At 41.4% G+C, this 64,330-nt stretch overlaps 1 long non-coding RNA gene across 1 annotated transcript; it reads left to right on the top strand.

The window, feature by feature from the left end:
* The first annotated feature begins 8,371 nt into the window (after positions 1-8,371).
* On the top strand, positions 8,372-31,210 carry LOC133383500 (uncharacterized). The gene is made up of 3 exons (XR_009762319.1): positions 8,372-8,531; positions 9,083-9,163; positions 30,799-31,210. It is a non-coding gene; the product is annotated as an uncharacterized LOC133383500 (long non-coding RNA).
* Positions 31,211-64,330: the final 33,120 nt, after the last annotated feature.

Below are 64,330 nucleotides of genomic sequence, written 5' to 3'. Positions count from 1 at the left end.
GCATCCACCAGGAGTTCGTCTCCATCTGCACTCAAGCCGTCTCCTATATTGTTTCATCGCTCTCAGCTCTGGGGTATACCATGGAGCTGTACGAGCTCTACACAGGAGAGGGCGCTCAGGAGCAATCATGTCAACCGCCCGGGTCATTTCTGTATTCCACAGTTCAACCAGGGTTTCGACAGGAGCGCCAGCCCTATCAGCCGGAAAACTCCCCAGAGCCCTTTGGAAACCATCCAGATCCATTAGTCTCTGGGGGCGGACCAACTTAATAGGTCCCCCACCCTTGCAGAGGCGAAAAGCCGCTGTGAGTCTAAACTTCAGCATGCAGTGATCTCTCCATGACAGAGGGACTGATGTAAGGCCCCCCACATTCAGATCACCAACTCCATGTCCAGATGCAAAAACCAGATCTAGAGTATGCCCTGCTACATGTGTTGGACCAATGGCGTATTGGGACAGTCCCATGGTTGTCATGGAAACCATGAAATCCTGAGCCGCCCCGGATAAGGTGGCCTCGACATGAATGTTGACATCCCCCAGAACCAACAGTCTGGGGGATCTCAACAGTACACCCGAGACCACCTCTGTCAGCTCAGCTAGGGAGTCTGTTGGGCAGCGGGGTAGGCGGTACACCAACAGAATCCCCAGTCTGTCCCGTTGACCCAACATAAGGTGCAAACACTCCAGACCAGTAGTCACACGAACAGGGTGCTTGCAGAGGGAGATGGAGCTCCTATATACCACAGCAAAAACCCCTCCCCTACCCTCAGGTCTACCCTGATTCTGGACCAGGTACCCTGGTGGACATAGCTGGGAGAGACTGACCCCCCTGCTCACCCACCCAGGTCTCGGTTATACATGCCAGATCGGCTGTTTCATCCACAATTAAATCGTGAATGAGGGGGATCTTATTATGCACCAATCTGGCATTTAGCAGCAGCATCCTGAGGCCTGAGAGCTGGCTGATAGGGCAACCAACAAACCTGCGGGTGTGGAAAGGACCAAAACAAGGCACAGCCGTTAACTGCCTGGGCCGCATTCCCCTTACCTGGCAAGTCCTCCTCACAACGCCATATCTCCCTCTACCCATCACTACACTAACTGGGGGCCCCTCAAGTCTCTCCACTTGGCTCTGAATCCTCTCTGCCAGGCACATGATTCAAGACCCACAAAAAGGCAAACAAAGCAGGAGCCACCTCAGCCAGCCAGCTTATGTATCCCCTCCAAAGAAGGGACAGGTGGAACAATATCGGCCACAGCTGGCTGAGTACCTGGGGCCTGGTCCTGCAAGGTGCCAACCTGCAGAGCAGAAGCCCAAGAAGGAGAGGGCAGTGATGATAGCCAAGCAGCAGCAGCAGCACCACAAGCAGGCAGATGGCTCTCCCTCCCTGGGCGGTGATGATCCTCTTCCTCCTGCAGGCACTGGGTCTCCCAAGCCACCTCAGCCAGCCAGCTTATGTATCCCCTCCAAAGAAATATGTAAAACATATTTATATTTTATACCATCCTTCAATTAAATGTTTTCAGGCAGTTTACAACAAATAAGAAAAAGATAATAAATTTTAATCTAGACTTTTGTATGTTTTTAATTATATGTGTTCTTTTATCTGGAAGCTGCCATGAGTTCCAGTTTTGGGGAAAGGGCGGGGTAAAAATAATGATAATTAATGATTAATTAATTAATTAATAATTGGTAAAGCAGCAGCTGAAGACAGTACTAGAAATAATTTCAGCAGAAGTTGAAGCGCATCAGAGAGTAAAAGTATCTGAACTATTTATATATTTTTAAGTTATCACCTGGTGCCAAAAGAGCATCAATGTTGGTACCAGGTAAGCCTCCCTAAAGAAAGAATTCCATAATTCAGGGTTTCCTCTCCACAGTCACTTTCTTCAAATGGGAGGAGCACCTGAAGGGAAGCCTTTTAAAAAGATCTTTGTGTGCAGGCAAGAGCCAGTGTGGCGTAGTGGTTGGACTACGACCTGGGAGACCAGGGTTCAAATCCCTACATAGTCATGAAGCTCACTGGGTGACGTTGGGCCAGTCACTGCCTCTCAGCCTCAGAGGAAGGCAATGGTAAACCACCTGTGAATACCGCTTACCATGAAAACCCTATTCATAGGGTCGCCATAAGCTGGAATTGACTTGAAGGCAGTCGATTTCCATACTGTGCAGGCAGGTTGATATGGGAGACGATGCACCTTCAGGTGCCCCAGTCACAAATAAGCATGGATGCTATGAATTGTGTTTGGAGATGGACGTAAAGCCAGTGGAACTCTCTAAAGGCAGGTAAGATGCGTTCCCAATGATGAGTTCTATTTAGTAGTTTAGCTGCTGTATTCTGAACTAACTGCAGTTTCAGATCAGTCTTCAGAGGTAGCCCTAAGTACAACATACTGTAGTGCTAAACTGGATGTTATAAGAGCATGAATAATGGTGGGACAGGATATCTTTATCATGGAAGAATAGCAGCTGGCACACCAGCCTCAGCTTGTAAATGATGCTCCTGATCTCTAGCAATAAGATTGGGTCATTAAACATCCCAGAATGCAAATCTGATATCTTAGGGGATGTGTAACCCCATCTAGAACAGGTTGAACATAATCTCCCTGAACAGGTAGAGAACCCATCTATTCATAGTACTTGTGTCTTATCAGGACTGAGCCACAGTTTCTTGGCCTTGATCCAGCTCATTACAGCTTCCAGGCACTGATTCAGTACTTCAGTTGCCTCTTCTGAATCTGACAGCCCCCAAAGCCTGGATGACCTCACCCAGAGGTTTCATGTAGATGGGGGGGGGGATGAAGCCTGATGGATGCCATCGTGTAAATGCCAGAGAGTCGAGCTGACCTTGAATTGGCCCTTCATACAGAAACAGAACCACCAAAATACTATGCCATCATCTCTCAGTACAGAGAGCCTATCCAGAAGGCTGCTGTGGTCAATGGTCTTGGAATACCCAAGAGAGATTTGAGAGATTAGTAGGGATGCACTCTGCATGTATTTCTCTAGTAAAGGTCACCCATCAAGATTGTTTCTCGGCCAAAACTAAGCCTGAAACAATATTGGATTCGTCTTGGGATCCGTTAGTCAGTTCATTAGAGGCTATGCCAGACGCAGGCTTGACTACGGATTACATCTCAGGCAAGCTTCTCCAGGAATGGGAGAGAAGGAAAGAAACCGAAGGACGGGAGAAAACGGAGAAAAGAGAAAGCAGGAAGACAAACTTCAAAGATACAGAAGCAAGGTCATTTGGACTAAAAGCTTGTTATTATTGTGGTTCGAAAACACATCTACAAAGAGACTGTAAAACGAAGCGTAGAGGATGAGGCTGGAAGCCGACAAGTGTGCAGCTGGTGAGTGCTGGGACTAGTAAACCGAAAAGCTGTGAGAAAAGAGACAGTGATGTATGGGTTGTTGATTCTGGAGCCACCCATAGCTTAATAAAGGACAAAACTTTGTTCAGAACTTCACTTCCTGTGAAAGAGGATGTTGTGCTGGCGGATGGCACACACAGAGAGGTGTTGGGAAGAGGTACAGTAAAACTCAGTGTATTAAATACAACTATGACAGATGTATTGTATGTACCAGGTTTGGAATGTAATATAATGTCTGTAAAGAAACTGAATGCAATGGGATATACTGTAACATTTAAACAAGGGACGTGTGAGATACAGAAAGGAGACAAAATCTGTATGAAGGGGTTTCTGAAGGATTCACTGTTTTACATTCAGTTCAAACACGCAGGATGTGCTGTTACGAGTACTAACAGAAAGCCTCATGACAGCTGCGTTCATCTATGGCACAGAAACCTAGGACACACTAGTTTTGGTACAATCATGAAAACTCCCAGTAATAGTGTGGATGTAACACTGAAGGAGTGTGACAAATATATAGAATGTGATGTGTGTAATCAAACCAAAGCCACAGTTGCTCCCATATGCAAAGAGGCAGAGTGTAACACAAACGTACCATACCAGATGATTCATGTTGATTTGGCGGGACCGTTTCAAAGTTCACAAGGGGGTGTCAAGTATTTTCTGGTGATTGTGGATGACTATACTAGGTATAGCACCATATATCTGCTTAAGACTAAAGATGAAGCAGAGGGGAAACTGAAGCAATTTGTAACAAAGGTTGAAGGGCAACATGGTGTGACTATACAAAGAATACGCTCTGATCAAGGGGGAGAATTTACTGGAAAGTCCCTAGAACAGTACTTATCAAAGAAAGGCATAGAACAGAATTTTACTGTACCATTTTCACCATTTCAAAACGGAATTGCAGAGAGGAAAAATAGGACACTTCAGGATGCAACAAGAGCCATGTTGAGGGACTCGGAGTTATCAAACGCTTTTTGGAGGAAATGTATGCTGCTTACATTCAAAACAGGCTATTCCATAGAGCACTTAACACTTAATTTCACATATACGCTTAACACTTAATTTCACATATACGCTCATGGGGTCTGAACTGGCGGTGACCGACCAGGAGAGAGACCTATGCTGCTTACATTCAAAACAGGCTATTCCATAGAGCACTTAACACTTAATTTCACATATACGCTTAACACTTAATTTCACATATACGCTCATGGGGTCTGAACTGGCGGTGACCGACCAGGAGACAGACCTCGGGGTTGTAGTGGACAGCACGATGAAAATGTTGACCCAGTGTGCGGCAGCTGTGAAAAAGGCAAATTCCATGCTAGCGATAATTAGGAAAGGTATTGAAAATAAAACAGCCGATATCATAATGCCGTTGTATAAATCTATGGTGCGGCCGCATTTGGAATACTGTGTACAGTTCTGGTCGCCTCATCTCAAAAAGGATATTCTAGAGTTGGAAAAGGTTCAGAAGAGGGCAACCAGAATGATCAAGGGGATGGAGCGACTCCCTTACGAGGAAAGGTTGCAGCATTTGGGGCTTTTTAGTTTAGAGAAAAGGCGGGTCAGAGGAGACATGATAGAAGTGTATAAAATTATGCATGGCATTGAGAAAGTGGATAGAGAAAAGTTCTTCTCCCTCTCTCATAATACTAGAACTCGTGGACATTCAAAGAAGCTGAATGTTGGAAGATTCAGGACAGACAAAAGGAAGTACTTCTTTACTCAGCGCATAGTTAAACTATGGAATTTGCTCCCACAAGATGCAGTAATGGCCACCAGCTTGGATGGCTTTAAAAGAAGATTAGACAAATTCATGGAGGACAGGGCTATCAATGGCTACTAGCCATGATGGCTGTGCTCTGCCACCCTAGTCAGAGGCAGCATGCTTCTGGAAACCAGTTGCCGGAAGCCTCAGGAGGGGAGAGTGTTCTTGCACTCGGGTCCTGCTTGCGGGCTTCCCCCAGGCACCTGGTTGGCCACTGTGAGAACAGGATGCTGGACTAGATGGGCCACTGGCCTGATCCAGCAGGCTCTTCTTATGTTCTTATGTTCTTATTATGACACCATATGAAAAGCTCACAGGGAGGAAACCGAGACTTCAACACATTGCAAGGTTTGGGGCAAGGTGCTGGGTGCACATACCCAAAGGGAAGAGACATGGGAAACTTGCTCAACGAGCACAGAGGGGAAATGTGATCGGATTCCAGAACGCATATTACCGTATTTGGGTACAAAGTCAGAAAAAGGTGGTGCTGAGTAGAAGCATCAAGATACAAGAGCAAGATTGGGTTCAAAGTACATATGTTGATCTAAATAGTTCACACGATGCATCCACAGAACATGACTTAGAGCAGCAGATAAAACAAGAAGAAGAAGAACAACCTGTTACTGGAGTGGATGGGGAAAACATAGAGGAAACTGTAACATTGAGACTCTCTGAAAGAGCTAACCTGGGGAAACCACCGGAAAGGTTTTGGATTGGCACAATCAGTAGTAAAGAATCAAATAAATACACGGAAAAATATGATGAGGAAACGCTGTATCTAGATTGTGTGAAACCATGATTGTCTGTAATGATTGTAACTCTGTAAAGCAATGTATCAAACATGTATTGTTAGTGCAAATGTATGTCTTTATGGAAAAGGTGGGACCTGTAGACTGCTGTGAAGTATGTGTGTAGAGTTTTCCAGAAAGACAGTACAGTACAGAACTGTCTATAAAGGAGTTAATCTGTGTTCAGGACTGCCAAGGTCAGCTTACAGCAGATGCGGCTGGCGAAGGGCAGTGAAAGCTATATATCCTTGAAAGCGAAAGCACAAACTGTGGGGGATGTTGTTAGAAGTTAGGAGAAGCCAGGAATGCGTTTATGTCTGTAATTTAAAGTCAGTAAAGACTCTTAAACCTATAACTGTCTGCGTCTATCTATCTTGGGTACACTGCTGCTAGCTACAACCAGGTACAACTGGTCACTGGGCATACGCTTGAAATCACCGCTACAACAATATTCCCACCACTCCCAGCCAACACTTTCACTTAAGACTGGAAATTATCCTATTTAGAGCTTTAAAAATATTCATAATGTCCGTTCAAGTATTAAATATGCAAGCAACCAATCAGCTTGGATATCGTGAAAATTCAGAAAGTTGTGACAACTGTAGTCATCAATACAACTTACAGTTAAGTCCTAGAAGACTTTCTCCATTTGTGTTGGATTGTGAGTAACAAGGATTGCATGGAGAATGGGGATCAGCAAAAATTTGCTTTTCAAAATCATCTCCCTTCTGCTAGCGGGATGTCAGGTTAGCAGAACATCACCTGTCTAAAGTCTGGGGCCAACCCTATGCATTTGTATAAAATCAGCTTTAACTTTTTTAAAAAACCCAAACCTTTGGGTTGTATTCAGCATAACACTAACATGGATGTTCTGTCAGTGCAAGGGTTCTTTTTGTAACTGAACGCTCTCTTTCCCCCACATGCTCTCTAAATCTATTCTGGGGGTTCCCCCAATCATCCAGAGCAGATTTGGGGACAGCATGGGGTGCACACTGCGGGAGAAGAGCAGGGAAATCCCATTGTGCTAGCTCAATAATTTAGTTGGATACCACCCCCTGTATCTTCACTGCATTTTTCTTTTCTCTCTCCATTACCCCATCATGCCAAAAACTTGGATAGTTCCCCCTTCAACAGCTTTGAAATCATTTTGAGAAGGTTTCTTTGGTCCAACACTCCTCAACAAAGTGTTTCCCTTTTCCTGACTGGAGGCCGTATCCAAAGAACCGTGTAACCAGTTCCATCAGTTCAAGAGTGCCCTGTGTTTTATCTCAAATACGTTATGCCACATGGCAACGTCTCTTGAAAATGAGGCAAATTTCAAAAGCTATGACATTGGGGTCATCTATTCAAAGAAGAGTAAAAGCCCTTTGCGTGAGTCTTAAGCAGCTGTTTGGATTCCAGCCAGCGTACATAATAAAAATAAGATTTACAAAGATGTGTACAACATTACATTCATCCTTCTAAATCTCATATATCATTCACACATACATACACATATGACACTGTAAATACACAAGTATAAGCAAGACAGCACCACTTCCAGTAAGATTTAAGAATTATAGCAGATAAGAAACTGAATACGAGTGATATAGTGCTGCAAGGAAAAGGCCAGTGCCATTTCAGGTTGTATCTGCAGTCAGATATCTGAAGAAGCAATAGTGCTGCTCTACTCAGCATTAGAAAGAACTAATTTAGATCACTGTGTTTCCCTTCTTTCCTCCCACCTCTCTCACTTATGATTCAATTTTTCTCCCAGGCAGTTAAATATGGAAGTTCTAGATGTGCACATGGGCTGGTCCAACATGCATATTCATTACTCAATTGTGACATCAAATATTATGTTACTTTCTGTAAACTGGCCATTATACATCATCACATAATTGAACAGACCACCTCAGTGGTGACAGTTCACATAAGCATCATTAAATTATTTCTCATGTTTGTAGCTCACCCAAGGAATTTGGGCCAAGATATATAGAGAATAATTGTGCATATTATCCTCATAACAATCCTGCAGGTAGGTTAGACCAAAAAATTAATCTGTCCATGGCCACCCAGAAAACTTCTCAGGTAAGCAAGGATTTGAGCACCTAAGAATGCAGGAGAAACCCTATGAATGCTTTTGGCAATTTGAAAGTTTTGAGTATATAGATCTAAACCAATTCAGAGTATAATTTTTTTTTGTATGTATGCAGTAACTGTAATGTGAGTAGGAACTCAAGTGAATTAGAAGTAATTGTATGGGGGAATCAGTTGGGGGTGGGACCAGCAGGAAAACAAAAGTAGAGTTTTTGGTTATGCAGCAACGCACTGTGAAGTAAAGTTTGTTCCTTCTAACCAGCATTTGTGGTTCATTTCAAATCCTGCAAATATTACATGGTGTCAGAAGGCTACCTAAAAACATAAGGCAGTGAAAAATGGACCAGCTAAAGCCTCCAGGAACGTTGGTGTTTGAAGGAAATGCAGCAGAGAACTGGAGAAGATGGAAGCAAGGGTTTGAATTGTACTGCATTGCAAGTGGAGCAGATAAGAAAGATGAGAGACTCCAGTCAGCATTATTTCTGCAGGTGGCAGGTGAAGAAGCAAGAGAGGTATTTAATACTTTCCAGTTTGATGATGATGCAGATAAGAATAAAATTCAAGTTTTGATGAATAAATTTGAAGCATATAGTGTGCCCAGAAGAAATGTTACTTATGAAAGGCACAGGTTCTTCACTGGAATACACGTGAAGGAGAAAGTATAGACCAATATAGTAGTAGTAATTTTATTAACGACCCAAAGATCCATAACATACTTTAAACAAATTAATTTACAATTCCATGTATAGCACTTATAATAAAATTTCACAACTTTAAAATTTCATACATTAAAATATCTTAACTATTTCTATTTAAATGAAATTACAACGATTATAAACTCTGAATATACATACTTCTTATTGATATTGCTGCTGCAATAAATTTTGCTACCTCAAGTGTAGTTTCTTTCTTATAATCCAATAGGAGATAATTTATTCGTGAATATTCTGAGTTTAATATTTGGTGATCTAAAAGAGGTGTAATTAAAAGCGATCTTAAATGATCATACAGAGAGCAGTGTAATATAACGTGAACATTCGTTTCAATTTCTCTTTTTCCACAGGGGCATAGACGTTCTGCATATGGGGTCTTATTGTATCGTCCCTCCAACACTGCCGATGGCAGAACGTTCATTCTAACCCAGGTAAATGCTTTCCTATATTTAGATATATTAAGATTGCTCAAATATGGCATTGGTATAAAAAAACCTGTCATTGTGCCTATATTTCCTTGCTTGTTCTAAATGGATTTGGTAGTCAACATCTCTGATACGTTGTTTAATGTTTACTCTAGCGGTCTCACTTCCCATCTGTACTATAGATTGCATAGAAAATCCAAGATACTGAAGTTTATTGAGGATAGTGTTGTTCCAAATAGATTTAAAATTATCTATTAATATATGGGAGGCTAATCCTTGAGGTTCTAAGGTTAATTTTAACCAGTAGTTAATCTTCAGTGTCCAGATGATTGATTCTATAGACTGTGTCCCTATTTCTAACCTTATTACACTATTCGGGACACATGGTGGTATAGCCATAATATATCGTATAAAGGAGGTCTGTACTGCCTCTAACTCTGGGAATTTGTCTCTTGTCATCACCTGTGTGCCATAAGTAAGCTGAGAGATTATTTTAGCTCTAAAAACCTTAATAGCAGGTATAATCAATTGACCTCCATTAGCGTGGTAGAACGTTGTCAGTGTTTTAGCTGTTTTCCTTGCATTTAATATAACTGATTTAATATGGTAATTACGGCAACCTGAAGTTTGGAAGGTGAATCCCAAATATTTGTATGAGTTCACTTGATCAATTAGCTTTCCATTTAATATCCATTTATGCTTTACCCTTTTTTTGCTGAAAACCATTATCTTGGTTTTTTGGTAATTTATAGCTAACCCTTCTATCTCGCAATATTGAGCTATACCTTTTAATAATTTCTTTAGCCCAATCAGAGTCCTTGACAAAAGAGCTAGATCATCTGCATATAACAGGGCATTTCTTGGGGCATTGGCTAACATTGGGGAATGGATAGCGTACTTATCTAGCATTTTGATAACATCGTTGATGTATAAATTAAAAAGAATGGGCGATAGAATGCATCCTTGTCTTACACCTTTTAAAGTTGTAATCGAGTTAGTTAAATGGCCTTGTACATTACATCTTACTTTTAGTTTAGTGTTTTTATATAGGCCTTGTATCAATGTTAGCAAACGTCCGTCCATTCCCAGCTGGTATAATTTTGCCCACAATCTTGATCTTGATATCAAATCAAATGCTGCCTTTAGGTCTATATACGCTACACAGAAAAAAACTCCTTTTCTTTGCGCATATTTATCTATAATATGCTGCAAGACTAATATGTGATCCATTACTGATCTCTTTGGTCTAAAACCTGCTTGTTCCGGGATCAATATATCCATTTGTTCTACCCAGGTGGTCAGTTTGTTAAATAGGTGTGCCACATATAGCTTGCTTATTACATTTAAGAGACTGATTGGGCGATAATTTTCTGGATCCATTCGTAACCCTTTCTTAAAGATGGGCACAACTGTCGCCATCCCCCAATCTTCTGGTATAATCATAGTAGAATCAATATATGAAAACAGTGACGCTAATACTGGAGCCCACCATTTAGCATTATTCTTAAATACCTCAGGGGGGATATTGTCTGGGCCAGGGGCTTTATTTGATTTTAGATTCTCAATCAATTCTAGTATTTCATCCTCGGATACTAAGATCCATTTTGGGAGCTCATTCATTATTGCATATTCATATATCCCCTCCTCTTTTGAACTGCTGTATAATTTTGTGAAATATTCTTCCCATATCTTTGCCGGGATGTTACAATCAGAATGGGAGTGTGATCTCGGCCAATAAGCTGTAATAAGTTTCCAGAAGATATTTGGGTTTTTTAATTTGGCAGCATTATATAAACGTTGCCATATTTCCAACTTTTCTATTCGTTTTTTCTTCTTAATTAGCTGTTTATATTTTCTCTTAACTATTACATATCTATGTAAATCTTCAGAGTGACCTGACATAGTGTATACTTTATAGATTTCATGAAGTTGTTTTTTAAGTTGTATACAGTCTTGATCAAACCAGGATTTTACTTTAGCAGATTTACGTTTCGGACTACTTCTTGGGTGTTTAGTCAAATTCCTCGTTAACGTCAACATTATTTTACCGAATTGATTCAAAGGATCATTCGTCTCTGACCTAGTTATTAACTCTTGTTTAAGCATTAATATCTCCGACGAGTTAAGCATCTTGGTAATCTGATCTGCTATTCTAGGGATCCATTTCACTCTTTTCGGGTAGATATCGATGTTATCATCTGAAAAGGCACTTTTAGTTAAATGGATAGATTTCGTTCTGGAGTTTATTTCTAATACAATTGGGAAGTGATCACTTTCCAAACGTCTAACAACCATAAATTTTAGTATTGAAAAAAATAATTCACTTGAAATAAAGTTTAGATCTATGAGAGAGGTGCCTGAGTATGAAACATACGTAAGCTCTCCCTCCATGTCTCCGGGAGAACGACTGTTCATCAGAATCAAATTCAGCTTAGTTGTTAATTTCATTAGAAGCAACCCCGCATAATTTATTCCAGAATCTTTTGAAGTTCTCACAGGGAGATTCAGTGTATCGTCAGAAACTAAATATTGTTGCAAATATTTAGAGTATAGTGCCTCATCTTAGGAGCCCAATCTCACATTGAAGTCTCCCATTAATAAGATCGGGACTGATAGATAATGTAACGTCAAATCAGCAATATATTTATCTAGTAGATTGAAATAATTAACAATAATTTCCCTAGAACGCCCCGGAGGTAAATAAACATTAATTAAAATTAATGAAAAATCAGAAAACTCCATTATAATAGCAATTGCTAGATCTTTAAGGGGGTTTAATTGTTTTACTTTAACTTCTAACGATGTTGAGACTAATACGGCTATCCCTCCCTTAGGTCGACCTCCCATGGAGCTGGGGGTAGCTTGTAACTCAAATGTACTATATCCGGCCACATATAATTTATCTAGTAACCAGGTTTCTTGCAATAGAATAATATCATGGGATATCAAAAACTGCCTCAGGTCTATATCATTTACCTTATTTAGCCATCCAGCGATATTCCATGATATTATTTTAAGCTTATCTAATGGAATGTTCTTCCTCTGTCATGGGGATAAACATTGGGTCTCATCATTTTTATCATATTGGTCCACTTCAGTACCAGTATCTAAGGGCAATATTCCAATAGGATTCATCTTTAACTGATCAATAGGTTCCACTTCGCAACTATTTTCTAAAAAGTCAGCCAGGATACTCTGATTTAGCACCACTGTTCCTAATTCTTCATTGCTAGTATTAATTGGTGTCACTACCATTTCTCTTTCAATGGATGTTAATAGCATTTTCTGCCTAGTAATAATGTTCAGACGTTCCGATGTGCTTTGTCTATTACATATAGTTATAAGCATTCGTTCTTCTGGTAGAATGGACGAAGAACTGTAGTTATCTAAAGTTGCGGTTTCATCAGGAGCATCCTGCAGACCATCTGCAGTCTTCTCCGAGGACTCCTTTCTTGCTGTTTCTGTAGGAACCCGTGGTTCATTCTTGATTATTTGGTAACTATCTGTTTGTCTAAAAATTTGAGAATTATAAAGATTCCTCGGGGGAGCAGTATTTTCAAATAGTCTCGATACTTGAATATTTTGATAGCTGAAAATTGATCTTTTAGTATATATCAACTTTACGTCCTCTCGATCTTTGAAGGTAACTATCGCTCTTGCCTTTTTATAGTTGTAATATAAGTATTGGACTGATAAGATTCTATCTATGTTCATTAGTCCCGGTTTAGTAGCTTCTATTATATTCCAACAATGGAGTCTTCGTTTATGGGGAGTCAGCATACCTCCTGGTTTCGGATAGTTTATGAATACCAATTTATGGTCATTCAAAGTTAATTTCCATTCCTGCTCCACCAGGTACAGGTCTTTTTCAAGTAAAACACCAAGCTCCGGACGGACCTCATCCTCGATGGGTTCCGCCACTGCATCCTGATCACTCCGCTCTTCCCCCCTCTCACCGGTATCCTCCTCCAAACTCTCCCCATTCAAGAGGGCAGAGGAATCACTCTTTGTAAGTGGATTTTGTTCTTGGTCAATTTTGTTTTTATCTTTTTTATGTTTCCTTTTTCTTCTCTTTTTTTTCTTAATCTGTTGTTGTTGTGGAGTATCTAAGAGGGTAAATAATCTTTTGAAATTTAATGAAGAGTGTTGGGTGTCTTTGAAGTTTTTGTTGTTTCTATTTCTTTTATTATTTGATATCCTCCGAGACCTCTTTGTTTTACCTTTTTTCATTAGAAGTGGATCAGTCAATATTGTTTGAGTGGCATTTGTTTGTTTTTTTGGCTTTGTTTCCATTTTAGTTATAGTGTTCATTAACTTTGTTATAATTTCTGTTAGTATTGTGAGTAATGGAACAGATTCTTCCACATATTTGGAAATATGTGCTAGGGAGGCTGTAACTGCTGACGTCCATGTTCCCTCAGTTGTCTGTCTATCCGGAGTGGATAATATCTCTATGGGATTCGTATCATTCCATGGTGATGTTAGTATTCGCTCTATATTCTGGTAGAGATTCTTATGTTCCATATTCTCGTACTCCTTGATGGTTGAGGTGATCAGAGGCGAGTTCTTGCAGTGCTCAGGCCCTTGATTTATATTCCAAGATTGCCGAGTCATGTCTTTTAAAGGTGTTACATCTTTCTCATAGGATGTTTCTAATGATGGCATAGAGCTACTTGTACTAATGTTTGGATTCAAATCCAAACTTAAATCATTATCATCTGGACAAGATAGAAAGTTTTTTAGTTCACCCTCCTTTAGGAGCTCAAAGGCTATGCTGTCTCTCGGTAGTATATCATCTCTCATTAGAGGTGAGAGAGCTTTTCCTATTTTACTCTCCATTGTTCTAGTCTCCTTTAAATCATTACCTTTTGATTCCTCCGTGGGCAGATAGGTTACTTTTCCATTTTCTGTCTGTTTGTAATACTGCGTTATTTTCAGTTGTTTTTTATTCTTTCCTGGATTTTTAACATCTCTCAGTAAGTCTGTGATTATTATAGGAGTAATACCTCGGTCCTTGTAAGCTTGTCTTGTTAAAACCATTTTGTTTTAGTCGATTATAGCATCTTATTTTGACTCTTCGCTCTTTCTCTCTCTCTTTCACTTTACAATCTGTCTCAATGTCCAAATTGCATATATCAGCAAACTTAAAGCTTTTGTTGGGAGGAAGTTCTTTAATTTATGGTCAGTGTTTTTTAGTTTCCGTCTGCAGCCTGGACCTCGTAAATCAGAGTTTAATTCATAAATCAGAGTTTATATACTAAAACTTCTATCGCTAGAACTAAGAGGAGTTTAAAATAACAAAATTCTAAGTGCTATAAATCTTCTAAAACAAATTTACAACTATAATTACAGAGCTTCATTGCTGCACGTCTTATCTCATGGCCATCTTGGAATTGCCCCTGTCGTATAGACCAATATGTGACTGATTTGAAGCTTTTGGCTTAGACCTGTGAATTTGGGGAGCTGTGTGATTCTGTTATTAAGGATCGCATAGTGTGTGGCATTCAGAAAGACAGATTGAGAGCCAAGTTATTGAGAGAGAGTGATTTAATCCTTGAGTGTGCAGTGAATATATGCAGGGCAGAAGAAGTGACTGCAAAACAGATGAAAGTTTTTGGGGCAACAGAAAAACAAATGGATGCCTTACAGGGCAAAAGTACCTTTGAAAAGCCAAAAGTAAGCAAATGGAGCCCTGGCACTACTACCACCCCCCAAGAAAAGGAAATGTCACAGAGGCCTGTAGTAGCAGCAAAGGCCTGCTACAAGTGTGGTATCAGTCATCATGACATAAATGCTTGTCCTGCATGTGGGAAGGAATGCAGAAGATGTGGCAAACTTAATCATTTTGCTAAAATGTGTAAAACTAGAGATAGAAAACTTCAAGGCAGACAAATGTTCTCAGTAGCAGATACAACTAAAAATGCTCATGATTTCTTCATTGGCACATTGAATTCTACAGCTCTGGAAGATGAATGGTGTGTGCATCTTCTCATAAATGATCACAAGTATGTGACCTTTAAGATTGACACAGGAGCACAGGTTAATACAATGTCTTTAAAAACATACAAAGCCTTGCAAGCTGAACCACTTCAGCATTCAAATGCCAGATTAATAACCTATTCTGGAGAAAGATTACATGTGTCTGGTAAATGTAACGTGGATTGCAAATATAAAGATCAAAGAGCTGAGTTGGAATTTCACATAGTAGACTTTGATCCACAAGCTGTACTCGGTCTCTGGGCTGTGACTAATTTAAATTTGGTGCAAAGAGTTAATTTAATGAAAAGAGCTCCAGTAGATCAATGGGATGTTGCAGTTGAATACAAAGATGTATTTGAAGGCTTAGGTTGCTTACCAGAGAAATATGCCATCAAAATCAACCCACAGGTTCCACCTGTAATTCATGCACCTCAGAAGGTTCCAGTGGCACTAAGAGATGAAGTCCAAAAGGAACTGACTCGTATGGAGCAATTAAAAGTCATAGTTAAGGTAAAAGAACCTACAGAGTGGGTGGATTCAATTGTAGTTGTAGACAAGCCTGGCCGGGACCAGATAAGAATATGTTTAGATCCAAGAGATATGAACAGAGCAATTTTAAGAGAACATTTTCAATTGCCTACTGTAGAAGAAATTACCAGTAAGCTAGCAGAAGCAGAATTGTTTACGGTTCTTGATGCCAGTAGTGGAGTCTGGCAAATTCAGCTAGATGACAACAGTTCCTGGCTATGCACATTTAATACACCTTTTGGCAGGTACTGATTTACAAGAATGCCATTTGGTATCTCTTCAGCTCCTGAGGTCTATCAGAGGATGATCCAACAGACATTTGAGGGTATTGATGGGGTCACATGCTACATAGATGATATTCTGGTTTGGGGGAAGACCAAACAGGAACATGATGAGAGACAAGAGAGTTCTGGACAGGTGCCGAGAGAGGAATCTGAAACTGAACAAAATGAAACTCAAATTTGCCATAAAATATCTAGGACACATCTTAAGCAAAGAAGGACTAAAACCTGATTCATCTAAAATAGAGGCCATCATTGATATGCCCAGTCCAAGTAACAAAGCTGATCTTCAAAGATTTCTAGGAATTGTGACTTACCTAGCAAAGTTTATCCCAAATTTGTCAACAGTAACAACCCCTTTAAGACAGCTGTTGGCCCAAGATGTTGAATTTTGCTGGATGTCAGTTCATGAAACAGCATTCACACAGTTGAAAGAACTATTAACAAAAACTCCTGTTTTGAAATATAATGTGAAAGAACCTGTAACTCTGTCAGTGGACGCTAGTTCTACAGGCTTAGGTGCTGTTCTGTTGCAAAGAGGTGCACCTGTTGTATATGCTTCTAAAGCAATGACTGTGACCCAACAGAACTATGCTCAAATAGAAAAGGAAATGTTGGCAATAGTGTTTGGATGCACAAGTTTCCCTCAATTTCTCTATGGCAAAAAAGTGACTGTGGAAACAGACCACAAACCATTGGAGGCAATTTTCAGAAAACCTTTGCATAATGCACCTCCGAGAATCCAAAGATGGCAGTTAACACTGCAGAAATATCAATTACAAGTGCACTATAGACCAGGCAAAGAATTAATCATTGCTGATACCCTGTCCAGGGCATATCTTGAACAGGGTGAAGGAATAAGTTCTGAAGAAGCTGAGGTTGCTGTTAACCTCATGTTCTCTTATTTACCAATCTCCAAATCAAAACTGGGAGAATTTCAGGTGGCTACTGAAAATGATAGCATTTTGCAAATCCTGAAAAATGCCATTTTGCAGGGGTGGCCAGATAGAAGAGTAGAAGTTCCAGAGTGTATACGTGTTTATTGGAATTACAGAGAGGAATTAAGTGTTCATGATGGACTCATTTTTAAAAGTGACAGAATCGTAGTACCCCAAGATTTGAGGAAAAGAGATATTGAATATTATACATGAGAATCATCTGGGTGTTGAATTATGTAAAAAGAGGGCATGAGAAGCTGTATATTGGCCAGGTATGTGTGCCCAAATTGAAGAATTGGTACTGTCATGCACCACATGTCACACCTTCAGAAATAAAAACCAAAAAGAACCAATGTTACCTCATGAAATTCCAAGAAGACCTTGGCAGAAGCTAGGAATGGACTTGTTTGAATTTGAAAGAAAGGACTATCTACTTTTGGTTGATTATTATTCAAAATATGTGGACATATGTTTGCTTGGAGACACTACAAATAGATCAGTAATTTTACACTGCAAATCTATATTTGCAAGACATGGTATACCTGAAGAGGTTGTCAGTGATAATGGCCCTCAGTTTTGCTCTAAAATGTTTGCCAAAGATTGGGACTTTGTTCACACAACATCCAGTCCACTATTTCCTCAATCAAATGGAATGGCAGAAACAGTGATCCAAACAGTAAAGAGGATTCTTAAGAAATCTAGTCTGAATAACACAGATCCTTATTTTAGTTTATTGGATTACAGAAATACGCCTACAGTAGATACAGCCTCACCTGCACAACTTTTAATGGGGAGACGTTTAAGAACCAGGTTGCCTATCTCAGCACCGTTGTTACTACCTCAGCAGGTAAAAGGTGACATACAGACACATCTGAAGAGAAGACAAGAAAAACAGAAGCTTTACTTTGACAAAGGTTCAAAGCCTTTACCACCTTTGCAGGTTAGTGATTCTGTTAATGTTCAACAAGATGGAGTGTGGAAACCAGCGAGAGTGACTGGACAAAACATGACTCCAAGATCATATTTGGTTCAGAGTGATGATTTAGCTGTCTACAGACGGAACAGAAGAGATCTTCAAAGCACTCGCAAGTTGTGAACCAAAAATGGATGAGACTACTGAGACTGCAACTGCACCTCCATCGGAGGTAGACCTATCAAAGTCTCAAGACAACAAAAGTGGAACAGCTGTAGCACAAAGTGCCAGTGATATACCAGAAAAGATTTTGGACTCTGAGTTACCTGTTACTACATCAAGAGGCAGAGTGATCAGGAAACCAATTCGATATAGACAGTAGTTCTTTTTCTTTTTTTAAAAAAAGGGAGATGTAATGTGAGTAGGAACTCAAGTGAATTAGAAGTAATTGTATGGGGGAATTAGTTGGGGGTGGGACCAGCAGGAAAACAAAAGTAGAGTTTTTGGTTATGCAGCAACACACTGTGAAATAAAGTTTGTTCCTTCTAACCAGCATTTGTGGTTCGTTTCAAATCCTGCAAATATTACAGTAACTATGTTTTCATACTTACTATCTGATTTATACAGTGACATTGTTTTACTGTGGCATAGCACACATTCTTGGAATAAACACTAATTTATCCTCTGTGTGAAAGCATAATATCAGTTCATTGTTCTTTTGATTCTCAAACAAAAATTTATAAGGGGTTTTTTTTTTTTGCCTTTGTACTCTTGTCAGTAGCACAGTAAGGTCTAAATTACAAGAGCTAAGTATTGTATGACTGTCAGGGATTTAGTCATCCTGGGCCGGGGGGGGCTTAGACCCCATACTTTTTTGGGAGCCAGGTCCCAGTAGTGTCCCTACATCTCCAGCATCCTATGAGCCAATCAGTGTGAAAGGGGAGTGTTTTAGCCACTGAGAAGAGTTTTCTAACATGTTTCCTTGTTCTTTCTTGCTGATTGGAGCCAATCAGAGTGAAAGGAGATGAGTCAGCCATTGAGAAGACTCTTTTCAGTAGCTAAGACTCTCCTCTTTCTTGCTTATTGGCTCCTAGGGACATCTGTTGTTATGGGAGAAGGCATTAACAAGAATCTCAATCTCAAGCCAGCAGCAAAACAAGGGGGAGGGCTGTTCCAGCCCAAAGCTAAGAGTAAGAGAGGAGGAGGAAAAATACATTTCGGCAGAGGGAGAGAATGTATGTGTATGATGGTATTTCAGCTTTTAATGATGTTATACATGTGTGTGCCATGCATGGTAGCGTGAAATGCAAATGAATACGCCTAAGAACGTGTGTGTGTGATACAGCCAACACCAGAGGTTAGGATCAGGAATTTTCATGCCAAAGTTTCCTCCTAAAACTCATAATCTCTGCCCAAATGCAATTACTTCGAGTCAACAAATGAAGTTTCTTACCTTACAGCATGATGATGATGGTGATCTGCCTGAATGGGCTAAAAACTCTAGCTTTTTCTAACATTCTAGGTATCTGTGGAAGGAGGAGGGGGTGACATAGGGAAATAGAAGAAGGGATGGAAAAATCCCTACCTCCCAGAAGGTGTCAAGCTTCAAAAGGCTACAAATTCCTATGCAAAATGAATGCCTAGCCTGCTTAGGGAGAGTAAATTCCTTCATTTAGGAATAACAGGCTTTGCCTTAACCCAGCAGCAAAAAAGCCCCCAGAGAAAGAGGGGTGGGGACCTATGCACCCAGCCATTTTTTAAAAGTTTGTGTCTCTTTTTTGCTGTGAGGCTTTCTGAGACCTTTATGCATGTCCCAATAAGTGTCAATTGCAAGCAAGTCTTTATTAGGTTCGACTTCAAAATGCCAAAACGTTGTGGAGAGCGAGAATTCTGTAGCTACAGAAGAAAAACAGTGAATCCTGATGATAGCATCCCATCTACATCATCAAGCAATTTGGATTCAGCAGGAGATAAATATGTAGATACTGAATTCAGTAATTCAGGCAATATCTGTTGACAGTGGGAAAGAACAGTCAAATGGTGGCAGTGATAGAGAAGCAGAAAGCAGTATTCATTCCTGACCAAATTATTCTATAATCTTAGAAGGGAGTGTGGCTGTGACTATCATGAAGGGACCCTGCACTTCTGAATTTGCCACTGAAACTGTGGAGATTTCCATTGCACTTTCACTTAAGTCACTGTAAGAGGAGATCTATTTTATGCAGTATTTCTTCATATTATAAATAACTGTCATCAACAGATGCTATTGGAGGTTGCTGATTCATAGGGTCACCATAAGTTCTAATCGACTTGAAGGCATTTATAACAACAAAAATAAGATGTATTCAGATTGTGTTCATAAGACCCAATGATCTAAGATTTTTTTTCCTTCCACTGTTAACTATAAGTGTCTGACAATTTCTTAATTTAGATCCTTTTGGTTGATATATGTACATTACTGGGCAAAGATGCCAGGTTGTAGAGGATGGGATAGCAGGCAAAAAGAAAGTCCAATAGTAAAGCCAAGCCGATGTTCGCAATATGTAAGGTCTTTTGCATTAATTTTTTTAAATGCCCTGCACGACGAAATAAAAAATGCAATCCTTTCCCATATTGTCTTTGCAAAGCTTGTCTGTTTGTTCATGCGCAGAAAGCAACTAGGTCGTGAGAGTGGGACATATTGATAAGAACAAGATGAATGACCCCCTGGAGACTGTGTGTTTGTATACTAGTTTCCACCACCTTTTCATCCCTTTGTAACCCATTTTGGTTCACATGCAGATTTACTTTGACCAAGTCCTTACCAAATACTCTCTTCTTTTCTCCCCACTTGGCTTTGGAAGGTAGACAGGAGAATCTAAATATTTATGAGGTCTTTTTTTCCTCCCTGGTTTATGATGCACTGTTGTTGAATGTTGAGGAATTACATTAATGAATGCATGCCTGCACACACTGACACAGAAACCAGGCAAAGGGGGAAACACACACACAAAGCTCTGTCAACTCTAATGTCAGCTCTTACCAAATAGTTCCCATGGAAAGAGAGAGAGAGAGAGAGAGGCAAACAGATTCAAAATATTTTGCCAGGATAAAAGATTGTACAGAACACACACAAAATTAACAAAGTTGCCTCTTTGCTTTCCTCGGCTATTTAAGTCCCTTGTTTTAGCTTAGAGGGAAAAACTGAAATGAAATGTATTTATATAAAAATTAAAAATTGCTTTAAATGAGTAACTGATATGGGTTGCTCAGCAATGCAGAGAGAAGTCTTATATTATCCTTGGATCAATACAACCCCAACACAAAAAGGAACAAATGATGCAGATCTTTTTATTAGCTTGTATATGTAATTTATCTCTGAGGATTTTATACACAAATAAATATCATTGGACGCGACTGTGTGGCATACTCATGTTGATGCTCCTCCCTCGCTTGTACAATGTTTGTGAACATCCAGCCTATGCGTGACCAAGACTGTAATTCTATATTTACTTGGGAGAAAGCCCCATTGAACTCAGTGGGTCCTCTGAGCAGACATGCATAGGATTGGGCTCATGCTCTGGACACCTGTAGCCCTGACAACAGCAAGCCACTTCTCCTAGGCCTTCCCTTGTCATGCCTCAGGCCTCTCACTACCTCAGAACTCCACTACCAAAAATGATTAACTTTTCTAGTCACTCATACTATGTGACGTGCTTGTTTAAATACTAAAATTGGCTTCCCATTTCATTTATAATCAAGGACAAGCACCTTTGCCTCCAGTCCTGTTAGGCTTCTTGTGCATATTCTTAGGTAGATGAGAAAAAACATGCAATAACAGGTCCTGTTCACACAGATCCTCACTTGAATCCCACTGTTGGAGTTAAGCACTCTGAAGCATTATTGTTATTTACAGAAAAAGGTTTTTTAACTAAATAAAAAGTACATTTTATTTTGACAGCATAATATATGTTTAAATAAGGTCTTCCATATATGTATTTTAATTTAAATTTTTAATGTGGGTGCAAGACCAATATTACACCAAGATTGCAGAATTTTACAGATGGATGAACGCATTTTATTAAAATACTGGAACTGAAATATAGTCTGCTTTACTATATTGCAGAAGATTAATCTTTTCAACCTTTAATTGTCACTCTGCACCCTACCACCAATCTTTATATTCTCTAGCCTTTACAAAACTAAAGCAGAATGTGGCATAGGAATGTCTCCTTTTTCCTTTCACAACTGAGCACTTGGACATGACATTTTAAAACATGCTGTCTGTGTTACCATTTAAAAACTTGTTAGGCAATGGCAGAATCTTTATTTGCTCTTGGAATGCAATGGGATTTTACTATCTAACTCCTTCTATTTATATTTATGTCTGTTGGGATTTCAAAAACAGTTACCCTAATAAATGTGTTCCAGTTTTTATTGTAGTTTGTTTTCAAGTTGTCCAATTTGATATGTAATTGAATCCAATAAAGCGATCTACATTTCATTTGTTCAAAGGCTATCATTTATGTCAGCCTCAATATTGACATTGCTATTTTCATTTGCTTTGCTAGGGACTTTGTTGAATGAAAATTCACTCGAAGCTTGAATGCAATGCAAAATTAACTTACAGTGTAGAGTCTGCAGCACATCAGAGGCTTGCAATGGAACTGCAGTACCTGATTAGTATAAGCGAGATGTGCAGGGATCTTTTTTTATATATATATAGTGGCCAGGTTCACATGTTACACTAAGCCAAAGTTAAACCACGCTTTGTTAAAACAAACCACAAGATGCCTCACAGATTATCAAAAAACCCTTGACTTGTTTGTGAGAGTTTGGCTTGTTTTCCCTTGCCTCTGTCCCGCCTACTTTACACTCCCTGCCAGATATCCTGAAAGCTTTTGCAGTGCCTTACTACTGGCCTTGCCTCACTATATTACCATGCTGCTTCCCATTAGTCAGCTGCAAGATGAAAGGTGTGGAAATCTCAGAACTTTTCACCCACTCTCACCAACAGCTGATTCCCTCTTCTTCCTCTTATTAAATAAAAACCCAATATTCTTAGCAACTTAAAGAGTTTCTTAACTAGGGCATTTCATCCGGAGAAATCTTGGATCCTCAACCGAATCAGGTGGATTTGGACCAATCCACGATTTGTTGGGAGTGGCCGACACAGCCCCAGATCACTGAGAGTTGGGGGCACCTGGAACATTCCAGGGCTGCCAAAGGAGGGAGAAGGGCATCAGGTTGCGAAGGAGGGGGGAGAGAAGATGATACATGCAGAGACTTTCACGTGCATTGTCTTTTTCTCCCCTCCCCGACACTATCCGCATGTTTAAGGTTTGAAATCCTAATTAAATATTAGGACTGTGCAAGGGCCCCAATTCAGGACCCGATCAGGATTGCCAAATCAGGGGTGCCTTGTGCATCCCTGTTCTTAACTCTTTCCTTCTACTACTCTGCTCATTCATTCCCATACTCGCCAATCACCCATAATCCCATTCTTCCGCTTTTAGACGGTAGCAGCATCACCCTGTCTCCCACAAAGGTGAGCGGTGTGAATGTATCTCAGTGGGAAGATACGATCTAACATTGTTACAAGCACTCTGCCCGCGCACCTGCCCCAATGTAGGAGAGCAGGAACTTTTAACGTTCTTTCTCAGAAATGGTTCCATGCCCCAGAATGTGACGCGGAGATGAAGGGTGGGTCTACAGTGTGTGTGTGTGGGGAGGGTAGATTTTGGCGGGCTGTCCCAAGGGGAATCATGGTGGTGCTAATATCACCTCATTTATGCTATCTCATCCTTTCTCTTCTCTATCCACAAGCGTGCTAGTGCTTCCAAGGTAATCTTCCCCTTTATACAATTTAAAATCCAGCCTCAGAGGTTTGTGGTGTACTTAGAATAAAGACCAGCTGTTTGTTGTTGTTGTTATGTGCCTTCAAGTCGACTGTGGCTTATGGCGACCCTATGAATCACTGACCTCCAACAGCATCTGTTGTGAACCACCCTGTTCAGATCTTGTAAGTTCAGGTCTGTGGCTTCCTTTATGGAATCAATACATCTCTTGTTTGGTCATCCTCTTTTTCTACTCCCTTCTGTTTTCCCCAGTATTGCTTTTTCTAGTGAATCATGTCTTCTCATTATGTGTCCAAAGTATGATAACCTCAGTTTGATCCTTTTAGCTTCTAATGGTAGTTCGGGTTTAATTTGTTCCAACACCAAAATATTTGTCATTTTCACAGTCCATGGTATGCGCAAAGCTCTCCTCCAATACCACATTTCAGATGAGTTTATTTTTCTCTTATCCACTTTTTTCACTGTCCAACTTTCACATCCATACATAGAGATCAGGCATACCTTAGTGTTCAGGTATACATCTTTGCATTTGAGAACCTTTTCTAGTTCTCTCATAGCTGCCCTCCCCAGTCCTAACCTTCTAATTTCTTGACTATTGTCTCCATTTTGGTTAACGACTGTCCCAAGGTATTGATAATCCTTGACAAGTTCAATGTCTGCATTGTCAACTTTAAAGTTGCATAAATCTTCTGTTTCAGTTTGTTTATTGGTGTCTGACCATAGGCAGCAGACCAAAATTACACATTAAAATAGACAAAACTTTTTAAAAGAAGACAGTTAAAATCATCAATGTTATTACATTCAATTTCGCCTCGTGAGTGGCGTGTCCTAATTCAACTAAACAATCCCTTCGCAGCTTCTGTGCTGCTAAGGCAAATAGAGCGACCCTATATGTTATATCTGGGTCCCTATCTGAGAGAAGGAAAAGAATGCGTGAAGGTAAGTCTTCGGGCGCATGGATCAATACCTCTTCAAAAAATTTGGCCCGAGGATGTTTATAAAGGGAGCATTTTAATAAATAATGTGGAAGGTCTTCCTCCTCAGGGGCTTCACAGATGCACAATCTTTGGGCCCTAGGGATTCCATTATAGCGTCCAGCCAAATAGGCCGTGGGCATTGTCTGGAATCTCAGGGCTGTATAAGCATAGCGCAGCTTTACTGAAGTAAGAAAATCTAAATAATTTGCTTTTGTTTGATCAGTTTTGAAAAGGTTATACCATCTTGTAAAGTTGGAATTTACTATGGCTAACCTATCTATCCACGCAGAATGCTGAAGGATAGCCTCCTTAAAGCTGATTTTATTGGAAGGATCTTGTAATGCTTTGCTATTGATATGATAAAGTTGGCAAATTTTCGTTAGTTGGACAGACCAAAATTCATCTGACCATGCATTTGTTGTGCTGATTTTTAAAGTTTGGCGTGGGGGGGGTTGCTTATCCGCCTTCCAAAAGTTTATCAGGGCTGAATGGATCCTTGCTCTAACTGGTGGAGTCCCGGTTTCGGCTCGAATTAATGCCGCTGGGGTAGATGAAGGAAGGAACAGGATTTTTTTTAGAAATTTATTTTGGACTGTCTCTAGCTGATCGAGTAGTGGACTTTCCCATCCCCAAATTGAGGCGCCATATTGTATCATTGGTACGACTTTACTTTGGAATATTTTTAAAGTAGGGGAAACTAAGTTACCCCCTGCTGAGCGATAAAAGTTCAAGATGGGTCTGCTAACTCTGAGAGCAGCCAGTTTAGTATGCTCAATATGCTTTCTCCAAGAAAGGGAATCAGTGAAAAATATGCCAAGGTATTTGAAAGTCCGGGATTGCTCAATTGGATGTCCATTAATTGACCATTTGTATAGTGGTGTCCTATTGCCAAATACCAAAATTTTTGTTTTGGCACAATTTATTTGTAGGTTTTCAGTGATACAGCAAGATGAAAGCTTTGCCAAGGCCCTTTTGAGTCCATTACGAGTTATTGATAGTAAAGCCATATCATCCGCATATAATAGAATAGATACTTTCCTTGGGCCCAAAGAAGGAGGAAAAAGGTCCATTCCCGATACTGCTGTGATTATATCGTTTAAGTAGAAATTAAACAGAAAAGGGGCCAAAGGACATCCCTGTTTGACTCCTTTAGTTATTAGAAAAGGGTCTGTCTGAGAGCCAGTGGGACCCACTCTAACTCTGTGTGTACCTTCAGGGTTGTTTTGGATTACCAGAGATGAGATGCAGACAAGAGGTTTGCTTACAAAGAGTTAAAATTTATTGAGTAACTTACAGCATTCAACCAAGTATTCCCAATAAAAGTGGATCAGCCACACGGCTCTGCAGTAGCTCGTGTCAGACTGAACACCCATACTGGGCACAGGTCATGGTTATATAGCATAAATCTTGGCACATATCATTAGCATACACATGAAGTTACATATATGATTAATGAGATTACACACTTTGAAGTAACACATAATGACATCTGTTGCATATAATTGGCAGTTCTGACCTTTTCATAGAACACCTTCAAAGCAGACTAATTATTAGAAAACTACAATATCTTCACTGGAGCACTTTGACATCTTTTCTTGGCAATCTGCATAGCTACCATCTTTATCTCCATCTTTACTAACAAGCATGGTTCATCATTGACCGTTACTTGACTTGTGCACTAACAAGCAACAGCTGCACTATCTGCTCATTGACCGTCCTTCGACCCATCCAACATGCTTACCCTTGAATCTATGCCTATCAGAACTCTCTGAAGTTTAACAAGGTACTTTCCAGCATCATACTGGGCAAACCAACTATGAAATACCCACTGATAAACATATACTTGAACATATGCCTAATTGGGCTCCTTTAATGTCTTTACGCTAACAAGATACATTCCCAACACCATACTGGGCAAGCCATCATACCCTCATTAAAACACCTAGATTAGACTGCAGGTGGCTATGAGGTGATCTGACATACCCAAGGATGCTGGGGCCTGAAAGGGGAATACAAGCCTCCAGGCTAATCATGACTATATTCTGACTATATTGATCAGCTTTAAGGTTATTATAGCTTGCTAATACAACGTGCTGGCACAGGGTATACACTCTGGCACTAGTGTTGGAATATAGTGACTTTATCAAGAATAGTAAGCGTCCATCTATGTTAGAGTTTTTGAGTTTTTCCCATAATCTGTTTCTATCAAGTGAATCAAAGGCTGCTGCTAGGTCTACAAAGGCTACATATAAACGTTTTGTCAGACCACGCATTGATCTTTTTGCTAAAAAAGAAAGAGTAGCACAGTGGTCTATTGTACTGCAGCCTTTCCTGAATCCTGCTTGTTCAGGATGAATAATACGGTTAGCCTCCTCCCATTCATCTAGTTTCATCATTAAAAATTTTGCATAGAGTTTGGCCCCGATGTCTATCAAACTTATGGGGCGATAGTTATTCGGATCAGATCGGTCGCCTTTTTTATAAATTGGAATAATTATGCTGAGATTCCATCCAGGAGGGAGCTCTCCTGTATCATTTATTTGGGTAAAAAGTTTGGCCAGTATCGGGGCCCACCAATCTGGAAATTTTTTAAAGATTTCTGGGGGTAACATGTCCTCCCCAGGCGCCTTCCCTTGTTTAAGGGAAGAAATTATATCGTTCATTAAGGAAGGTAAGGCTGGGGGCCAAAAGGGCAATAGTGACTTCTGGTCCGGTGAGGGAGGAGGGTAAGGGCTTATCTGTCGATGATTTTTGGCAACATAATGATTAAACCATTGGGGTGCCGTGATCTGGCAGGGATCCTGCGGCCGATTTACCCTCCTGTTTACCAATTCCCCAAATCTACTTTCGTTTCTGTCTTTAACAGTTTGCGCGAGGGATAGCCAGCTGGCTCTAGCAAATGCACACTTTTTCTGTTTTAGTAAATGTTTATAATTTGATCAGAGTGACACAAGAGTCACCCGGGGATAGTTTATTGGGTCTCGTAATGCCCCCCTTGTGAATTTCATTAGCTGATTTCTAGCCTTTTTACAATCTCTATCAAACCATGATTTAGCCCTTTGCTTGTATGGTTCTTGAAAATATAAGTTTGTTAACTTTGGTTTGAGAACATGAATTATATCTTGATAAAGGATCAAGACATCTCTTGGGCCAGTTATGAGACATAAATCTTCTGTTGACATTACTTTAGTCTTTTTGACATTCAGCTGTAATCCTATTTTTGTGCTTTCCTTTTAACTTTCAACAGCATTCGTTTCAAATCATTACTGGTTTCTGCTAGTAATATGGTATCATCTGCATATCTTAAATTATTGATATTTCTCCCTCCAATTTTCACACCTCTTTCATCTTGGTTCAATCCCGCTTTTCGTATAATATGTTCTGCGTATAGATTAAATAAATAGGGTGATAAAATACACCTGTCTCACACCCTTTCCAATGGGGAAGCAATCGGTTTCTCCATATTCTGTCCTTACAGTAGCCTCTTGTCCAGAGTATAGGTTGCGCATCAGGACAATCAGATGCTGTGGCACCCCCATTGCTTTTAAAGCATTCCATAGTTTTTCATGATCTATGCAGTCAAAGGCTTTGCTGTAATCTATAAAGCACAGGGTGATTTTCTTCTGAAATTCCTTGCTCTGTTCCATTATCCAACTTATGTTTGTGATACGATCTCTGGTGCCTCTTCCCTTTCTAAATCCAACCTTCTAAGATCATAGAATTATGTGGCCAGGTTTGAACACAATTTTCTGCTTCTCTATCCTTGTTAATGTCTTCTTCCACAACAACACAAGTCCCTAGGAGCCAATCAACAAGAAAGAGGAGGCTGTGTGTTAGCTACTGAGAAGAGTCTTCTCAGTGGCTGACTCACCTTTCCTCTGATTGGCTTCAATCAACAGAAAATGACAAGGAAGCATGTTAGAAGACTCTTCTCAGTGGCCAACACACATCCCTTTCATGGTGATTGGCTCAGGATGATGGAGGCCTGGATCCCAATAAAGTAAGGGGTCTAAGACCCCTCTCCCAAGACCTGGATGACTACACTCCTGCATAGAACTCTTCATCAGAAATAGCTGTGTCTTGTCCCTGCCATGAATTTACCCTGTGGTCTTAGGCAAGTCAATCTCCCAGCCCAGTTCATAAATTCATTAGGAGTTGACACTGAAATAGCATTGTGGAAGACTGACATAAGTTCCTCCCCTCCAATATCGCACAGATAACCTACTGTGTGATGAGCACAGGCAATCAGACAGTGGCCCTGTTGACACATTTTCTCTTCCACCATGTTATTTCTGCACCAGGTCCTGATGAATGTATGTACCTAGGCTCATATTCAGCTTTTTCAGTTAACCTACAGGGTTATTGTGAGGAATGTGAAGTGCTTTGAATTCTCTAAAGCATTATACCAGCTTTTCCCAACCTAGTGCCTTCCAGATATTTTAGACTACAATTCCTTTCAGCCCCAGACACATGACCAATGGTCAGGGAAGATGTGAGTTGTAGTCCAATAACATCTAGGGAGCCATAAAGTTGTGGAAGGTTGCATTACACAGATGAAGATGGTGACAATGACTTAGGATGGCCATACCATTATAATATAATAGGAGATTATGGAAACTGATGGGTGGTTTGGCTGTTCTTCATGTAAAACCATTTTGGAAATTGAAATTATGCCAGTTAACTATTATAAAGACCACAGCCATGATGTAGCTCCATTTTACACAACAAGGACACTGATGTTTTACAAGAGGGAAGCCTTTGTTCTATGGATGAGAAGTATTATGAAAATAAAGAAATTCTACACTGTTCTAAGGTATGTGTGTTAGAAGTGGCTGGCTTTAGGGGAGGATAAAGAAGCTTTTACTGTGGCCAGCGTTACTGTCAACCAACTCAGCTACTTGACTCAACAAGTTTTGGGCCAGAAGCATTCAGTGGACCTTCATATCAAGTTGATCCACTCAAACTGCTAGATGAACCAATGGTCTGGGTTGCTATAAGGCAGCTTCCTAGGTGTTCACATTCATTCTTTGTACCCTGTCTTATTATTATTATTATTATTTATTAAACTTATATACCGCCCCATAGCCGAAGCTCTCTGGGCGGTGCACAAGACCAACATCAAAATACAATAAACACATATTAACAATTTAAAACACATTAAAAATTAATAAACACATCTTGCCTTGCCTTGCCTCCTTTACCTTAAGGCAGTGCTTCCGAACCTTTATGAGTATGGGACCCCTTTTGTAAGCTCAAAAAATTTCATGACCTCCCCCAGTGCCGTAATTAGGCAGGTGCAACAAGTGCACAGGCACAGGGCCCATGATGAAGGGGGCCCTGAAATGGAACTGACAAAAAAAATGGTCAAATATAATAATATTTTCAAATTGTAAATTTCACCACCATGCTCTGCTGTGCGGTTCAGATGTCGGTGAACCGAGTGCGTCGAGTGGGCCCAGGCAGCCCGTTGCGTTATTTAGCGGTTTAGTGATTGGTCATTGCGTCGCTCAGTCCCTGGATGCCCTCGACGCACTCTGCTCACCAACATCTGAATGACTGAATCGCAGTACTGATCGACATGTCACGCGTGCGGCGGGAGCGAATGTTTATGTTTATGTCGTGGTTTATGCCGCTTTTTACCCAACGACCCCAGCTGAAAATATTGTTGACGCTGTTTGTTAACTAGTCTGACTTCGACTTGTGATTCGATAATGAACGAATTACTTTGTTTTCGCGTTTATGTGTTATTGTGAAAACAGGTAGGTAAGCTTTATTAAATAATAAAAATCTCAAAAATATGTTCGTATATTTTAAGGTTAAGGTGGCAAATCATCTATTTGAATTTAGCGATATTACATTATTTTGCTACAATTCTATACCGGAGTAGATATTTTAACTTATTAAATTTATATTGTACATAAATTAAATTAAATTAAAAATTAAATACGTATGTGATTGTGAAATGTAATTTATAAGGCATACAAAAACTTAGCTCATAATTATCGTTATTATTAAAGTAAAGATAACGTCAAATGCAAATAATTATAAATATAGGAACATATTTATATAAAAGATTATCATTGTAATACTTAAGCTCTTAAATTTTCAGAAGATTTGATGGTTTTAAATTTTTTGAGATTTTTTATCGATTTAATTTTTTTTATATTTTTACCAATACTCACAAAAAGATGTATCGATAGACCATGCAACAAAATTAATTGATGGACTACGTGGTACTTTACAAGGACTACGAGAAACAGGTTTCGAACAAAATTTCCTGGAAGCAAAAAATTTGGCTGAAACAATGGATATAGAGATTGGATTTCCTAATAAACGGAAGAGAAGAGTTAAGAAAATGGAAATAGATGAAGCACCGGATGAAGGAAGTAGCATGACACCCGAAGAATTATTTAAAATGCAAATTTGCAGCATTTTTGACACTCTATTGTCTAAAATAGATTGGCGGTATGAGCAACTGAGAACTATCTGTGACGATTTTTGCTTTCTCTATGGCTCGTCTTTAGAATCGATGAGCGTTGCTGATTTAGAAATATCGGCTGCAGATCTCGCTATTAAGTATAGCAAAGATTTAAATATGTATGAGCTCACATGTGAAATAGCTTTAAGTTTGAAGCCTCGACACTAATACAAAACATTAAAACTGCAACTCCGCTTGATATTCTACAGGCTCTTCATGACTTTGGATTAATTGAGTCATATCCGAATATCAATGTTGCTCTCCAAATATTTCTCACTCTTCCCATTTCTACTGCTTCGTGTGAGAGAAGTTTTAGGAAGTTAAAATTAATTAAGAATTATTTAAGATTGACTATCGGACAAGAACGATTATAAAATCTTTCCATAATTTCGATTGAATATAATATCGTTAAAGATATTAATTATGATGATGTAATCAATGAATTTGCTGAAATGAAAGCCAGAAAAGTGCAATTAAAATAATTATTTTCATTTATGAATACATGTGAATGATCTTGTATACTTCTTGTGTGCACAAAAATTATTTATAAACAATTGTTATATCGTATTTGTTTTATTGTTATTTCCCCCCCCCCAAAAAAATTAAGGGGTCCAAAAATAAAACCTTGCACAGGGCACATGAAAAGCTAGTTACGGCACTGACCTCCCCCATGCTAAATGTAATTTTAGTCTCTATTAATTGCAAAAAATGGTGCATGGCAAAATCACATCTCCAAATATCTCTTTACATTAAAAACTCTGCAGACAAGGAGGTGTTGCTTTCTTTTCCTAATGCAAAGGGTCCAATCAAATTGGTATACCCCTCCCCCCCCACAGTCTGAAGATGTACAGTCCTGTCTCCCAACACTAGTGGGTTACAGTGTTTGACTAAGATCCAGGTTCAAATCCCCACCCAGCCATGAAGCCCATTGGGTGACCTTGGGCCAGACACAGCCTCTCAGCCTGACTTATGTTACAGGATTGATGTAAGGATAAAATGGAAAGGGGGGGAGAAACCATGTGCAACACCTTGAGCACCTTGGAGGAAAGGTGAGCTATAAATGCAATAATAATTAAATAAATACATTTCAGCTGCAGTATGTAGACCCCAGCCTCAGCCAACCTGCTGAGCTTCTTATCATCATCATCATCATCAAGAATCAGCAATGTGGTCCTCGTGGAGATGTTACATTGTGAAGACGAAAGGGTGGATAGGTTGAGGAGGGGGGTTAGTGCTTCTAGGCTTTGGGATGATCATCAGAACTGATTACTTGATTAGCATGCACTTGGGGACTGAGAGTGGAGAACAAGAGAGATCAGCGCACACACACACACACACACAAACACACCTGCCTCTCCTGCAAGCATCTGCAAGAGTTCATGCATTCAGGCATATGGGAGGGGGGAAGCCCTCAACTGCTGTGGCATCTTGGAGAGAGAATTGGGGGGGGTGGAATGTAGGTGGAAGAAAGGTGGGATGCTGGCACACACATTTAGCCTCAGAAATGGGGGGTGAGCAGGTCCTGCGCATCCTCACTGCTCCTTGGCTCCATCTCGGCGGCCTCACAAATAAGAATAATTTTTAACAGGAGGTGGCAAGTGAAGCAGGAGCCAAGAAAGGCAGGCGGGCTGCCTGCCAGGAAGGAAGGGGGAAAGCAGACTTTCCTTGCAGCCTTGCTTCACGAAAAGCCCTTTCCTCTTGTTCTAAGCAAGGGTGTTGTCAACAGCAAGGAGACGGGAGTCATAGATAGGAATCCCCTCTTCTTCCTGGTAGCTCCACCCTCAGCCTTCTTTGGTATCTGCCACATGTTTTATAGGCAGATGCCTGCCCTCGGCACGCCTGAAAGACGCTTTGCTGCTTCAGCAAAAGTCCTCCGCTCTCATTTGGAGCCAGGGGGAGGTGTCATCTGCAGCAGCAGTGGGGAGTAGATAGTATCCAGGGAATGAAGACTTTAAAATAATAATAATCATTTCTTTACTGCTTGGGGCCTCTCTGGATTACTTCACAGCCCCCCAGGGTCACAGCCCCTGGGCTGGGAATCACTGCCTAAAGGTCTAAAAGTATGTGACAATAATGGTGTCCCTTGGCATCATGCTCATTTTTTTCTTTATTTAATTGCAAGTATAGGATGATAGGTACATAGGAAGCTGCCTTATACCGAGTCACATTGTCTACACGGACTGGCAGCAACTCTCCAGGGTTTCAGGCAGGGAGTCTCTCCCAACCCTACTTGGAGTTGATGTCAGGGATTGAACCTGGCACCTTCTGCATGCAAAGCAGATGCTCTACCAGTAAGTTATGGTCCTTTCTCATTTTCAAATGAGCAGATGATGTTTATTTGAAATGCAGTGCACAAAGAGGGACAGTCTAACCCTCCCCCCATTGCAATGAAAATTGCCCCCTTCCCACCCTGCAGTTATGCCTAGAAAAAGGGTCTCTTTGGCATCTTCCTTTCACGTGTACTACGTTCTCAATGAACATCACACCACCACCATTATCCCCACGTGCTTATAATTAAATTTTAAAAATCATGACATGGCTACAATTAGCATTGCATGTAATTAGGCCCTTAGTTCTCTTCCCTCAGTGCCAGTGACACTGTCAGGGCAGGACTTAAGGACAGAAATCTGGGACAGTGAGTGTTCATTGGGGGAGAGCGCAAAGAAGAGCTTTAAAACAAAATGGAAGAGGTAATGTTAATGGAGCAGCTCCAAAGGGGACTCAGTAATCCTTTGCTGCCCCAAAGGCCCACAGACATCTAGAGTAAGCCCTGCATATCACTACCTGAAAGTGGGGGGCTTGCATGTCCAGAATGAAATAGGGATGGCCAATAGTGGTGCCCTCCAGATGTCGTTGGGCTACAACTCCCATCAACCTTGACCATTGGCCATGCTGGCTGGAGCTGATCTGTGTTGTAGTCCATCAACATCTGGAGGGCAACATGCTGGCTACCCCTGGACTAAAATTACCTAATTTCCTCAATGCTTGCTGTTGAAATTTAGAAAGTAAGCTTCTTGGACTGGGGACCTGTCTTTGTCGTTTATACCAGCCTCCAACTTGGTGGTCTCAGTCGTAGCTGTGCTGAGTGAAGCTGGTAGGAGTTGGTAGTCCAAACGATCTGGGAATTCACCAGGTTAGGGAAGCCTGGTTGATTGATGGCAAAGTGTGGCTAATGGCAAAGTGTGACTAATGGCAAAACTCAAATAAACAAATACATTAATTTCACAGGTGAATTTGAGGCAATTATGAAGCCATTCCTAACATTCTCTAGCCCCCTCAGTTCAGTAGGCTATACTCTGCCAGCCATCAATATGTGTGTTTTGGTGGACCAGCTGCATAAACAAGAGTCAGTGGCAGAGTTTGTATGATCAAATTGATTACTGCTGTAAAAGGGAGGCATAATTTAACCTTCATCCACCCAGAGAACAGTCTGAAGGTGCCTGATATAATTCTATCTAAGGAGATATCAATCAGTAGCAAAGTACACATTTTATCTTGTGTAGGGTTTGCCTCCTTCAGGACATCTACAAAAAATTAGATCCAAACTGATTATCGTAACCATGCCTGTTACTCAGTGTGATGCCGATGCCATTTATAATTTCCAAGGTTTTCCCCACAACACTTCTCAAATGTCCCTCTGAATATTCTTTTGCCAGCCACACATTCACCGAGGCTAGAATAACAGATGGAGTTTTATGCTCAACTGGCTTTTTTCTCTAGTTGATCAAACTGAAAAGCCAGACAAGATGGAAATTTGCTGAAATTTAGATTTCTTCCTGCAGTTTTACAGATTTTATAAGTTATCGTTCATTGATTCTACAAAGTCTCTAGTCTCTGGCATCTGTTTGCTGCATATGGAGGAAAGGCAAATTCATTTTTTTTAAACGTCAGTGCACAAGAAGGAACTCAAATACATATCTCACACACAAAAAAGTGACAATAAAGAAAGCACCTGCAGTTTTGTCCATTCTCTTCCCTGCCCCCCCCCCCGTGAAATTGAATACGGATATTCAGTCAGGAAGTGGAGTCATATTAAGCTAGTGATTCCCAAACAGCTAGGGCACACTATCACAAGGAGGGTTGAAGTAATAATAATACTTAACTTTTGCATAGCTTTCAAGTGCTCAAAGTGCGTTACATGCATTATTTAGTTGTAATCTTTACAACAACTCTGTATGTTCAGTCTGTATTGTTTTCTTCCATAATGCAGATGGGGGAATGAGTGGGTGTGGCTTGCCTAAGGCTACCAAGTGCATTCAGAGTGGAGGCAAGCTTTGAACCAGAAACTTCCTGATTCACAACTGAGCAGTAAGCTACCATCTTCGAATCTTCAATAGCCCTTGAGAGAAGGAGAGTCTGTGCAACAATGATTATATGTCCCCTACCAATATGTGGGCAGTAACATTATTGTTCAGAAGAGGGCAAGTATGCCTCGGGATTCCTTCATACTATCCACACTAGCTCTTATAAGTGAAGGGGAATCAGAGAAACATCACATTGCCCAGAACAGTCCCTGTCTTGAGGCTGGGAGTGTTAAAACATGAACAGACTATAGCATAATTGTCTTTCAATTGTTCTGGAGGTTGATCAAGAATGTCTACATCTGTATATCTATATATGGGCTGGAGAACCTGTGGCCTTCCAGATGTTGCTGGACTACAACTCTCAACATAGTTGACCATGCTGGCAGGGGCTGATGGGAGATGGAGATCAACAACATCTGAGGGTTGCAGACTCCCCACCCCTGATCTATATCTGTTGGAGTGTAGTACTGAAATATGCCCCCACATTTAATCTGGGGGGGACCACCTGAAGAATCCCAGTCACACAGTGACTTCTACTTGCATTCTAGTCAGCATGGATAAAAGCCTTTTCAAACCTTTCTCAATCAACACAGGGAGGTCATGGGCTCAGCAGGTGGGGGCAGGGACACAGGAAGATAGGAAGCTGCCTTATACCAAGTCAGACCACTGGTCCATCAAGCTCAGTATTGTCTACAGTGACAGACAGCAGCTCTCTAGGGTTCCAAACGTGTGTCTTTCCCACCCCTACCTGGAGGTAGGGGATAAACCTGAGGCCTTCTGCATGCAAAGCAGTTATTCTGCAGCTGACTCTGCCAGTGTCTTTGCACCACACTGACCTCCCCGCCACCTTAACCTCTCCCCTCCCACTAAGCAAAGCAACCCACCTGCCGGGTAGTTATCACAGGAGCTCCACCTGACCCAACGAGCCATTTCTGCCTTCTCATGTTCATATTTCCTATACAGTTGTGATGGGGCTTCCATGGACAGAAACAAGGTGAGCTGTTTAGTGCTGACAATCTGCAGAAAGGTTCTGATATAGCCATATACAAGAAGTATATGACTTCCCACCACCCTAACAGTTGTTTCATACATTCTGTAGATAATCTAGCTCTTTTGGAGGGGGTGGGGGGAGAAACTGCAGCCTATGTATATTTAGGAAACCTGAAATTCATGAATTTATTCTTAATCATCCCAAGGCATGGTTATGCATTGCAGCACTTCATTACTACCACTCTAGTCCACATGTTATGCCTTAAAGACACAACCATTTGTTTTGCCTAATCAGTTCCATATTCATTTGAAAATATGAACTTCCTCCTCTCCTGGAGTTCCTCCTCTCCTGGCTACTAAAATGCCAACCGTTACCATTTAAACAGTAACATTTATTTAACAGTTACTCTAATCAATATTAGTTGTAGCACACTAATGAATATATATTTGTGCAAGGAGAAGAAGGGTGATCATACACAGTTGAAGGATTTTTCTTTTTCTTTCTGTTAACAAGATTCAATTTGCCATGTTCATAATTGCTATAAACATGGAGAATCCTTTATCAGAGTAAACAGGTCTCAGGGACCTGCCATGGACTCTTATCAGCGCTGTTTCCCTTTCTGCCTAAAGAACTTAGATAATATGCTTAGTACAGTTTTTACTCTCACTTCCTAAGTTAGAAGCCCTCTCTGTGCTCATTCCCTTTACAAATTGTATACAATGAGTTGGGTTCAGGTTACGTTAGTTGAACTTAAGTCCAGCTGAAGTTAATGGGACAAATTAGTTAAGATAACTTTAAGATTCATTGATTACAATGAGAACATAGTGCAGCTAACCTGAGTCCAGCTCAGCTTAGTTTAACCTTTATTTATTTATTACAGTTATATCCTGCCCTTCCTCTAAGAACGAGCACAGGGTGGCAATTTTACTCATCATCATCACCATCATATATCCCATATTTTCTCCAAAAAGCACTTTTAAGCTGCTATTCTATACATCCTTTTGAACTACAATCCTAAATGCATATGTAACAGGGAGTAAATAGCAGTGAACTCAGTGGGATTTCTGAGTCAGCAAATATGAGACTGCCCTGTCTCATACTGAATAGGGTTAGTGAATGCCCTCGCACAGGGTAGCTTACCTTTAGTCCTCCTGATGTTGTTGGATTCCAGGTCGTATCAGCCCAGTCAGCATGGCCAATGGTCAGGTTTTATGGAAGTTGTAGTCCAGCAACATCTGGAGGGCCACATGTTTCCCACTCCTGCTCAAGCCATTCCAGGATTTCCTTTGATGTGCCCACCATTTGCTCTATACCTGCAGAGTCAAACTTTTCTCTCTCTTTAAAACTTACATTATAAAACATACATAGCTAACTTGAAAAACATCATTGCCATAGTTTAATTTAAGCAACCAAATGCCTGTCCTTGATATATTCAAATTTTAAACTATCCTATCAATTTAAAAGAGGACAAACACAAGCGAGAGATGGGAATAACAAATTTCTTCCTAGTGCCTGTTTATATTGACTCATAAGAACGTATCAGTTTTTTGCAAAGCTAGCAAAGGAGGTGGGGGGCAGGGAAGGAGATGAGCTTTTGTATCTAGAATCTGCTGGGTGCTAATTTGACATGGCAATGAGATGAAAGTTGGGCTCTAGCTAGTTTCAGCATCAGAGGATTGGAATACAGCCTACTTAGCATAGAAGTCAAACAATTCACTAGCGATAGATTGCTTTCCACTTCTAGATCTGCTAAATAAATAGAAAACTAATTAACAGTGTGATATGGCAGATGTAGCAGGTTTGAATTTCATTAGAGCACTGGCTAAGAAGAATGGAAAAAATCAAGAAGTCATTCTACCACAGATGAATCTTTCTTTGCAGAGGGACAGGCAAAATGTGATCTGTGCAAGAATTCAGCCAGAGACTTCCACTTTCTTCCTCTTTCTTTTATTTAAAGAAGCCTTTAAAAATAGATTACAGCTTAGAAAGTAGTCCACACATTCTTCTTATCCACCTTCCTTTTGCATCTAAAACAGCAGGATTGTGTTTCACGTGCATTTTCTGCTCCTCTTCTTCAGCTATATAAAATACCCTATGGTTTGTGTTGCTGATATATTTTTTTGTTTCTTTTCTTGGTAACAAAAAGGGAACTTACAAAACAAACTGCCCTGCCCCAGAACTGGAGTGGCCATTTAAACACCAAAATAAAGGGGAAATGCTTCAAAAAAGAGGACAGAAGGGGACATAGATTTACATAAAAAATGCATAGGCTGACATATCTACAATGCGAATTTATAAATAACTGTTATACTTGAAATAGAAATATGATACATCCCACCATAATTGAGAAGTCTCGGGCCAGGTGACTAATGTGCCTGCTCAGTCTGCCATCCAGGTGGACAATGTCAAGGCTTTTGCTCTCCTTTCTTAGGGTTCTTGATCTTTCAGCTAGTCGGACTGGGTAGCCCTTCAAACAGCGCCTTCTTTCCAATAGAGTAGTACCTTATGAAAAATGGGTCATGTCACCATCCTACACAGAACCTTCCTGAAATTGTTTAGCAAAAATGAGTGACTTTGGTTCCAAGCAAGAATCTGCTATTATTATGTGCAGCCCTGGGCAAGCTGCATAGTCCCAAGGAGCCCAGTTGCCCCCCAGCTGGCAGTTGCAGACAAGGGGCTGGTTTGTGCAGCTGTGGCAAGCTGAGCCAGCCCTAGCCAGCTGGGGAGGACTAGCCTCAGAGGGAGGCAATGGTAAACCCCCTCTGAATACCGCTTACCATGAAATCCCTATTCATAGGGTAGCCATAAGTCGGGATCGACTTGAAGGCAGTCCATTTCCATTTTCCATAGGAAAGATACATACACATAGCAGGCAATGCATAAATGTCCTCCACCACATTCTCTTGTGAGATGGGATATTTATTCATTTATTTGCTGGTATGCAAGAAATATCAGAGGCACTTTTGATATTTGGACCAAAGAATATTTTTGCCACACTTCACATAGCTTCATTTCAAGTGGCCATTATAAAAGTGAAGACCTGTACATAAATATGCATGAGAGGTCATTATTGCCTTGAGATTATACTTAAAAGGGTCAAGTGTCTCTTACCAAGATTTTTCTACTTGCTATAAGACAGGAGAGTGAGTGCTTCGTGTCCTTAGCCATAAACTATCCAGAATTGTTTTACTAAATATAATCAATTTCCCTATAAAAGCTTTGATGCAACTCTCTGTAGCCCCTTCCTACCCACCCCATGTGCTGTTTCTGGAAAGAGAAAGCTAAATGTTTTAATGCCATGTCTTCAGCCCTCAAAGCTTCCCCTTTAATCTGGATGTGTGGGGATGGTCTTTATTCATCCAGTGGTAAAACAAAGGTACTCTGCATATGCTCAAAGTCCATCACATCTTTCTTCATTTTTTATTAAATTTATATTCCTCTCGAAGGAGTCCAGGGGGGCAACAGTCTTTATCATTACTTTGCATGTGCAGTAGCATTGAGAAGATTTCCCAGGACAAAGCTATAATGTACCTAGCTCAAATTAATCCCTGTTCCTTGCTCCCCACTTTGAACATTTTATGTTCTGGATTTTTATAGGCTATATTCTTCTTTCATATGGTTACATCTGATGGTTCAACTTCCGGTCTCAACCTAGATTGTGACACTAGCTTCACATCCCTTCTAGCCATCCAGTTTTGATCAACTGTTTTGTTTGTACAGAATTACTGACAAAGGGGTCAGCTGAGTGGTGGTCTGTATTCATTTTCTCCCACAGAAGTCAATAGAAGCCATTTGTATCTCTGGAGAAAATAAAGGGACTTCACATGGGAACATAGCTGAGATGGACGTGAAGTCTCTCTCCCACCATCACCTTTGAGATTAAAGGGTCTGGTATTACAGGGTGTGGGCAACTTTTGATCCCACCACAGTAAATTTTGTGAAGGCAGCCCCAGAAATTTCATCCCTAGATGTCAGAGATTTCTGTTAACTTCAACAGGAGAAGAAGCCAAAATGCCCTGAGCTGCCCCCACTATTAATCCTCCCAATACTCCAGGTGCTTCTCCTTGTCTCAGCCTGCTGAGTTACTCCTAGAAGGCTGGCAGGGTTGGAAAGGTGTACCACACACCTGAAAAGCCACAAGGAATGGGCTAAGCACAGGGTTACCAACATGGTGCCTTGCACATATTGTTGAACTATAAATTCCACCAGGCACAGCCAGCATGGCTAATTGTCAGAGATTATGGGAGCTGGAGTCCAACAACATCTGACAGGCACCATGTTGGGTACTCCTGGGCAAAGGGTGCACTCAAGTTAATGAGGAGGTGGAGGAAATGCACTTTTGATTCATTGCCTGTCCTGGAAACCAGCAGTTTCTTGGTCTGTCCAGCTTTGGCGTGCTGTGGAAATAGAGACCTACCTGTTATCTTGACATATATGATAGTAGCACGGGAAGAGACTGTGATGCCTTTGTAAATGTTGTACAGTAATTATGGTAAGTGTTGCTTTTGTAGGGTAAATGTGATAAGTAGAGTGAGTGAGAGGGAAAAGTACATGTGCTGGAATGCTGAGCTGTGATTGGCTGAGCATCTGGGTAGTTGAAGGTATAAATGAGAGAATGACAGTTGGAGTTGGTTCTGGGTTTTGGAGGGGTGGATTTGTGTTTAGGCGAGTAGTGAGGCAGGTTTTAGGACTAAGATATATAAAGAGAAAACTATTATATGTAACCACACACATGTTGACTGAACTTAAAGTAATCTTGTTTATTCCTTGTGTTAATAAATAGTTTTGGTTTAACAACACGCCTGATCCTTGGCTGGGATATTACAGACCAGAAGAGTGGGCAGAGCATAGACTAAAGCTGGGAACAGCATCAATGGTGGCAGCGGTGAAGGGATAGTTTAACAGCAGCAGGTATCCAAAGCAACCCAGGGCTGTAATCTTTAAAGGCAGAAAGATACAGGAGGGGGGTGGCCTATAAGTACAGCCAGACACTATGTAGCAATGTGAGACTAAGGCACAGTTTCAGGGCAGCATTGCATTACAGAGTGTGTGGTGGTGGTGTCTAGTAGTGGGATCATGAGAGACCTGTGCTGAGGCCAGTGTGAGAGATCTATTATGAGACCAGACCCAGAGTAGGGGTCTGACAGAGACCCCCATGGGTCATCTAGTTTAGCCCCCACCCACTCCCGCCCTAAAGCAGGATTCTCCATGCATTTAATGATATCCACATTTCACATGAGCCCCACTACACTCTCTGCAGATTAACCCTAGTAATCCAGTTGCCATAACAAAAGAGCTATGGCATGTGACTGCAGCCCAGGAATACTGAAATCAAGGGGGGTGGAATCAAAATTGGTTCATTGTGTTACACTGTTGCAGCCTTCCTCAACGTGGTACCCTCCATATGTTTTGCACTACAACTCCCATCAGCCCCAGCCAGCACAGCCATCCTACCAGGGGCTGATGGAAGGTATATCCCAAAACCTCTAGAGGGCACCAGGTTAAGGAAGGCTGCCCTATTGTTTGAGCCAAAACGTATAATGGTATTGAGCTTGCTTGCACTTTCCCATTAGGTGCTCGGCCAGCCAGTTAGCAGCAGGGAAAGAAGAAAACATTACTATAAAGTTGTACTATTTGCAAGAGTCTTTTTTGGTTTATTAATTTCCTTTGAGAAATAAAAGAAGGATTGGTTCAGCCCAGAAACCCTTTCTTTTGAATGCCAAGATTCAGCCTTGGTCTGTGAAAAGTAGCAATAAAGAGCTTGTATTTAGCACCAGAGCACAACCCTTCAACATAGAAAGTAATAATGAAGAAGAGTGCCTTTTCCTCCCTGCTGAGTTACTCGCAACAGCCAAACACATCTCAGATTAAGGATAAGAACTCCCAGGCCACATGGAATGGCTCCTAAGGAAGCATTATTTGTTAGTTACTATACTTACATCCCACCCCATAGAGAAGACTACATGGGGGTTCTTGGGCAGCAGCTACAGAGTACAGGAAGATGGAGGATTTCCTCCCTGACCCTACCCACATTCATTCATTCATTCATTCATTCATTCATGTTTCAAACATTGTGATGTGACTATTCCTCAGGAACATGTGCATATCTGCCCAGTTCACTAGTGATAAATACTCATTGTCCATTGTTACAATATAATGAACTGTACAATCCTGTACATGTCTACTCAGAAGCAAGTCCCATTAAGTTCAGTGGGGTTTACTTCCATGTAAATAGGCATAGGATCACAGCCTATATGTATGGTGTTCATTTCCCATACTTTACTGAAAGGCTTTCAGAGGACAGTCCTAGTTTTGAAGGGCTGCCTGATCCAAGTCCATTTTAAAGATAAAGTACCCTGTGAAAGGAGATCAGCAGCCTTGAAGTTGCCCATCCACAGTTAGCACCTGGACAGCAGAGTGAGCAGGCACACAGGCCACCTGTCACAGTCTTCCTCACTATTGTGAGGTGAATTATTTTTCTATTAGCACTGTAGTAATTATTTCTAAATTTGCATTGATACATATAAATTACCTTATGCAAATGCTATGCAAATCTGTGTCCTCTTTTGTTCTCTTTTCTGGTGATGCATTTGCTCTTTTTTGGTGATACATAAGTGGCCAATTTACCAAAATGGGCCTATGCACTATGCAGAAATCTTTTTCTTTAAAAAAAAAAAAGGTGATTTAACGTGTTGATACTATTGCTGCAGTGAATATGAGGGTTCAAAATATAACTGCAACAAATGTTCTTAAAATATACATCTTTTTGGAACTTTTGGAACAAAAGCAAGCCTTTGAACACTACTATGAATCTTGTTTCATCCAGCTGATATTTCTCTCCCCTCCCTTCCCATATCTGAAGGCTACTTCTTGCTCCCATCCAGTAACTCCCCAGGCTGAGGATCGCCCAACTGTTGTTTAGTGAATGCCAGAGACTGCAGTAGATTAACAGTAACCCTTTAATTGTTTAAAAGTGATTACAGTAGGGCCCCACTCATACGGCGGGTTACATTCCAGACCCCTGCCTAAAAGCAAAACTTGCCGAAAAGCGGAACTCCATCAATAAAATGGCGCCCGGCACCCAACGCCCGCAAAACACCGTAAAAGCGGAACAAGCGCTGTATGAGTGGGGCCTTACTCTAATTGAAAGCTGCCGTATTAACGGAACGCCAAAAAGTGGGACCCTACTGTATATAATAAACTCACTAAAGCACATCTTACCTGTGCTTCAGTCCTAGTCCCACTTTCCATGTGGTATCATACAAGGCATTGTCAGTCTATTCTGGATCACATTTCACCATATTTCAACAATGCCACAGTAGTTGTACCATGTGTCTTCAGACTATCAACTGGGCGCATGTTAGAGACCTGGTATCTCTCTTTTTGAACAGTCAGTACGGAAACAAACTATTTTACAGTCATGCAACAATTATAAATGCTAGGCGATTGCTTCCCCCCCCCCATGTCTTCTTCTTGTATGTATGTTGCTGAAGTAGTAGTTTAGATTTTCTGACACAAGATTTATCTTGGTGGGCCCCCTTATTAGCTGCCCTTTTTACTTATATAAACGATACAGGTAATATCCCGCAGGGATGGCTAACTAGCATTGTGGTGCCAATTTTTAAAAAAGGAGACCCAACGAAACCGGCAAATTATCGTCCCATAAGCCTTTTAAATGTATCATCGAAGCTATATAGCCGGTTACTTCTAAACAAATTAAAGGAATGGGATCAATCCAACTCGATAATATGCAGAGAGCTATTCGCTATGGGCGGTTTAAAAATGAAACAAACAAATAAATAAATAAAGAACAAGCCGGTTTCAGACCTAAAATGAGCACAATTGACCAGGTTTTTATACTGCATCATCTAATCAAAAAAACAAGATCCAAAGCTCCTCAATCCTTATATTTAGCCTTTGTTGATTTTTCAGCAGCATTCGACACAGTCGACAGAGGACTCCTTTGGCTAAAATTGGCCCAAACCAATATAGATCAGAGGCTGCTGTGGCTGATTAGAGCCCTCTATCAATCAAATGACATTCGAGTGCGAATAGGGAAAAATGGCACTTTATCATCTAAAGTTCCAGTATATAGGGGGGTAAAACAAGGTTGTCTTTTGGCTCCCTTTTTATTTAATTTTTTTATTAATGATATAGTTGAGGCAATGTCATCACCCTCCTTTTCCCCCCCCTCAATTGGAACAAATAAGATTTCCACTCTCTTATACGCTGACGATGTGGTCTTATGTTCTTTGACAAAAATAGGACTCAAGCGTATGATCCATAAATTGGAGGAGTATTGTTACTCCCAAAATCTTAAGATTAATCAAGCGAAATCCAAAATTATGGTTAGTGGTAAATTTATGAAAGCAAAGAATAGATGGTCATTTAATGGGGTCCCAATAGAGCAGGTTCCAACTTTTAAATATCTCGGTATTCATTTGTCAAATAGTCTCTCCTGGACCTCGCAAATCAAGGCAGCGGCTCAAGCCGGTTCCCAAGCCCTGGGTTTAACTAAAAGATTATTTTTTACACGGGGGGGGCAGCTCGTTCCCCCTATGTTAAAAATACTAAAAGCCAAAATACTTTCTTTTTTTTATCATTAATTTTTATTCAAAGTTTCAAAAAACAAAACAGAACAAAACAAAACAAAACAAAACAAAAAAACAAATTAATAACTAATACAATAAAATAAAATGTTGACTTCCGATTTGTCGCAGATCAGTTATAGATCTATAATATATAACAAACCTGTCTCTTAATATATTACAAAATCACTTTCCTCCAGTAGTTATCTTAATTAATCATCAAATCTCATTAACATTACTTTATTCTTTCTGCAAAAAGTCAAAGAGAGGCTTCCACTCCTTGAGAAATATATCCATCGATTTTTCCCCAAATAAACATGTCAATTAATCCATCTCATCAAGTCTGCTAGGTCCAGTAGTTTCAATAGCCATTCTCAGTGTTAATTCCATCTTCCATCTCCATCCTTGCACCCATAATAATCTTGCTGTCATAGTCATATAATAAAAGTCTGATAGGAATTTCTTTCATCACAAATATTTCCTTGCCATCAATTCTGAATGTACCACTGAAATATTGTTGTAAAGCTGCATCTCTGCTCCTCCTTTCCACAGAATGCACCATCACATCTCCCGAGAGTTTTTCCATTGTCACACATCTGGAATTAATTCTGTAAACTTTCTCCATTTCAAGTTCCATCAAATCCTTCCAATCCAGGAATTTTTTTGAACCGTTGATATCTTTATCTCTAATCTCTTCACCAATTCCTTCAAGGACAGCGCTGAATTCCAAACAGTGATATTTGTCTCCAGGATCCATCACAGCCATAAAATCCAAATCTTTTTCCAAGTCCATATTTGACATATCTATTCCAATCTCCAGGGCTTGAACCTTTCCTTTAATTTTTCTTACATCTTCTTTTATTTGTCCAGCCATATCTTTGGTCTCATCCACCTCCCCTCTCACAGAATCCTGAATTTCCTTCAGCTCCTGTCTCATTTTGCCAAATTCACTTTTCATCTCTTGTCTGCTCTGTCTCAGCTCCTGTCTCACCAGCTTAATCTCATTCATTATTTTCTGAAACATATCTAGATAGAGAACCCCTTCCTGTACATCCAGGGTCTCAGCCACCTTCTTGATTGTCATTCTTAACTATTCCCAAGCAAAGAACAGTTTATTTCTTTTTCCAGTCACAAAGGAGTTAATCCTCCAAGCCTGCTGACATCACCCTCTAGACAGCACAAACCGCCTTACCTCTTATGTGTCCAAAAGTGCAAAACAAATTTTGTTCACAGCATCCAAAAAATTTGTGGCATAAAAAGTAAGCAGATTCGTCAAAAAAAAAAAAGTAGATCAGAGAAAATAGTCTCAAATGTCATAAAATCAGATTTCCTCTTTAGATTAGTTGCCCCTCATCCGTTTATATCTTTAAAATGCTCAATTCCATGCCAGCTTTTTGCAATAAAAAAGAAAGATAGGCTATTTCGATTTTCTTCCTCCTTAATTCCGTGTATATGAGAGAAAGTTATAACTCACCCAGGGATTCTTTGTTGCTGATCCTTTAACAAATCTCTTTTACTGTAACGATAACAAAATGATAAGAGTAGATAGAAGAATGCTTGCCTGTTAGAATACGTTTTTCTTTAAAGAAAAAAAAAGTCTTGCTTAATCAGTTTGAGCTTGCTTGAAATTCCCTGGCTCCGTCCGACGTTGCTGGCAGGTCCTTCGCTCCTAATGAATTCAAGTCCCCCAACAAACACAACGAAGCTTGTGGATAATCTCTTCGTTTCTCCCTTGCCTGGGAGAAAGTTTTTACCAGTCAAAAAAAACCTTTTGGCTGGTTTTAAAACTGAAAAAGCTTCCTCTGAGACAAGAGCTCGTCTCAGAGGCAGGCACAAGCGAAGCAATCCTTCCCGGAAGTCCCCAAAGCCAAAATACTTTCAAAGATTTTATATGGCTCAGAATTATGGGGACCCTCAGCAGGATCCAACCTTGACTCTATTCAGAATGGTTTTATGAGGCAAGTGCTAGGGCTTCCCATGGGGACTCCGTCAGCTCACCTCAGAGCTGAATTAGGGTTGCCCTCAGTAGCCGCTCATATTGATCTAGCCTATTTACGTTATTGGCTTCGTATTCTTAATAAGGACGATTCTACCCTGGTCAAGCAATGTTGGCAGGAACAAATGTTATCAGGAGGATGGGCAAAGAAATGTCAGTCGATCCTCTCTAAATACGATTTAACTCCAACTAGACTGATGGAACTGAGTAATACCGCTCTCCGTAATTGGATTTTTGAGGGCGACGCTGTGCAAGATCGTGCGTCCATAGTATCGGCTCCATTTTCTATTTGGTTTCCGTGTTTCAAATTAAATCATTTTCTGTCAAATTATTTAGATGTACTTGACAGGGCTCCTATTAGAAGAGCACTTACTGGTCTCCGCTTCCAAGTGATGCCAACTGCGTACCTTGAGGGCCGGTATCAAGGTACACCTCTGGCTCAACGTAAATGTATTTATGGCTGCGACGCAATCGAGGAGATCGTCCATTATTTATTGTACTGTCCACTCTACGATGAACCTAGGTGGAAATTTTTATCAACCTTTTTAGCCTTTTTAGCACCTTGTTCTGATGAGGAGACGGTTATTGCACTTTTAACTGATAATTTTAATCCAGCTACCTTAGCGGTTGCTAATTTTGCTTTGGCAGCTCAAAAACTGAGAGCGGCTTTTGTCAAAGAGTTAAATACCGTGACATAATCTCCCCTAATTATTATCTTTGTATGGAAGTCATTTTAATAATGTTTGTTTGTAGCGAGAATTGCACATGGCTTATGGCTAAGATTGCATTAAAGTCTATCTATCTATCTATCTATCTATCTATCTATCTATCTATCTATCTATCTATCTATCTATCTATCTATCTATCTATCTATCTATCTATCTAGTAGTTTAGACACATTGAAGGCCCATGCAGGGCCGGCCCTAGGATAAATAGCACACTGGGCAAGGAGAATCAGCTTTGCAGGGCAATCCAGACAGCTAATGGGGCCTGGTACAGGTGTGATGTAGGGGCCCCTGTTGCTGTCCCCTATCAGGACCCGTGCATGTGTGTACAAAGCTGGGGGGCACATATGAGATTTACTGCGCACACGGACTACATGTGAGAATTTTTGCCTGCAGCTCCTTCTTACCCTGGGACAAAGCAGAATTATAGATTTGTTTCATATTTTTTTTGCATGAGAATAAGGGAACAGGGATGGGTTTTTGCTTCTCCTGAATACCTCTTCCAAATCCCAAACCCATCTGGCAGAGCTTCTTTCTGCTTCCTGGGCCTCAGTCTCACAGGTCTTCCAGTTGTGGCTGCTACTACCCTTCTCCATTACTCACTCCTGAAGGATTCCTTCCTTAAGGCCTGGCCTCACATCACTCCTACACCATTCCCCGTGGTAACTGCCACAGAAAATTACTCTCCTGTGGCACCTTGCCTGGAAATCTTAGGTGGCATCACTCACTCACTCCACTAATTTTAAGCAAGCGCAATGACATCAAAGTGGAAACTGAAAGTGAAACATACTTTAAAGCTAATTGAAGGAATATCATTTTGTTGTTGTTACATTAAAAAAAGGTTACAGACACTTGCTTTTTGCCATCCTAGCTCATTGCAGACAGTACATTGGGGGGGAAGCTCACCACCACTGACCTCAGCTTGGCGCCCCCTTCAGCTGAGCTTGGCACCCCTACCCACTTGGTGCCCCAGGTGACTGCCCAGCGCTGGGCCCACACCCACACCTTTATCGCTTATACCAGGGATGTGGAACCTGTGACCCTCCAGGTGTTGTTGGACTTTACCTCTCATCAGTCCTAGCTAGTATAGCCAATAGTCCACGACCTCCAGCATCAGAGGCAATATACCTCTGAATTAGGGTTGCCAGGTTCAGGATCTGAGACTGATCCTGTATCTTTAGGAGAAGAGAAAGTCAGCCAAGTGTAGGTGTTCTTGCAACAATGTAATGGGAAAAACCACAAGGTGGAATTCTCCCTTCCCCCTGCACAACTTTTACAGAAGACCTCTTCGAGGCCAGGCCTGGGGAAGGGGCAGCCTCCTGGTCACTTCCTGATTCTGGCAGGCAGGCAGGCTCCCTCAGGGGCTTGTCTCTGGTCTGGTGAAGGGTCCTAGGCTGTCTCCTTGCTTATCCCCTTTCTTTGGTTTGCGGTCTCCCATTCCTCTTCCTCCTCGGATGAGTCCTCTGAGGGGGGCATGACAGTGGCCATTTTTTTTCTTGATTATTTGATGGCAAAGGATGAAAACAGCCCTACATGAACAGAAATATTGCTGTGTACACTACAGTTAGCTGACTGGCTGGACACCTAGGTTGTAACTCAGGCCTAATTTCTGATTTTCCCAATATGTTTCAGGGTTTCTAGACAGAATAATCAACCCAGCAACCAGTAAAAAAAACCCCACTAATTGCTTTACACAATTAATTTCTAATTGCATAGTTAGTCCTTTGTATAGCAGCCAGTTAAAAAGTTTTCTCTTGAATGTCTAACAGGAAGGAAAATCTAAAGGTCAGGAACAACACAAGAGGGACTCTCAAGGAGGTAACAAGCACACCCTAAAGTATTTATTTTCTCTCTGCCCTTCCCTAACCTGTAGTATGGGCAAATTTGTTTTTCAGGTAGAATCTAAAACAGATTCATTATGCAGCATCAAATCCAAGCTCAGGAGCTCACTGTCATTTCCAAAGTAGTTCAGTTCATGAAGAATCAGAACACAGGGACTGACTACAGGTGAAAGAGGACTGTAGCTATAAGCCAAGTCAAGCTTTTGAGTCTGGTATTCCTGGGGATCTCTCAAACAAAGGTGAGACAATTTAAAAGATTAAACTTCATTCATGTAAGTAAACATTATCTGGATGGAGGAGGAGTGAGAGGGAAGTTCACTGCCTTTCCCTTCCCTTGGCCTGGCCCTCATGTCCTCTCCATAAGTGAGGGAGGAGGGAATTGGCTGGCACTATATGCCTGCCCCCATGCCCCTCAGAAATGTGGCTGCCACACCTAACAAGGAAGGCTGGCTACAAGGCTGGCACCATGGTGCCCATGGGTGCCACACTGGGGACCCCAGCTCTACATTAGCTCTCTTCTACTCTTGTAATCGAGGGTGGTCTTCAAAATGCTAATGTTGGAAGCATTGGGGCAAGAGCAACTCCTGTTTTGTTCTTTTGTTTATGTTCCAGAAGGGAGAGAGAGCTAGGGTCCTCCAGATGGATAGGCTTTATTACCTTTACCTGTGATGCTCTGACTGACTTCCTCCCGTTGTTAGACTGATACGTCTTAAGGCAGCCTTTCCCAACTAGTGGGCCACCAGATGTTGTTGGACCACAATTCCCATCTTTCCTGACCATTGGCAATGCTGGCTGAGGCTGACGGGAGTTGTGGTCCAACAACATCTGGTGGCCCAGTAGTTGGGAAAGGCTGTCTTAAGGGAAGCTTATCTGCCCCTCCTCCTTCTGCCCTTTCCTCTCTTCTCTTCTCTTCTCTTCTCTTCTCTTCTCTTCTCTTCTCTTCTCTTCTCTTCTCTTCTCTTCTCTTCTCCAACTGTCCAAGAGAGAGGAGACACCTTTGTCTCTGCTCTCTCTCTCTCCTAGCCATGAGGGCAACTCCGAAGCCTGGGTGTTGCGCCTCCAACTTAGTTAGTTAGTTAGAACTAGGTATGCCTTTCTATCTACTATGTATTTCTATAAATAAAGTAGCTTTTCTTACTTTACTAAGTCTCACGTCTCAGTGATCCTAATGCAGGGTAAAAGCCTGCTTAGGTAAACGCACGTACACTCACACACGCATTTCAGACAGCTGTTATTCTCTGCTTAACAAATACACAAATTTACACAACAACAGCTAAGATAGATTTGAAAAGCAGATGCTCACTCTTTGCAGAATATATTGGGACAGCAGTTTCTGAAATCTGCTGACCCTGAGTAAGCTGTTCCCCAGCTGATGCTGTTCGTTTTGCTCCAAGCCACTTTAGTCACATCCTCTGTTAAGAGATGCCTGACTATTTATTTATTTATTTATTTATTTATTTATTTATTTATTTTATTAGACTTTTATACTGCCCGACTAGCTATAGCTCTCTGGGCGGTGAACAGAAGATACAATAAAATCACACAATATAATACAGCAAAAACATATAAAAATAAGAACAATCTGAAATCAATTACAACAACATTTAAAAATTAAGTTAACTTAAATTAAAATGCCTTGGAAAAGAGGAAGGTTTTAACTTGGCGCCTAAAGGAAAGCAACGTCGGCGCCAAGCACACCTCCTCGGGGAGACTGTTCCACAGTTCGGGGGCCACCACTGAGAAGGCCCTAGATCTTGTCACCACCCTCCGGGCTTCTCTATGAGTCGGAACCCGGAGGAGGGCCTTCGTAGTAGAGCATAGTGTACGGGCCGGTTCGTATCGGGAGAGGCGTAACTAGGGTTAGGGTAACTCCTTAGCTCTTGCCTGGGGCACTGATTCATTAGTTCATCACACTGAAACATTCCTGTTCTTATGATGCCTCTCTCTCTCTTTCTCTTTATATATATATATATATATATATATATATATATATGATTAAGGGTGCAACTAGACAGGACACCAGCAGGACCTATCCTGGGATGCTGTCCATTCCTCATAAAGTGGCAAGTGGGTGGGGTTTATGCATGTGTGCATGCACATGTGAACTGAATTGAAGCATTGGCAGGCAGGATGGACAAGCTGAACCCTCCCATGACTTTTTAAATACTTTTGTCCTTGGTGACGCCCAGTCATAGAGGCCCTATAGGAGAAAATGGCTAAAAATTAAAGGGGGGAAACAAAAGGGAAAAAGCACCAAACTGAAGGCAGGAAAGAGAGACAGGCTCTGGTGCTGAGTAGATTTATTGTATGCTCAACACGTTTTGGAATTTATCCTTCTTCAGCAGCAGTGGAGATCTGTTTTCTTTACTCTATCCAGGCAAGAGTTCTCTTGGCTACATAGCTATCTCTCGTTACTCTGGCCATCTTCATCTGGATGGTTTGTTATGGTTATTTAGTATGAAAAAAAATCCTGCAGCTTCTCAAAAATGGAAAACACAAGTTACTGAAGCTGCCTTTAACTTTCTGTGCTTTGGATACAATTCAGCTCAATATCAACTAGCAGGGGTGGAGTTGGCTCCTTTATTTAAGTGGGAAGTGGCTTATACTCAATAATTAATTTCTAAAAAAAAACACTCATGTCGTCTCATCTAAAAAATTATCTGCTAATCCCAGGTGGATTAGAACTGACTGGAAACTCAGTGAGGAAACAGTACCAGTGGTTGAATTACAGGGGGTTAGAACAGGCAAACCCCCCCCCCCCAGTCTTTTGTGACAGTGCTCCTAAATACTGCTTTTAGAATTCTATGGGTGGGGGGATGATTTGTCTAAATGGAGAATCAGGGAGTAGGACTTGTAAATTTCACTAACGTCCCACCATATGAGTATTTGCTGTAAACCGCCCAGAGACCTTCAACTATGGGGCGGTATATATAAATGCAACAAACAAACAAATAAATAAATAGTAAAAGCATTCCGCACATGATCAGAAGCACTCACTTCTTTAAATGAGCTGCTCTCATATTAAGTCCTGACTATGTGCCTTTAGTAACGGACCATCCAACAAAGGTGCTGCCAGCTTGCATCTGTGTATGGAAGAATATTCTCAAGACAATAAATTCTGATAATGGTGCTCAGTAACCAGATTGTCAACTGAAATGAGCTTGAAGAGCAGTGATGATTTTATAGGTTCACCCCTGAACAGCTCAAATAACTGCTGACAACTTCCTCGCCTCCTCAAACCAGTTGTCAGTGGATAAGGCAGATGATATACATTTGGTCTGGAGACCGAGGAAATGACATAATCTGTGCAGAGACCCTCTGATCCTTTGCACAAAGACGACGTGGTTAGCAGGAGAGCTGCAGGGCAAGGCAAAGTGCAAAGGCAGCAAAATGCTCATTAGACTTTTGAGTATGTAATCCCAGACTCCTCTCCCAGAACAGTAAGATAAGCCTTCACAGCTAAAGCCACAAGGACAAAATCTTGAGCCAAGGGAGAGGCTCCTAGCTTCTGTCTCCTAGAGAAAATGACAGCCTGTTGTTTGCAACTGTTCATTTTAAACGTCTCTGTGGGCTCGTCACTTCAGCTGAGACAGAAACTCTTGACTGAGCACTAGGTGCATTTTGGGGAAATGAGATGTTGACACCCACCTCCCCAAGCATAAAAAAGAGAAATGAATCTTGCCAGCTTTCATTTAGTGCAGCTTTCTGCCTGTCTGAAGGAAGTTTAAGGCATGTACTCAATACTTTTTAAAAAACACACTTTGAAGAGGAGCTTCAAACCTTCCCCCAGTTTTTATCAGGACCACAACATATAGGGAATGGAATATTTACCCTTTTCTCCTCAACTGTTTTCTCTGCAAAAATCACTCCCCAGTTAGTGGAGCAATCACTGCAGTTAGTGACAAGAAAAAGCTCCCATTGGTACCACCAGGAACTTTTCCCATATCGCTAATTGCCATGTGGGAGGGGGCACCGTTTTCATGGAGATCACAACAGGGAAAAGAAGGGTAGGCAGGCCTATGGGATCTCTGGGGTAGGTTGCTTTTAATATTGGTATATTAATTACTGTTTTGGTTTTCATTGGTTTTTATTGTATTTTACTATGTAAATGTACGTCGCCTAGAGTGACCGTTAATTCGGCCAGATAGGCGACTCAAAAATAAAATTTTATTATTATTATTATAAAACTTTCTCACCCCACATGCTCTCAGGCTCTCTCAGCCTGTCTTTACTGGGTGAGCCTATCCTGCAGGGAGTCAAGGTGGCCTCAATTCCAGCTCTTTCCCCCTGCTATACCCCTTCAGGTGAGGCGGAAGGTCTTTGTGACTCATGCCCCCTCAAAGCCTTACAACTCTGAGTGAGTGACACAGGTTAACCTTAACAGTAATCTATACCCTGCCCCACAGGTTGCACAGCCCAGTGTGGAAGTGTATAGCATAACTATTCACCTGAAAAGTGCCTTGGGGTACTCACCATCTGTTTCCACCTCTTACCTTTCCCACACACACCTGCCATGGGAGGAGACAAGTCTCAGCTTTAGTCCTTCTTCCTCCACCTCTTCAGAATTGCCGCTCTCACTCCTTCATGCAGGTCCAGGAGGAAAATGCTGTTTCCCATATCAGACAAATTTACCCCATCTCCTCTGTTAAGGTCTTCCTTATGATGACTTATCTCAGGATGACTTGTTACCCCATCCCCTGTTTTCAGCAAGGCTACCCTCAATTCCCTATTCATCTTTTTACCCGCTCTGTTCAAAGCCCAAAGATTTACATCAGCCCTCCACGCTCTCCTGGGTAGAATGTTGGACCAGAGGATGACTATCCTTGGCCACCTCCTCTTGATCATTTCTAAATCTTCCAAAGTTTGCAAAATCAGAGCTTTACCTTTCAGCAGCCCAAGGTCATTACCACCAGCAAATACCAGTAAAATGTGTGGCTTTTGTCTGACCATGCCCTGCTGGAAGATAGTAGGCAACAATCTATCCCAAGTCAGACCCCTCCTACCTAACCATTGAACCTGGGTCACCTAAGACCCAAATGCATTCCCAGCCTGGAGCACCTCCCTCTGCAACTAGCCCCCCCCAAACCATACTGTGGCCTACATGTGTTCATCCATCTCAGCCACCTGTAATGAAAAGAACACCACCAATACAACATAACTCCCTTTCAGTTCTGCTTTGTAAGCTTTCAGTGGCTGCACATATGTCTTGTAAGCAACCAACTGCCGTCTCCTATATTCTGAATGTCTTCCTGGGGTATTCCCAAATGTGCAGCAATTGATGTTCCCGCAATACTAAATGAATGGGTGCCAAAATCACTGGGACATACAAACATCCGTTCCAGCGCCCTCTTGGTCACTACACCAAACTGGTCCTTAGAGGTAGGCCGCCTGCATTACAAAAACAAATTTCCTGGGGAATTGCCTCTAATCCCAGCATTTTCTCCCAGTGCCCTAACCTGGGATATATCTCCCTCAGACAATGGAAGTAATCTGACCTTCAGGTCCATCCTCTTTTGGTCAGTTTTAAACCTGCAAATGCCATCTCCTATAAAAGAAAAGTCCTTCCATTGCAGTGCACATGGGGAATAATCAGACTTAGATTTGTCAACCAATTCCGCTATTCTAAATGCCCCCCCCAAAAGGCTGCTATCACAACAGCATGAAATAAGGCAACTTCATATGGAGAATCACAAATCCCTACCTACTGCTGCCTCATACCACTAACCAGGTCTGGTGGTATCGGAAACTGCTGATCTGGAAGGAGAAGGTGTGTGGGAAGGCTCTTATAAAGCCTCTGCTGGCTTCTCCCTTGTGCTGGCAAAAGCATCAGCAAAAAGGGTGGAAGTGGCTTCTTGCAAGTCTTCAGTCCCACCGCAAATGCACTCCTGCCCAGACCCTTTTCAGGGCCCAACAGGGGAGCAATGCTTGTGCATCCCTAAGCACAGAGTTTTGGGTCAGTGCCAAGCAAGGGCAGATGAACTATATTGATTTCTAAAACTACAGTTCTAAAAGTGTTGCATGCAAACAATAGTCCATATCAACAATGGAAAAATCCTTGTTGGGTGAGGTCGAAGCTCCATCTGCGCCAACACACTGTCTCTTATCAGTGGCCAGCCAAATAATGGGAAGCTTGCAAACAAGGCAATATGTTGATGGAATTCCCTTATTCTTTGCTTCTTACATCCAGTAACCACAGGTATACTGCCACTGAACATGGAGGCTCCATTCTTGGCTATTTTAGCTGGTAGACACTGGTGACATGCTTAGTTTTGTTTTAAAAGTTGTATATGCTCTTTAGATGATATACCTGGCATTGAGGAAGGTGATGGTCTTAGGGATGGGAAAGGTTCATTCTTCTTTTTAAAAGTTCATTCTCCTTTTTAAAAACCTTGCATGTGCTAGAGTTGCCATCCAGTTCTGAAGAAGCCTGATCAGGTTTGTTTTGTCTTTCTTCCAGATTTCTTTTAGAAGAGCCTCTAGAGCCTGCACAATAAAATAAGCAATTTATTTGTATGTATTTAAATGAATGAACCTATGTGAGCAGACACTGCCTTCTCTTCCCTTTGGAGAAAAGGAGCAGCTCTGTTCAAAGACTAATTAGATGCACAAGTGTCAGGACCAAAGCAGCTGACCAGAGTGAGGAGACAGACATGGAATCAACAGCCCAGGGTCAGAATGCTGTTGACGGCTGGAAAGGACAAGACTGGAATCAAAAGCCAGTGGGTGAGTCAGATTAGGGCACAAGCAATGTAATCTGAGATAGCCCAGACACTGTGAGGTCATACCTCATGCCAAGGTCAGAAAGCCAAACCCTGTCAAGAAAGTTACAGTTGACAGAGCCAAGCCAGAAGTGGGAGCCAGAAAAACAGAAAGAGGGCTGATACAACAAGGAAAGGAGTTAGGAAGCAATATGAGGCAGAGAACATAAACCTGGGCAAGAGGATGGGCAACAGATGAGACTACAGCTACAACTGCCAAACTGGTACCCAGGCCAGGTTCAAGGTTCTTGTGTTAATTCACAAAGCCTTAAGCAAACTGGGCCCAAAGTATCTTAAGGACTATCTGTTTTCTTACGCTGCAACTCAGTCACTGAGTTTGGGGTCCCCCATGCCCCTGACTTTCAGTCCACCTATACTAGGGACTGAGCCTGCCCTATGGAACACCTTGCCACTAGAGGTCTAGCAGGAATCATCACTCCTTCTTCCAGAGGTCTTTTGAAAACAGACAGATCTTTGAAATGTACATTTTCTTTTTGCCATCCAGTATTTATTGATGCTTTTTTGATCTTATTGTAATGTTGTGTTTTTATGTTGTATACTGCCTTGCTATATGTTTATAAAAGTACAGTCTTAAAAAAAATCAATCAATTAAACCATATGCCCACTTACCCTGTGAGTAAGCCCCATTGAGCATAGCGGGACTTGCTTCCAAGTAAAGATGCATAAGGCTGCACAGTCTTGATTCCACAATCTAGTCACCTAGAGCAGATCATATATAATCTGCTCCAGGTGATTATATAGTGGTCCTTGACACTGAGCCATGGGATGTAACCTAACTAACCAAACAGCTGTGGGGAAAGAATAATATCCTTCATGGCCAGATGGCTGAGGTATGGCTAATGGAGGCTGAAGCTAGCTACCTCCCAGAAGAAGTCTAGCATGATCTACTTGTTCCTGGGCTAACTATGACCTGCCCTGGGGGTCTTTTGGGCTGTACTACTCTTATTGTGAAGTAATGATTGTAAACTGCTAAAAAAAAAAGTTTAATCCTTTAACATCTATACCAAAAGGTTTAGATACTATAGAAAAAATTGGAGGAGTCTCAGGATATAAAACAAACCCTTCAACATGTGAAATTTTGAGAAGTATTATAGGCAACTAAGGGAAAATTAGTGAAGAAATATGGAATTAAAAGGGCTGATAAATGAGTGAAGTATTTGGGAATTTGGCTACTATCAAATCTTAATGAGTTTGTTAAATTGTAAACCATTAATTGATTTGGTGACAAAAGACCTTAAGAATTGATCCCAAATTGGAGTTTCCTGGTTAGGAAAAGTGCAGCTTTTAAAATGAATGTTGCGCAAAGGATACTCATTTTTATTTAAAAATGTCATAGTAAAGATTGATAAAATGATACTGCAGAAGTGGCAAAAATGTTGTACATTTGTCTGTGGAAGAGCAAAACATCTGAAGCTCCTGCAACAACCTTGGAGAAATTTTATATGGAAGGAGAAGTAAAATTTCCTAGCATAACAACAACAATTTTTTAAAGTCTCATAAGTATTTAATTCAGGTAGAGGCGACACTATCGTAAGAGCTTTACTTAGAAGATACACAGAAAATGTGAGGAGAACGTGCCAGGTAAGGGGAACTTGTCCCAGACAAATAGTGCCTGTGACTTGTTCCGGTTCTCCTCACATCCCCAGGACTGCTGGTTGTTTTGTCAGTCAGCCTTCGGATCTCCACATGCTGTTATTAAATGCCAGGTCGGTATGTCATAAGATCTCTCTTGTTCACGATTTGATTGTGGAAGAAGCTGCCGACCTGGCCTGTATAACTGAGACCTGGGTGGGTGACCAGGGAGGAGTTGCTCTTTCCCAGATTTGCCCACCTGGGTATATGGTTCAGCATTGTGGTAGAACCGAAGGTCGGGGAGGCGGGGTTGCTGTGGTCTATAGGAGTCCTTGCTCACTCACCAAGCACCCTGTCCAAGTAACGACTGGCTTGGAATGTCTCCACCTTGTGTTGGGCCAGAGAGACAGACTGGGAATTTTGTTGGTCTACCGCCCGCCTTGCTGCTCAACAAATTCCCTAACTGAGCTGACAGAGGTAGTCTCGGAGGTACTGTTGCGGTCCCCTAGACTATTGGTACTGGGGGACTTCAACATCCATGCCGAGACTGCTTTATCTGGGGCGGCTCAGGACTTCATGGTTTCCATGACGACCATGGGGCTGTCTCAATTTGTTACTGGCCCGACACATGTGTCGGGACATACCCTTGATTTGATCTTCGCCACTGGACATGGAGATGGTGATCTGGAGGTTGGGGACTTATCATCTATACCATTGTCATGGACAGATCACCGCTTGCTGAGGTTTAGGCTCACAGCGACCCTTTCCCTCCGCAAGGGCGGGGGACCTGTTAAAATGGTCCGCCCCCGGAGACTAATGGATCCTGAGGGTTTCCAAAGGGCTCTGGGGGGTTTTCCGACTGAGAAGACTGGCGCTCCTGTTGAAGCCCTGGTTGATTTGTGGAATATGGAAATGACCCGGGCGGTTGACACGATCGCTCCCATGTGCCCTCTCCCTTGCAGAGCTCATACAGCTCCATGGTATACCTTGGAGCTGAGAGCAATGAAGCAAGAGTGGAGAAGGCTTGAGTGCAGATGGAGGCGGACTCCCGATGAATGTAATTATGCCTTGGTAAGTGCCTGTTCAAAACAGTATATAGTAGCGGTGAGGGTAGCAAAAAAGAGATATTTTGCTGATATTATTAAGTCATCACTCTCCCGCCCAGCGGAGCTTTTTAAAATTGTACAAGGGCTTTTACATTCTGGCCCTCGGGACATTATAGATTCATCTGTAGCCCGCTGTGATGAATTTGCCAGGCATTTTCAAGATAAGATCGCTTGCATTCGTCGGGACTTAGACTCCAATATTATAACAGTTGGTCCTAATGAAGCATCCAGAGCATGGTCTTGTCCCCGTTTATTGGATGAGTTCCAGTCGGTGCAGCTCGAGGATGTTGACAAGATCCTTGGACTGGTGCGGGCGACCACGTCTGTTCTGGATCCTTGCCCCTCTTGGCTGGTGAAAGCTAGCAGGTCCGGAACCGCCGACTGGGCCAAGGAGGTAATAAATGCCTCTTTAAGAGAGGGAGTGGTCCCTGACTGCCTAAAAGAGGCGGTGGTGAGACCACTCCTGAAGAAACCCTCCTTGGACCCAGATAACCTGAACAACTATAGACCTGTGGCAAATGTTCCGTTCCTGGGCAAGGTCCTGGAACGGGTGGTTGCCGGCCAGCTCCAGGGGCTCTTGGATGACACTGATTATCTTGATCCATTTCAATCCGGTTTTAGGCCCGGTTTTGGCACCAAAACAGCCTTGGTGGTCCTGTATGATGACCTCTGTCGGGAGAGGGACAGGGGGAGTGTGACTCTGTTGATTCTCCTTGATCTCTCAGCTGCTTTTGATACCATCGACCATGGTATCCTTCTGGGGAGACTCACGGAGTTGGGAGTCGTGGGTACTGCTTGGCAGTGGCTCCGCTCCTACTTGATGGGTCGTCACCAGAAGGTAGTGCTTGGGGAACACTGCTCGACACCCTGGACTCTCCGTTGTGGAGTCCTGCAGGGATCGGTACTGTCCCCCATGCTTTTCAACATCTACATGCAGCCGCTGGGTACGGTCATCAGGAGTTTTGGGGTGCGTTGTCATCAGTATGCTGATGACACGCAGCTCTATTTCTCCTTTTCATCCTCTTCAGGTGAGGCTGTTAACGTACTAAACCGTTGCCTGACCGCGATAATGGACTGGATGGGGGCTAATAAACTGAAGCTCAATCCAGACAAGACTGAGACGCTGCTGGTGAGTGCCTTCACTGCCCAGATGGAGGATGTTCATCCTGTTCTTGATGGGGTTACACTCCCCTTGAAGGAACAGGTTCGTAGCTTGGGAGTTCTTTTCGATCCTTCCTTGTCTCTCGAGGCCCAGGTGGCCTCGGTGGCACGGAACGCTTTCTACCATCTTCGATTGGTAGCCCAGCTACGTCCCTATCTGGACAGTGATGACCTCGCCTCAGTTGTTCACGCTCTGGTAACTTCTAGGTTGGACTACTGCAATGAGCTCTACGTTGGGCTGCCCTTGAAGATAGTTCGGAAACTACAGTTAGTCCAGAATGCAGCGGCCAGACTATTGACGCGGACCACACGGTCCACTCATATAACACCTGTTCTGGCCCGTCTGCACTGGCTTCCTATTTGTTTCCGGGCTAAATTCAAAGTGCTGGTTTTGACCTATAAAGCCCTATACGGCATGGGACCACAATACCTGGTGGAACGCCTCTCCCAATATGAAACTACCCGTACACTGCGCTCGACATCTAAGGCCCTCCTCTGAGTGCCATCACATCAAGAAGCTCGGAGGGCAGTGACTAGATCCAGGGCCTTTTCGGTGGTGGCCCCCGAATTGTGGAATAGTCTCCCCGATGAGGTACGCCTGGCGCCGACGCTGCTATCTTTTCGGCGCCAGGTGAAAACCTTTTTATACTCCCAGGCATTTTAAAAAATTTTTAAATATTCTATTTTAAAAAAAAAATGTTTTACAGTGTATTTTAAAACAGTATTTCATTACTGGTATATTCTGATGTTGTTTGGTTTTTGTTCTTTGTTTGTTTTGCTTTTTGATTTTCTTATATTTGTTCTATTCATATATTTTCTTGTTTATCCTCTATGTACACCGCCCAGAGAGCCTTTTTGGCTTAGGGCGGTATATAAATTAAATAAAATAAATAAAATAAATAAATAAATAAAAAGCAGTCTCGTATACATATGTGTACATACACAGAAGCCATAATCAAAGCAAAACATACACATTTAAGAAGATGGCTGGAAGTAGGTCAGCAATAGTGTTAGAAATATATGTTCCATTAGTAAACTCAACACTAGCAAAATTCATTAAGATTTTGGTATCTCTTTATAAGCAAGCCACAAAGCGTGAAGCAATAGGATTACAGAAACATAATAGTGATCATGACTGGTTTTTCTGTTTCCTCACTCTATGAGATAATTACATTTACAGGTTAATAGTAACTAGTGCTTTTTCATTTTTTTAAAAATTGAGGTGCTGGTACTCCTATCTTGATGAAAGCGCCATGGGTGCCAGAACAAAATGGCTGCCATGGGCAGCAAAACAAAAGGTTTTGGTACTTCATATCAGTGAGTACTATCACACAAACGTACATACACACAAAAGCCCTGATAGTGTTTGATGGGAGGGGGAGGCTATGTGTACATTCCTCTACCATAGGAGTCCTGGGCTCCTATTGGGAGGAAGGGCAGGATATAAATTTAATATTATTAATAATAATTTTCCTTCTCATTAAATGGACTGCCTTCAAATCGATCCTGACCTATGGCGACCCTACGAATAGGGTTTTCATGGTAAGCGGTATTCAGAGGGGGGTTACCATTGCCTTCCTCTGAGGCTGAGAGGCAATGACTGGCCCAAGGTCACCCAGTGAGCTTCATGGCTGTGTGGGGATTCGAACCCTGGTCTCCCAGATCGTAGTCCAACACTCTAACCACTACACCACACTGGCTTTTTTCCCACCCACAAGAAAAAGTATATATTTTCCCTTACTGTCTGCTCTGTATCAAGCTCTTTTATAGGTCACTTGCTAGACTTTCCAGTAAGCCCAGTTTTGTTTTTGATACACATCACTAAAGGAATAAAGAAAGTTACTGATTAAAGTCCTCCTTAGTATATCATGCTTACAGGTAGGGATGGGAGAGAAATCTGATTCAGTCCACATTTAAAGCCAAATCTATCAAAACTGCACTTTCCAAAAACAATAAGAGAACTGAAACACAGCCATCCTCTGAAATTTGCTTTTATCCAAATTTTGCAATGCAGTTCTTCAGCTAAACAATGTTTACAAAAATGAATACATTACAGGAAAGTGTGCATAAAAATGAATATATTAGTGAAAATAACATCAAAAGCATTATTAGGAGAAATTACTTGCAAAAATGTGTATATTAGTAAAATAGTAAAGTAGAAAACGAGGAAGGCCAAACAAGAGATGGATTGATTCCATCAAGGAAGCCACAGACCTGAACTTACAAGATCTGAACAGAGCGGTTCACAACAGATGCTCTTGGAGGTCGCTGATTCATAGGGTCACCATGAGTCGTAATCGACCTTAGGGCACATAACAACAACATTAGTAAAAAAAATGGAAATGGACTGCCTTCAAGTCGATTCCGACTTATGGCGACCCCATGAATAGGGTTTTCATGGTAAGCGGTATTCAGAGGGGGTTTACCATTGCCTCCCTCTGAGACTGAGAGGCAGTGACTGGCCTAAGGTCACCCTGTGAGTTTCATGGTTGTGTGGGGATTTGAACCCTGGTCTCCCAGGTCGTAGTCCAACACTCTAACCACTACACCACACTGGCTCTCAAAATTGCATACAAAAATGTGTTTATTAGGAGAAATTCACACTAATATGTTAGATAATTTTCATGAGAGTTTTTTAAAAAATAATTTGCAAATTGCCGCAGAAATGTGGAGAACTGAATTTAAGACTGGAAAAATGAGAAACTGAGAGAACCAAAATGTATGGATCTTTCCATCCCTACTGATGGGACAACTAGAATAAAACAACCTAAAGTAGCAGTGGCAAACCTCTGGCCTGAAGCGTTTAATTAGGCCTGCCAAGGGTTCTAATTTGGCCTGCAAGGCTGTTTTCCCCAAGCCATGTGCACCTGCCTTCTTGCCAACACCTGATGACATATGTAACCGGTATGGAGCACGTAAAGATGCAGCTGCAAGGGAACAATTAGGAGCTTAAAGTGCACACCCAGCTGTTCTTTGGAAGTTCCTTTGAAGCTGTTTGTAGGTGCAGTTTGGATTCAAATCACACCTGCAAATGGTCATTTTTCCTTTGCAAACAGCTTGGTCTGTGGAGGAAAAATGACAGTTTGCAGGTGCAGTTTGAATCCAAACCACATCTGCAAAGGGACTCTCTGTCAGTGCCAATCAGCCGATCAGGTTTGACAGTGAACTTCTTTGATGTTATCACTTGATCTCATAATGACATCAAGTGATTGACGGGTAGGTGCCCCTGCCCATCTATCAAAAATGACCCACAAAGGGTAGACCAGTTCTTCATCTGACCTTTGGATGAAAAAGGTTCCTCACTGTGCCCTCTAGATATTAGGGACTACAACTCCCATCAGTTCCAGCCAAATGGGCAAAAGCTTGCCTAAAGGGACTGTAGATTTAATGCATTGAGTTAGGAAATGCACCTAACTGTGATAATTCTGCAAGGCTTGAATTCTGGCATCAGCTGCAGAATTTTATGTTATCAAATATACAAGCATCTTAGGGCACTTCTACAAATTACACAATTTATAATATTTAAAATGTAAAATATGTCCTCTTCATGTTATACTTGCTATATGTGCTTGCACAACCCAGTGCTTAAAAAAGAATCCAGGTCTGAAAGTGCAGAGACCCATTTTTTAAAATCAGTTGATGGGCATTCAATAAGACTTTATTTATTTGATTTTATTTCATATCTACCCCACATTTTTTCTGTCACTGAACCCAAGGCAGCACATATCTGTTTCCCAGGCAGTGACCCATCCAGGTACTGACTAGAACTGCTTCGCTTCTGCAAAGTTGTAGGTCCATGCAGGTTATACCATGGGACTTAAAAGATGGATTTACAACATTCCAAGTTCTATCTCCATGTGCTATGGCAGCCTTCCCCAGCCTGGTGCCCTGCATATGTTTTGGACTACAATTCCCATCACCCTGACCATTCTGGTTAAGGCTGGTGGGAGTTGTACTTCACAACATCACCAGGTTTGTGAATGGTATACTAAAAGGTTGCCAGAGTATTATTATTATTATTATTATTCATTAGTTTTATATCCTGTCCTTCTTCCCAGTAGGAGCCCAGGGTGGCAAACAAAAGCAATAAAAACACTCTAAAACATCATAAAAACAGACTTTAAAATAAATTAAAACAAAACATCCTTAAAAACATATTTAAACAAAACATCTTTAAAA

Source organism: Rhineura floridana, chromosome 4, assembly GCF_030035675.1.
Source record: "Rhineura floridana isolate rRhiFlo1 chromosome 4, rRhiFlo1.hap2, whole genome shotgun sequence".
NCBI lineage: Eukaryota > Metazoa > Chordata > Lepidosauria > Squamata > Rhineuridae > Rhineura > Rhineura floridana.
The sequence above is the reverse complement of the archived record's forward strand: the minus strand, read 5'-3'. Positions and strand labels throughout refer to the sequence as shown.